This window comes from Coregonus lavaretus (genome assembly GCF_964263955.1).
Source record: "Coregonus lavaretus genome assembly, chromosome: 3".
NCBI lineage: Eukaryota > Metazoa > Chordata > Actinopteri > Salmoniformes > Salmonidae > Coregonus > Coregonus lavaretus.
Genome location: NC_139990.1, coordinates 10,193,690 through 10,265,778, shown reverse-complemented (window position 1 = coordinate 10,265,778; position 72,089 = coordinate 10,193,690). Strand labels below are relative to the sequence as shown.

The 72,089-nt window shown below is 46.4% G+C and overlaps 1 protein-coding gene across 1 annotated transcript; it reads left to right on the top strand.

Moving 5' to 3' along the window:
* The first annotated feature begins 24,679 nt into the window (after window positions 1-24,679).
* On the top strand, window positions 24,680-68,486 carry LOC311121317 (E3 ubiquitin-protein ligase MYLIP-A-like). Its single transcript, XM_084157946.1, has 7 exons — window positions 24,680-24,957; window positions 26,299-26,489; window positions 47,713-47,898; window positions 62,177-62,374; window positions 62,756-62,920; window positions 64,339-64,768; window positions 66,456-68,486. The coding sequence occupies exons 1-7, from the start codon at window positions 24,871-24,873 to the stop codon at window positions 66,672-66,674; spliced, it is 1,476 nt and encodes a 491-aa protein (XP_084014072.1). The 5' UTR covers window positions 24,680-24,870; the 3' UTR covers window positions 66,675-68,486.
* The last annotated feature ends 3,603 nt before the right edge of the window (window positions 68,487-72,089 follow it).

The following is a 72,089-nucleotide window of genomic DNA, read 5'->3' as shown; positions in this document are numbered from 1 at the left end:
ACCGCCGAGGCCCTATTTACCCACGTGTTCCGGCACTATGGGGTCCCCGAGGATATTGTGTCTGACCGAGGTCCCCAGTTCACCTCCAGAGTCTGGGGGGCGTTCATGAAATGCTTGGGGGTCTCGGTGAGCCTTACCTCGGGGTACTATCCAGAGAGCAATGGGCAGGTTGAACGAGTCAACCAGGATGTGGGTAGGTTTCTGAGGTCCTATTGCCGGGACCGGCCGGAGGAGTGGTCTAGGTATATCCCCTGGGCAGAGATGGCCCAGAACTCTCTCCGCCACTCCTCCACCAATTTAACACCTTTCCAGTGTGTTTTAGGGTATCAGCCGGTCCTGGCACCGTGGCACGAGAGCCAGATCGAGGCCCCTGCGGTGGACGAGTGGATTCGGCGCTCGGAGGAGACGTGGGACGCTGCCCATGTCCATCTGCAGCGGGCCATCCGTCAACAAAAGGCGAGCGCCGATCGCCACCGCAGTGAGGGACCGGTGTACGCACCGGGAGATCGAGTCTGGCTCTCGACTCGAAACCTGCCCCTCCGCCTGCCCTGCCGGAAGCTGGGTCGGCGGTTTGTGGGGCCCTTTAAAGTCCTGAGAAGATTGAACGAGGTGTGTTACAGGTTACAACTGCCTATTGAGTACAAGAATATTAACCCCTCGTTCCATGTGTCTCTTCTCAGGCCGGTGGTAGCTGGCCCACTCCAAGAAGATGAGATAGGAGAGACCCCTCCGCCCCCTTTGGACATCGAGGGGGCCCCGGCGTACAGGGTCCGGACCATCTTGGACTCGAGGCGCCGGATGAGTGGTCTCCAGTATCTCGTGGAGTGGGAGGGGTACGGTCCGGAGGAACGGTGCTGGGTGCCTAGGAGGGACATCCTAGATCCATCCCTCCTGACTGAGTTCCACCGTGGGCATCCCACGCGCCCGGGTCCGCGTCCTCCTGGCCGTCCCCGAGGCCGGGGTCGGCGCACGGCTGGAGCCGCGCGTCAAGGGGGGGGTACTGTCACGGTTTCAGCCGAGACTGCTCCTCCTCCTGGTTCGAGCAGGCTTCGGCGTTCGCCGTCCCCGGAGTACTAGCTGCCACCGTTGAATGTTTCGTGGTGTGATTGCTTTGGTCTGTCTTGTACACCTGTGTCTGTTTGTGTTCTGATTACGTGTCCTATAAGTTCCCTGTTTTGTATTGGTTAGATTGTGTGTTGTTGTCTGCCTGTATTTCGGAGCTGCGTGTTGACGCTCTGTTTGTTTGTTTAGTGTTTACGCATGGTTTACGTATTCACTCGCCTCTGTTTGTTTCGAGGCCGTGTATTGTATTTTTGCACTTTTGAATAGTAAAGTCTGTTGGACGAAGCCTCTGTGTCCTGCGCCTGACTCCTCCACCACATCCACATCGGTTCTTCTGACACAGTGGGTCAGAAGTTTACATTCACTAAGTTGACTGTGCCTTTAAACAGCTTGGAAAGTTCCAGAAAATGATGTCATGGCTTTAGAAGCTTCTGATAGGCCACAGAATCACACACCCAACAGCATGGAGTCAGCAGGAAACGGGAATATGCCTGGAGTCGTGGAGAGGGTCCGGGAGCATTCCAACATGCTAGCCAGCTTGGGCGAAGGGATGGATCGGGTTCCCCAGGTCATCCAATGCCTTGAGAGGAGAGGACCCGACCCTTCGGGACCAGCTGAGCGACTGGATCCAGCCACCCACACCCCAGCACCCAGAGGGATTCACCTATCCCGACCGAGGGAGTACGACGGGACAGCGGCCCGCTGCCAGGGATTCCTCCTGCAGCTGGACCTCTATTTTTCCACCATTATCCCGGCTCCCTCGAGCGGGAGAAGGTGTCTGCCCTTGTCTCCTGCCTCTCGGGGAAAGGCCTGGAGTGGGCCAACGCGGTCTCCAGTGAAGGAGGAGAAGCATTGGACAACTATGGGGCGTTCACTCGCCTCTTCTGGGCAGTCCTCGATCATCCCCCTGAAGGAAGAGAGGCCGGCGAGCACCTGGTCCATCTGAGGCAGGGGATAAGGACCGCGCAAGACTTTGCCCTGGAGTTTAGAACTCTAGCGGCGGGGTCCGGGTGGAACGAGCGGGCCCTCATTGACCACTTCCGGTGCAGCCTGCTGGAGGACGTCCAAAGGGAGCTAGCCTGCCGGGATACCACGTTGACCTTCAACCAGCTGGTGGACATGGCCATCCGGTTGGACAACCTGCTGGCTTCCAGAGGACGTCCTGGAAGGGGCCTGCCCATTTCACCCCCCTACAACCCGGATTACGTGCCGATTGAGCTGGGTGAGGAAGCGATCCGGGAGAACGGAGGACAACAGATCCAGTGTCACTCTTGTGGCAAGAGAGGACATTTTTCTGCACGCTGTCGTCAGCTTCTTCTGGGTCTGTAGGCAACAGCCAGGGCACTCTCGCGTCACCCCAGGTAGCGCAAACCCACACTTGTTCAGAGCCTTCTACTGCGCACTTCACCATACACGTCAACTTCCCTGAGCACACGGTAGTTCCCCAGTGTAAGGCGCTGGTCGATTCAGGTGCAGCTGGGAACTTTATGGACAGGTCTTTAGCTAATAGGTTATATATCACATTGGTTCCCCCACCCATTCCATTGCCCATCAAAGCACTTGACAGTCGACCATTAGGGTCAGGTTTTTTAGGGAGGTTACAGCACCAGTCACGATGATTATGCAGGAGACCCATAGGGAGCAAATCACTTTTTATATTATTGAGTCCCCTGATTTCCCTGTTGTGTTGGGTCTTCCCTGGCTCGCACTACACGACCCCACCTTTTCATGGTTGCAGAGGGTTCTCACGGGGTGGTCGCGAGAGTGTCAGGGTAGGTGTCTAGCTGTTTCTGTTGGCGCAACCATGGTGGAAAGTCCAGACACTACCTCCACCATGCGCATTCCCCCCGTATACCTCGACTTGGCGCACACGTTTTCCAAAACTCAGGCGACCAAATTACCACCTCATCGGGCGGGGGATTGCGCAATAAACCTCCGGTTAGACGCTGTGCCTCCCAGGAGTCATGTCTATCCCCTGTCGCAGGCTGAAACAGAGGCTATGGAGACATACGTCTCCGAGTCCCTGCGCCAGGGGTTCATACGTCCCTCCACTTCGCCTGCCTCCTCAAGTTTATTTTTCGTGAAGAAGAAGGACAGAGGTCTGCGCCTTTGCATTGATTACCGGGCACTTAATCAAACTACCATTCGCTATAGTTTCCCTCTACCCCTCATCTCCTCTGTTATTGAATCAATGCATGGGGCGCGCTTCTTCACGAAATTAGATCTCCAGAGTGCGTACAACTGGTGCGTATCTGGGAGGGAGATGAGTGGAAGACAGCATTCAGCACAACCACAGGGCATTACGAATACCTGGTGATGCCGTACGGGTTGATGAATGCTCAATCCGTCTTCCAGTCCTTTGTGAACGAGGTGTTTTGGGACATGCTCGGTCGCGGTGTGGTGGTCTACATCGATGACATTCTGGTGTATTCTGCTACGCGCACCAAGCATGTGTCCCTGGTTCGCAGAGTGCTGGGCCGACTGTTGGAACATGACCTTTATGCCAAGCCAGAAAAGTGTCTGTTCTTTCAGCAGTCCGTCTCCTTCCTCGGATACCACATCACCACCTCAGCTGTGGAGATGGAGGGAGACCGCATTTCAGCCGTGCGTAATTGGCAGACTCCAACCACGGTTAAGGAGGTGCAGCGCTTTATTGGCTTTGCCAATTACTATCAGAGCTTTATCCGGGGCTTTGGCAAGGTCGCAGCTCCCATCACCTCTCTGTTGAAGGGTGGGCCATCCCGGCTCCGCTGGTCTACTGAGGCTGACAGGGCTTTCAGTAACCTGAGGGCTCTGTTCACCTCAGCCCCGGTACTGGCCCATCCCGATCCATCACTACCGTTCGTAGTGGAGGTGGATGCATCCGAGGTAGGGAACGGCGCTGTCCTATCTCAACCCTCGGGCACGCCACCCAAGCTTAGCCCCTGTGCCTTCTTCTCTAAGAAGCTCAGCCCGGCGGAGCAGAACTATGACGTTGGTGATCGGGAGCTGTTGGCTGTTGTCAGAGCTCTGACTGCGTGGAGGCACTGGCTCGAGGGGGCAAAACATCCTTTTCTCGTCTGGACTGACCACCGTAACTTGGAATACATCCGGGCAGCGAGGAGGCTGAACCCTTGCCAGGCCAGGTGGGCCTTGTTCTTCACCCGGTTTGATTTCACGTTGTCATACATACCAGGTACTAAGAACGTGAAGGCAGACGCACTGTCAAGGCTGTACGACACAGAGGAGAGGCCCATAGACAACACCCCCATACTCCCGGCCTCCTGCATTGTGGCGCCGGTAGTGTGGGCGGTGGACGCGGACATAGAGCGGGCGTTACGCACAGAGCCATCAGTGCCCAGCTGAGCTGCGGTATGTGCCGTCTCTTGTTCGTGATCGTCTGATCTATTGGGCACACACGTCCCCCTCCTCTGGTCACCCAGGTATCGGCCGTACAGTGCGCTGCCTGACCGGGAAGTACTGGAGGCCTACCCTGTCTAAGGATGTGAGGGTGTATGTCTCCTCCTGCTCGGTGTGCGCCCAGAGTAAGGCACCTAGGCACCTCCCAGCGGGTAAGTTACATCCCTTACCAGTTCCACAACGGCCATGGTCCCACTTGTCAATTGACTTTCTCACTGATCTTCCCCTCTCTCAGGGTAACACCACCATCCTGGTCGTTGTGGACTGCTTTTCTAAAGCGTGCCGCCTCCTTCCTCTGCCCGGTCTCCCCACGGCCCTGCAAATGGCGGAGGCCCTGTTTACTCACGTCTTCCGGCACTACTGGGTGCCAGAGGACATAGTGTCTGACCGGGGTCCCCAGTTTACATCCATGGAATGTCTGGGGGTCTCGGTCAGCCTGACCTCTGTGTTTCACCCCGAGTCTAATGGGCAGGTGGAACGGGTAAATCAGGATGTGGGTAGGTTCCTACGGTCCTACTACCAGGACTGGCCGGGGGAGTGGTCGGTGTTCTTGCCATGGGCTGAATATGCCCAGAACTTTCTCCGCCACTCCTCCACTAACCTAACTCCCTTTCAATGTGCCCGGTTCTGGCACCGTGGCATCAGAGCCAGATCGAAGCTCCTGCGGTGGATGACTGGTTTAGGCACTTGGAGGAGACGTGGAACGCTGCCCACATCCACCTCCAGCGCGCTGTGCGTCGCCAGAAAGCCAACGCTGACCGCCACCGTAGTGAGGCCCCGGTCTTTGTACCCGGTGATCGGGTCTGGTTCTCGACCCGTAATGTGCCCCTCCGCCTGCGCTGCCGGAAGCTGAGGCCGCGGTTTGTGGGGCCTTTCAAAGTCCTGAGGAGAATAAACAAGGGTACGTATAGGTTACTACTCCCTCCTGATTACCGCTTCGGCGTTCGTCGTCACCGGCCTTCTAGCCACTGCTGCTCATCATCTCATCATTCCATTAGTTTTGTCTTGTTTATTACACACACCTGGTTCATATCCCCTCATTAGTACATGTATAAGTGTTCCCTCTGCCCCCCTTGTCTTTGTGTGTGATTGTTTATTGTGGAGGTTATTATAGCTCGGTGGCGCTATTGTATTTTGTATCGCCAGGATAGTTCCCTGTGTGCCTTGTTTTCTCCGTATTTACCGCACTGGAGTGTTTTACGCATTGCTGCGTACCGCTGTCTTACCGAATAAACTATTTATTCTGTGATTTACCCTCCTGCGCTTGACTCCGTCCAAATCACCTGCCACAGTGCGGTATTAAACAAGATTCTGCTCAAGTCTCCAGTCATTTAAAATGACATAGAATTGCATGAAATGCGTTTATAAAAGGCCACAGACCCTAGGCTACAAAAGCAAATCTGCAAGCGCCTCTACTCTACTGCTCTAGTCTAGACTACTATGCAAATGCAATGATATGCATGCAATGCTCTATTATAAAGGTGATTTTCAGGTACCTCAGAGCTCCCTTGGTAACTCCACTCACAACTTGTAGCTAGCATTCACTCACTCACTCAAGTGGCTGCTAGCATCGTCATGAAAAGGGGCATGAGAGAAGCCCTACAATATTACGTTTTCTAAGTAGTGAGAACGCTAGGGAGCAGGTAATGTTGAAAGTAATCTTTAGACATGTTGTACTTTTCTTAAATGTCGTTTTGTAATTAATAAAACAAGTAGACAACAAGAAAATTGTGTTTGAAAAAGGTGAAGTTTTTGCTGTGGGCCAATGGGGTAACCTAGGGAACCACAGGTTGTTTTCGCCACAGGTGGGCGGGGTCACAACATTCTACTTAATACCAACTGGGTCTATATACCATAGTAGACACACAGTTGGGTGAGGGTTAGGAATACATGACATACATTATGATCTGGATTTCACAGTCCCAAGTTCCTGTGAAGTAGAGATACCATCGCCTGCTGCAGGAGCTGGATGCATCTCCCCATGCTTGATCTGGCAATAAACACTTCCTCTCTCCTGGATTCCAGATTTTAATAAAAAGGTCAGACCTGTCTCCAGGGGCAACCTTCACAAATTGCTTTTGCCAACAGAGACAATAGAGGCCAGAGACCCGGGCTGCACTGACCGATGAATGATGAGCTAGCCTGTTGATCAGTAGCAGTGTGTGTGTGTGTTTGTGTGTGTGTGTGTGTGTACGTGTGTGTGTGTGTGTGTGTGTGTGTGCATGTATGTGTGTGTACATGTGTGTGTATTTGTGTGTGAGAGAAAGAGAGAGAGAGAGAGAGAGAGAGAGAGAGACCATTACTCTACAAGGGTTTTATCCAAAGCTAAAAGCATTGAGAAAAGTATATCAGAGAAAGTTGACTATCAGATCAAATATATTAGGGGATTTCTATGACAGCGAAATTACATTGGATAAATATTTCTCTGCAAGAAACTGCACTGACTGATGAGTGATGAGCTAGCCTGTCGATCAGTAGCAGTGTTTGTGTGTGTGTGCGTGTGTGTGTGTGTGTGTGTGTGTGCTGTTGTCGCATTACCTCAGACAGAGGATGACAGAGTGGGAAGGAAGATTATAGAGATTAAGGAGGATGAGTTAATAATTTGCACCTGACATTCTGAGTCACTGAGACACCTGGCAAAATGAATTGATAAGCAAATGCAATGCATAAATGTATGTACCTGCAGCCTCCTAACAAAATATGAAGTTGTAATCATCGTGCTGTTATTGTAAGGAAAATGTTTAATGAATGATGTTTCGAGTATCACAATTCGAACCCCACCCAGTGTTTCAAAATTATTGATTGTTACTCACGTATGCATTGTTTAAAACTCCAGCTCAATCTGTCTTCAATGACAAATCTGTCATGGAGACTTGGTGATGGGAATAGGGATATTACAAAGTCTATCTCCTATACAGTGAGGGAAAAAAGTATTTGATCCCCTGCTGATTTTGTACGTTTGCCCACTGACAAAGACATGATCAGTCTATCATTTTAATGGTAGGTTTATTTGAACAGTGAGAGACAGCATAACAACAAAAAAATCCAGAAAAACGCATGTCAAAAATGTTATAAATTGATTTGCATTTTAATGAGGGAAATAAGTATTTGACCCCTCTGCAAAACATGACTTAGTACTTGGTGTCAAAACCCTTGTTTGCAATCACAGAGGTCAGACGTTTCTTGTAGTTGGTCACCAGGTTTGCACACATCTCAGGAGGGATTTTGTCCCACTCCAAGTCATTAAGGTTTCGAGGCTGACGTTTGGTAACTCAAACCTTCAGCTCCTTCCACAGATTTTCTATGGGATTAAGGTCTGGAGACTGGCTAGGCCACTCCAGGACGTTAATGTGCTTCTTCTTGAGCCACTCCTTTGTTGCCTTGGCCGTGTGTTTTGGGTCATTGTCATGCTGTAATACCCATCCATGACCCATTTTCAATGCCCTGGCTGAGGGAAGGAGGTTCTCACCCAAGATTTGACGGTACATGGCCCTGTCCATCGTCCCTTTGATGCGGTGAAGTTGTCCTGTCCCCTTAGCAGAAAAACACCCCCAAAGCATAATGTTTCCACCTCCATGTTTGACGGTGGGGATGGTGTTCTTGGGGTCATAGGCAGCATTCCTCCTCCTCCAAATGCGGCGAGTTGAGTTGATGCCAAAGAGCTCCATTTTGGTCTCATCTGACCACAACACTTTCACCCAGTTCTCCTCTGAATCATTCAGATGTTCATTGGCAAACTTCAGACGGGCCTGTATATGTACTTTCTTGAGCAGGGGGACCTTGCGGGCGCTGCAAGATTTCAGTCCTCCACGGCGTAGTGTGTTACCAATTGTTTTCTTGGTGACTATGGTCCCAGCTGCCTTGAGATCATTGACAAGATCCTCCTGTGTGGTTCTGGGCTGATTCCTCACCGTTCTCATGATCATTGCAACTCCACGAGGTGAGATCTTACATGGAGCCCCAGGCCGAGGGAGATTGACAGTTCTTTTGTCTTTCTTCCATTTGCGAATAATCGCACCAACTGTTGTCACCTTCTCACCAAGCTGCTTGGCGATGGTCTTGTAGCCCATTCCAGCCTTGTGTAGGTCTACAATCTTGTCCCTGACATCCTTGTAGAGCTCTTTGGTATTGGCCATGGTGGAGAGTTTGGAATCTGATTGATTGATTGCTTCTGTGGACAGGTGTCTTTTATACAGGTAACAAACTGAGATTAGGAGCACTCCCTTTAAGAGTGTGCTCCTAATCTCAGCTCGTTACCTGTATAAAAGACACCTGGGAGCCAGAAATCTTTCTGATTGAGAGGGTGTCAAATACTTATTTCCCTCATTAAAATGCAAATCAATTATAACATTTTTGACATGCGTTTTTCTGGATTTTTTTGTTGTTATTCTGTCTCTCACTGTTCAAATAAACCTACCATTAAAATTATAGACGGATCATTTCTTTGTCAGTGGGCAAACGTACAAAATCAGCAGGGGATCAAATACTTTTTTCCCTCACTGTACATGGCTGCTATGCTATACTTGACTGCAACATGAAAAATAATAATGTTTCCTCATAAACAACAACTCCACAATAAAAAAGATGCAAAAACACATTTTTTATTACAAGCATTACAGTAGTGAGTTTATCCTTTCCCTCTGATTTAGTCGTGGCTCCGTCAGGGCTCCTGAGAGGGAGCTGGAAAAGAGAAAACAATATTCTCAGCATTGGCCCTTTCACAGAAAGACATTTGATCTGTTAGATACAGTTTTCAATGGGCTACATGTCCCAGCATGGCTGAATGAAACAAAGAGAGCCCATTCATAAGGATGGGTAAGCTCAGGCAAACTCAATCAAGCGCAGCTAAAAAAGTATTTTAAAGCAAACAAATGCAGAGTTTAGTTCCAAAACGCTATATCCACCAGTTTTTCACATTTGTGTTTTTTCATCAGAAATTATTGCTTATGGGTACCTTCATGTGTCTGTAAAATATTCCTGTTCTCCGATTTTTTATTTATACATTTTAGATGTGTATTAAAATGGATTTTGTTGAAAAATGCAGTTCTTATCTTGTATATTTGAATGTGATATGTGGTTGTCTCTTTTAGCTACATTAAGATGAATCCACTAACTGTATCTACTAAATGACTACGGGTGTGTTCTTAAATTCACTCTGGAATGCCACAGTACGCTCAGAGTGCGCTCTGGGCGTTCATAAATTCAGAGCGTTTCGCTCTCGGAGTGTTCAGAGCGCATACTGTCACTGGACACTCTGTGTAAGGGTTGGTGTGAGGTGTGACCCAGGTGCGGTGCAGGATAGACAGTAGGCAGTAGGCAGAGATGGTGAAACAAGGATCTTTACTGGTGGTCCCAAAGCCAGGATACAAAATAACGGACTTGTCACAATAAAATAAAGGAGGAGCAAATTAGTCTCCAAAAACAGGCTGAAATACAAAATACTAACTACGACTGAAACAACAATGAAACAGGGAGAACACTTCTCAAGTACCTGTACATTTGTCTCACGATCAGACACTGATTCGTACTGCTTGGCATCGAGAAACTAGCAGAGAAAACTAAGCAAGGGAACACAGGGAAGTGAGGGCATAAATACACAGGTGAACAGGAGCCCAACAACCTGCCCGCTTGACCCTATTCCCTCCTCTCTTCTCCAGACCATTTCCGGAGACCTTCTCCCTTACCTCACCTCGCTCATCAACTCATCCTTGACCGCTGGCTATGTCCCTTCCGTCTTCAAGAGAGCGAGAGTTGCACCCCTCCTCAAAATACCTACACTCGATCCCTCCGATGTCAACAACTACAGACCAGTATCCCTTCTTTCTTTTCTCTCCAAAACTCTTGAGCGTGCCGTCTCTAGCCAACTCTCCTGCTATCTGTCTCAGAATGACCTTCTTGATCCAAACCAGTCAGGTTTCAAGACTGGTCATTCAACTGAGACGGCTCTTCTCTGTGTCACGGAGGCTCTCCGCATTGCTAAAGCTAACTCTCTCTCCTCTGCTCTTATCTTTCTAGACCTATCTGCTGCCTTTGATACTGTGAACCATCAGATCCTCCTCTCCACCCTCTCCGAGTTGGGCATCTCCGGCGCTGCTCACTCTTGGATTGCGTCCTACCTGACAGGTCGCTCCTACCAGGTGGCGTGGCGAGAATCTGTCTCCACACCACAGGCTCTCACCACTGGTGTCCCCCAGGGCTCAGTTCTAGGCCCTCTCCTATTCTCTCTATACACCAAGTCACTTGGCTCTGTCATATCCTCACATTGCTACGCAGACGACACACAATTAATTTTCTCCTTTCCCCCTTCTGATATCCAGGTAGCGAATCGCATCTATACATGTCTGGCAGACATATCAGTGTGGATGTCGGATCACCACCTCAAGCTGAACGTCGGCAAGACGGAGCTGCTCTTCCTCCCGGGGAAGGACTGCCCGCTCCATGATCTCGCCATCACGGTTGACAACTCCATTGTGTCCTCTTCCCAGAGTGCAAAGAATCTTGGCGTGACCCTGGACAACACCCTGTCGTTCTCCGCTAACATCAAAGCGGTGACCCGATCCTGCAGGTTCATGCTCTACAACATTCGCAGAGTACGACCCTACCTTACACAGAAAGCGGCACAGGTCCTAATCCAGGCACTTGTCATCTCCCGTCTGGATTACTGCAAATCGCTGTTGGCTGGGCTCCCTGCCTGTCCCACTGGCTATCCTAAGTTGAATGCACCAATTTGTAAGTCGCTCTGGATAAGAGCGTCTGCTAAATGACTTAAATGTAAATGTAAAAAACAGGTAGACACAGGTGACACCAATAGGATCATGATTAGTCCAGACTGTGAGTGAGGAGGTGCCTAAGGTGTTCGGAGGAGGACACCTAGTGGATCGCTCCGGAACTGCGACCCCCTCCTGTAACAGCTCTGGTGGAGGAGCGTTCTGACCTCACAATGGCAGTCAAGCACCCAAGCTAACTGGCTAAAGTTGGCTAGCTTGCTAGCTACTTCCAGACACAAATGAGCAAACACCTCACTCTGACCCTTTTACTAGCCCTAGTAGAGCTGTTTTCATGTTATCTAGAGCATTGGTGACTGTAACTGTGCTGCTGGCAACAATTTAATTACGTTTCTTTTACCGACATTTACTGACACCGGTCATATTCAACGGGTGTTGCGTGTATTCTGCACTCTGGAACACTCAGACAAGAGTGTTCTGAAATCGGAGTAAATAGCCAGAGTGAATTTACGAACGCACCCTAAAATGTCAAATGTAAATATTTTAGATACAGATCTCATATTACTGTATTGATTCATTTATTTTATATAATAATAATAATAATATGCCATTTAGCAGACGCTTTTATCCAAAGCGACTTACAGTCATGCGTGCATACATTTTTTTGTGTATGGGTGGTCCCGGGGATCGAACCCACTACCTTGGCGTTACAAGCACCGTGCTCTACCAGCTGAGCTACAGAGGACCACAAATGATACATATATAGCCTACATTTTTTAATATTGACGTCAGAAATGTATCATTTGTACAGTTCTTTATAAAAACTGTAGTGATTTGTCACATTTGACTGTGTAAAATCTAGCAGTGCTACTTTTTTGTCAGAGAGTGATGCGGATATACAGTGAGGGAAAAAAGTATTTGATCCCCTGCTGATTTTGTACGTTTGCCCACTGACAACGAAATGATCAGTCTATAATTTTAATGGTAGGTTTATTTGAACAGTGAAAGACAGAATAACAACAAAGAAATCCAGAAAAAAAACATGTCAAAAACGTTATACATTGATTTGCATTTTAATGAGGGAAATAAGTATTTGACCCCCTCTCAATCAGAAAGATTTCTGGCTCCCAGGTGTCTTTTATACAGGTAACGAGCTGAGATTCTGCTTCTGAGATTAAGAGAGTGCTCCTAATCTCAGCTTGTTACCTGTATAAAAGACACCTGTCCACAGAAGCAATCAATCAATCAGATTCCAAACTCTCCACCATGGCCAAGAACAAAGAGCTCTCCAAGCATGTCAGGGACAAGATTGTAGACCTACACAAGGCTGGAATGGGCTACAAGACCATCGCCAAGCAGCTTGGTGAGAAGGTGACAACAGTTGGTGCGATTATTCTCAAATGGAAGAAACACAAAAGAACTGTCAATCTCCCTCGGCCTGGGGCTCCATGCAAGATCTCACCTCGTGGAGTTGCAATGATCATGAGAACGGTGAGGAATCAGCCCAGAACTACACGGGAGGATCTTGTCAATTATCTCAAGGCAGCTGGGACCATAGTCACCAAGAAAACAATTGGTAACACACTACGCCGTGAAGGACTGAATTCCTGCAGCGCCCGCAAGGTCCCCCTGCTCAAGAAAGCACATATACATGCCCGTCTGAAGTTTGCCAATGAACATCTGAATGATTCAGAGGAGAACTGGGTGAAAGTGTTGTGGTCAGATGAGACCAAAATCGAGCTCTTTGGCATCAACTCAACTCGCCGTGTCTGGAGGAGGAGGAATGCTGCCTATGACCCCAAGAACACCATCCCTACCGTCAAACATGGAGGTGAAAACATTATGCTTTGGGGGTGTTTTTCTGCTAAGGGGACAGGACAACTTCACCACATCAAAGGGACGATGGACGGGGTCATGTACCGTCAAATCTTGGGTGAGAACCTCCTTCCCTCAGCCAGGGCATTGAAAATGGGTCGTGGATGGGTATTCCAGCATGACAATGACCCAAAACACACGGCCAAGGCAACAAAGGAGTGGCTCAAGAAGAAGAACATTAAGGTCCTGGAGTGGCCTAGCCAGTCTCCAGACCTTAATCCCATAGAAAATCTGTGGAGGGAGCTGAAGGTTCGAGTTGCCAAACGTCAGCCTCGAAACCTTAATGACTTGGAGAAGATCTGCAAAGAGGAGTGGAACAAAATCCCTCCTGAGATGTGTGCAAACCTGGTGGCCAACTACAAGAAACATCTGACCTCTGTGATTGCCAACAAGGGTTTTGCCACCAAGTACTAAGTCATGTTTTGCAGAGGGGTCAAATACTTATTTCCCTCATTAAAATGCAAATCAATTTATAACATTTTTGACATGCCTTTTTCTGGATTTTGTTGTTGTTATTCTGTCTCTCACTGTTCAAATAAACCTACCATTAAAATTATAGACGGATCATTTCTTTGTCAGTGGGCAAACGTACAAAATCAGCAGGAGATCAAATACTTCTTTCCCTCACTGTATAGCGTTTTGCAACAAAACATTATTATTTGTCTCTCTAAATGAAATCATCAAGTGATAGATTTCAAACAAATACATGTCTGTCATTTAACAATCCAATGCCATGATTAGATGTGGAAAAAACACATAAATCTCATAAGTTCTTTAAACAATAAAAGTTAATTTACCAACATTTCTGGAAATGGGTATATAGCGTTTTAAAATGAATCTCTTCAAATATTATTTGAACCCAGGTCTGATAAGTTCTAGTATTAGCCATCATAAAATTCTAACCTTACTGGGTGCTGCTAATCCATCAGTGTGGCACCCCTGGGAGCCACACCCCCTGGGGCACCTGTGTGTCCCCCTCAGACATGCTCCACTTTGCCCTGTACCTCGCGTGAGTCGCGTACCCGCTCTCCCCTACGCAGCATCATGTCTCTCCCCCACTGGGCCAGAAACAACTGGGACACTCCACCACTAAGATAGCTGGAGAGACCAGTCAGATAGCTGGACCCCAGGCACGGGGCAAGGCACCACCTCCTCATCCTCCTCCCACCTCTCCTCAGCATGTTGGGATAAAGGGACATCCACCAATCCTATTGGTTTATTTGGCTGTCCGTCATTAGAGGAGTCTGTGTTCCAAGGGCTCCCATTTGTTAAGTCCGAGCTGTCCGGCACTGTGTGACCTCTGATAAGGAGATGTCCCTGTGCGGCTTGTGTCTGCTGAGGGTGAGACAGCGCAGCGAGGTGAGACAACCAGTAAGCGACGACCACACATCCTGTATTCTCAGCCTAGACAATCGGCTTTCACGTGTTCTCTTGTCGTCTTTCTCCTTCTCTTTAGACAGTTTATATTCCGTTTCTAGATCTGACTTAGCCATCTCTCTGACTGTCACAAGTCTATTTGTGTCCTTTGTCGACAGTCCATCTTTCATTTCCCGTGTCTGGGATGGGTTTTCTGCTTTTCCCCGGAAGCAGACACAGTTGAACCTCCGGCCTTTCTTCATCATAGTCACCACAAGAAGAAAGAGCTCCCTGACAAAGCTGTCTGCTACTGTACACAGCTGCGATGAAACAAATGTGGAATGAATGTTACCATGGATACACAACACCCTGTGAGAATTGCCTGCCCTGGTCCTTTATTACATTTACATTTATGTCATTTAGCAGACGCTCTTATCCAGAGCGACTTACAAATTGGTGCATTCACCTTATAGCCACTGGGATAACCACTTTACAATATGTTTTTTTTTCTTTCTTTGGGGTGGGGTAAGGGGGGGTAGAAGGATTACTTTATCCTATCCCAGGTATTCCTTAAAGAGGTGGGGTTTCAAGTGTCTCCGGAAGGTGGTGAGTGACTCCGCTGTCCTGGCGTCGTGAGGGAGCTTGTTCCATCATTGGCGTGCCAGAGCAGCGAACAGTTTTGACTGGGCTGAGCGGGAACTGTGCTTCCGCAGAGGTAGGGGGGCCAGCAGGCCAGAGGTGGATGAACGCAATGCCCTCGTTTGGGTGTAGGGACTGATGAGAGCCTGAAGGTATGGAGGTGCCGTTCCCCTCACAGCTTCGTAGGCAAGCACCATGGTCTTGTAGCAGATGCGAGCTTCAACTGGAAGCCAGTGGAGTGTGCGGAGGAGAGGGGGGATGTGAGAGAACTTGGGAAGGTTGAACACCAGACGGGCTGCGGCATTCTGGATGAGTTGTAAGGGTTTAATGGCACAGGCAGGGAGCCCAGCCAACAGCGAGTTGCAGTAAACCAGACGGGAGATGACAAGTGCCTGGATTAGGACCTGTGCCGCTTCCTGTGTAAGGCAGGGTCGTACTCTCCGAATGTTGTAGAGCATGAACCTACAGGATCGGGTCACCGCCTTGATGTTAGCGGAGAACGACAGGGTGTTGTCCAGGGTCACGCCAAGGCTCTTTGCACTCTGGGAGGAGGACACAACGGAGTTGTCAATCGTGATGGCGAGATCATGGAATGGGCAGTCCTTCCCCGGGAGGAAGAGCAGCTCCGTCTTGCCGAGGTTCAGCTTGAGGTGGTGATCCGTCATCCACACTGATATGTCTGCCAGACATGCAGAGATGCGATTCGCCACCTGGTTATCAGAAGGGGGAAAGGAGAAGATTAGTTGTGTGTCGTCTGCGTAGCGATGATAGGAGAGGCCATGTGAGGATATGACAGAGCCAAGTGACTTGGTGTATAGCGAGAATAGGAGAGGGCCTAGAACTGAGCCCTGGGGGACACCAGTGGGGAGAGCACGTGGTGCGGAGACAGATTCTCGCCACGCCACTTGGTAGGAGTGACCGGTCAGGTAGGACGCAATCCAAGAGTGAGCCGCGCCGGAGATGCCCAACTCGGAGAGGGTGGAGAGGAGGATCTGATGGTTCACAGTATCAAAGGCAGTAGACAGGTCTAGAAGGACAAGAGCAGAGGAGAGAGAGTTAGTCACTGCATCAGTAACAGTGACACATTTCGAATGGAAATGTGGAGGATTTTACAGATAGAACCATGATGCTGCTTTACTGTTCTATTCCTATCAGTGAGTGCCTTGAAGGACAGTGATGTCACAGTGGATGATGTCATCATACAGTACAAAACCCCCACTAAAAAATATGAATAACGGTTTAGGTTTATGTCATGGTTAAGCTTGTTCGAAGGGAACAAAAAGTCACTCCTCCCCCCAAAAAAGAAAACAATATGAACAAGCATGTCTTTACAGTACCTTTACAAGTGAAATAAGGCTTCTGTCTATCGTCCAATAGGCGATATACTGTTCATCACTTCCATTTCCCTATAAATATGAAACATCACAGCAGTAGATGGTACAGTGCTGTATGGGTCAGTATTCGTATTGCTGTACGTAGAAAGTCAGCAGCTGTATTGAAAGCAGAAACAATCATATATCAGGTATATAAAACATGTACAGTTGAAGTCGGAAGTTTACATACACCTTAGCCAAATACATTTAAACTCATTGTCCATTTGGAAGACCCATTTGCTACCAAGCTTCAACTTCCTGACTGATGTCTTGAGATGTTGCTTCAATATATGCACATAATTTTCCTTCCTCATGATGACATCTATTTTGTGAAGTGTACCAGTCCCTCCTGCAGCAAAGCACCTCCACAGCATGATGCTGCCACCCTAGTGCTTCACGATTGGGATGGTGTTCTTCGGCTTGCAAGGCACCCTCTTTTCCTCCAAACATAACGATGGTCATTATGGCCAAGCAGTTCTATTTTTGTTTCATCATACCAGAGGACATTTCTCCAAAAAGTACGATCTTTGTCCCCATGTGCAGTTGCAAACCGTAGTCTGGCTTTTCTATGGCGGTTTTGGAGCAGTGGCTTCTTCCTTGCTGAGCGGCCTTTCAGGTTATGTCAATATAGGACTCGTTTTACTCTGGATATAGATACTTTTGTACCTGTTTCCTCCAGCATCTTCACAAGGTCCTTTGCTGTTGTTCTGGGATTGATTTGCACTTTTCGCACTAAAGTACGTTCATCTCTAGGAGACAGAACGCGTCTCCTTCCTGAGCGGTATGACGGCTGTGTGGTCCCATGGTGTTTATACTTGCATACTATTGTTTGTACAGATGAACGTGGTACCTTCAGGCATTTGGAAATTGCTTCCAAGGATGAACCAGACTTGTGGAGGTCTACAATTTGCTTTCTGAGATCTTGGCTGATTTCTTTTGATTTTCCCATGATGTCAAGCAAAGAGGCACTGAGTTTGAAGGTAGTCCTTGAAATACATCCACAGGTACACCTCCAATTGACTCAAATGATGTCAATTAGCCTATCAGAAGCTTCTAAAGCCATGACATCATTTTCTGTTTAAAGGCAGTCAACTTAGTGTATTCTGACCCACTGGAAGTGAAATAATATGTCTGTAAACAATTATTGGAAAAATTACTTGTGTCATGCACAAAGTAGATGTCGTAACCGACTTGCCAAAACTATAGTTTGTTAACAAGAAATTTGTGGAGTGGTTGAAAAACAAGTTTTAATGACTCCAACCTAAGTGTATGTAAACTTCCGAACTGTATGTATTAGATGGGGCTTCTCTGTGTATCAGAGGTGTTTATAACAAAGACAGGTCTCATGATGTTTCATGATGACGTCCCTGGATATCCTAACATCTTTGACTGATTGGATTCTGATTACACTCTGTCTGTATGCTGCAATCCACCCACCCACACGCACACACACACATGCGCACAGGCACACACACACGCACACACAAGCACACAGTCTGTAATACCAACATGTTTCAAGCAGACCACCATAGTCCCCGTGCCCAAGGACACTAAGATAACCTGCCTAAATGACTACCGAACCGTAGCACTGACGTCTGCAGCCATGAAGTGCTTTGAAAGGCTGGTCATGGCTCACATCAACACCATTATCCCAGAAACCCTAGACCCACTCCAATTTGCATACCGCCCCAACAGATCCACAGATGATGCAATCTCTATTGCACTCCACACTGCCCTTTCCCACCTGGACAAGAGGAACACCTACGTGAGAATGCTATTCATTGACTACAGCTCAGCATTCAACACCATAGTGCCCTCAAAGCTCATCACTAAGCTAAGGATCCTGGGACTAAACACCTCCCTCTGCAACTGGATCCTGGACTTCCTGACGGGCCCTCCCCAGGTGGTAAGGGTAGGTAACAACACATCTGCCACACTGATCCTCAACACGGGGGCCCCTCAGAGGTGCGTGCTCAGTCCCCTCCTGTACTCCCTGTTCACCCATGACTGCATGGCCAGGCACGACTCCAACACCATCATTAAGTTTGCCGACGACACAACAGTGGTAGGCCTGATCACAGACAACGATGAGACAGCCTATAGGGAGGAGGTCAGAGACCTGGCCGTGTGGTGCCAGGATAACAACCTCTCCCTCAACGTGACCAAGACAAAGGAGATGATTGTGGACTAAAGGAAAAAAAAGAGGACTGAGCACGCCCCCATTCTCATCGACGGGGCTGTAGTGGAACAGGTTGAGAGCTTCAAGTTCCTTGGTGTCCACATCACCAACGAACTATCATGGTCCAAACACACCAAGACAGTCGTGAAGAGGGCACGACAAAGCCTATTTTCCCTCAGGAGACTGAAAAGATTCGGCATGGGTCCTCAGATCCTCAAAAAATTCTACAGCTGCACCATCGAGAGCATCCTGACTGGTTGCATCACCGCCTGGTATGGCAACTGCTTGGCCTCCGACCGCAAGGCACTACAGAGGGTAGTGTGTACGGCCCAGTACATCACTGGGGCCAAGCTTCCTGCCATCCAGGACCTCTATACCAGGCGGTGTCAGAGGAAGGCACTAAAAATTGTCAAAGACTCCAGCCACCCTAGTCATAGACTGTTGTCTCTGCTACCGCACGGCAAGCGGTACCGGAGTGCCAAGTCTAGGTCCAAAATACTTCTCAACAGCTTCTACCCCCAAGCCATAAGACTCCTGAACAGCTAATCATGGTTACCCGGACTATTTGCACTGCCCCCCCATCCCATATTTTTACGCTGCTGCTACTCTGTTAATTATTTATGCATAGTCACTTTAACTCTACCCACATGTACATATTACTTCAACTACCTCTACTAGCCGGTGCCCCCGCACATTGACTCTGCACCGGTACCCCCCCAGTATATATAGCCTCCCTACTGTTATTTTATTTTACTTCTGCTCTTTTTTTCTCAACAATTTTTTGTTGTTGTTTTATTTTACTTTTTTATTAAAAATAAATGCACTGTTGGTTAAGGGCTGTAAGTAAGCATTTCACTGTAATGTCTGCACCTGTTCTATTCGGCGCATGTGGCCAATAAAATTTGATTTGATTTGATTTGACACGCACACACACACACCCTTGGGAGTTACAGTAGCATCACTGGAATCATTTACTGTCCCCCCTGCTTACAGTGGACCACATCAGGGCTGATTCACTCTCCCACATGGCAGAATAAAACCATTCCTCCTACAGTCCTGCACCAAATACATTGGACATTCTGAATAATTCAACTTAGAGAGATCATATAAATACATTGGAAGACATGATCACAAGTTATTGCTTTCCCATCGCTCTGCTTTAATGAAACTCCACATAGATGCAAAGAGAGGCTGTCTCTATGGGTGCCAGTTAGCACTAGCTAGTTTATATTTGATGTATTACTCTAGGCCTGTGGCTTCTGCATCACTGGACTATATAACTCATCACAATAAGAGCCTATCTTGTTTTACACTGATGTTGCAGCCAGGTGCACAGAGAGCTCTTCCTGAGAGTTAAAACAGAAAAAAACTATGTGAGTAGTGTATATCAAGCCAAGATAACTCCAGTGCCTCGGATGCCTCGGGGTAATCTGAACACATAATTGAAAGGGATGTAGTCACGGTAAACGTTGACGCTGCTGACGATGACATGGCAATATGTCTCACTGGCAAACATCCTCGTCATGTCCCTGAGGGAGAACAGGAGAATAAACTGTGTTGAGGCTTCAGGTGTGTGTGTGTGTGTGTGTGTGTGTGTGTGTGTGTGTGTGTGTGTGTGTGTGTGTGTGTGTGTGTGTGTGTGTGTGTGTGTGTGTGTGTGTGTGTGTGTGTGTGTGTGTGTGTGTGTGTGTGTGTGTGTGTGTGTGTGTGTGTGTGTGTGTGTGTGTGTGTGTGTGTGTGTGTGTGTGTGTGTGTGTGTGTGTGTGTAGCTCAGTTGGTAGAGCATGGCGCTTGCAACACCAGGGTTGTGGCTTCGATTCCCATGAGTGGCCAGTATGAAAATGTATGCACTCACTAACTGTAAGTGGCTCTGGATAAGAGCGTCTGCTAAATGACTAAAATGTCAATGTAAAAATGTGTGTGTGTGTCCCTGGTGGTGTCAGTGTGAGGGTCTGTCTGTCTGGGACACTGTGATCTACAGTTCACTTCCCAAATCCGCTTTCTTCTCTTCTATCATGTGGTGGTGTTGGATAGCCACTCATCTGAATGAGACCAAGTCTGCGTCCCAAATGGCACCCTATTCCATATATAGTGCACTACTTTTGACCTGAGCCCCATGGGCCCTGGTCAAAAGTGGTGAACTAAATAGGGAATAGGTGCCATTTGGGATGCAGGCAGCCCAACAGATGAAGAATGATCTTCTCTGCATTTTACCTTTCAAATCAAAAGAGATTTTCTGTATATGATTTGCAATCCATTGAGGTGAAACACAGCACTAGACTAGCTGCATCAGGAGTGAACACTGATAGTTTCTGACCGGCAGACTCGATGGGTAGCCCAGCCCCAGCTCCCTGATGTCCTTTGACAGGGTGCAGGAGGTCGGTCAGTTGGCTGAACTGAACACCACACTTATACACTGACAACACAGTTCAGGAAGCTGGGATGTGTCACTCACTCTCAGTCAGGGTTGGGCTCAATTCGAATTGAAGGCAGTCAGTTCAGGAAGTTATTTGAATTTAACATTCAGAAATGTTAAAACTTTTGAAATAAATATCTACTTTTCAGTTTATTAAGAAGCCATTGGAATTATAAATTTAGTTTTCTTACTGAATTGACTGCCTTCAATTCGAATTGAGCCCAACCCTGCTCTCAGCTAGGCTTTCATATGTCTAAATCCATATTACATTTCTCCTGTTATCCTATTTTCAAGTCAGTAGAACTGAGCCAATTTATACAGTCATTGTCACACACAGTCATTTATTTGCAAAGCAATATATATATGGAGGACGTTGTGGCAAATGTCTCTTTCTGTGTAAATTGTAGCAATTTGACTTACAAAAGTATTTAAATGGGTGAAAAAAAATAGGAAATAATAAATATTTAATTTGCATCTGGCATGCAGCTTTGACGGACTCAAATTGTATTTTTATGTCAGTATGGATGGAGGTCGTTGACAGAGTCACCTCCTATAATCACACACACACACACACACACACACACACACACACACACACACACACACACACACACACACACACACACACACACACAAGCACTGATGCGTTTCTTTCTACTGATTTCAAGCATGTCAACATGTGAATATAGGGCTTGTGTTTCTCTGTGGGAAAGACTGCATTTCATTATAACCATCCAATAACTGGATGATGAGTTTCCATATTATAGCGCCTGTCTGTCATGAAAAGACAAGCGCCTGTCATCATGGGAGCTTTACAGACACAAAGAAAAAATGCTCACCTTTCTTTATCAGATCTTACTTGTGAAGATCACAAGACGTAATTAAGAGCGGTTGCAGAAAGGTGAATTTGACCAATAGGTAGGGAGCGAATACAGTGGGGAAAAAAGATTTTAGTCAGCCACCAATTGTGCAAGTTCTCCCACTTAAAAAGATGAGAGAGGCCTGTAATTTTCATCATAGGTACATGTCAACTATAACAGACAAAATGAGGAAAAAAATCCAGAAAAGCACATTGTAGGATTTTTTATGAATTTATTTGCAAATTATGGTGGAAAATAAGTATTTGGTCAATAACAAAAGTTTCTCAATACTTTGTTATATACCCTTTGTTGGCAATGACACAGGTCAAACGTTTTCTGTAAGTCTTCACAAGGTTTTCACACACTGTTGCTGGTATTTTGGCCCATTCCTCCATGCAGATCTCCTCTAGAGCAGTGATGTTTTGGGGCTGTCGCTGGGCAACACGGACTTTCAACTCCCTCCAAAGATTTTCTATGGGGTTGAGATCTGGAGACTGGCTAGGCCACTCCAGGACCTTGAAATGCTTCTTACGAAGCCACTCCTTCGTTGCCCGGGCGGTGTGTTTGGGATCATTGTCATGCTGAAAGACCCAGCCACGTTTCATCTTCAATGCCCTTGCTGATGGAAGGAGGTTTTCACTCAAAATCTCACGATACATGGCCCCATTCATTCTTTCCTTTACACGGATCAGTCGTCCTGGTCCCTTTGCAGAAAAACAGCCCCAAAGCATGATGTTTCCACCCCCATGCTTCACAGTAGGTATGGTGTTCTTTGGATGTAACTCAGCATTCTTTGTCCTCCAAACACGACGAGTTGAGTTTTTACCAAAAAGTTCTATTTTGGTTTCATTTGACCATATGACATTCTCCCAATCCTCTTCTGGATCATCCAAATGCACTCTAGCAAACTTCAGACGGGCCTGGACATGTACTGGCTTAAGCAGGGGGACACGTCTGGCACTGCAGGATTTGAGTCCCTGGCGGCGTAGTGTGTTACTGATGGTAGGCTTTGTTACTTTGGTCCCAGCTCTCTGCAGGTCATTCACTAGGTCCCCCTGTGTGGTTCTGGGATTTTTGCTCACCGTTCTTGTGATCATTTTGACCCCACGGGGTGAGATCTTGCGTGGAGCCCCAGATCGAGGGAGATTATCAGTGGTCTTGTATGTCTTCCATTTCCTAATAATTGCTCCCACAGTTGATTTCTTCAAACCAAGCTGCTTACCTATTGCAGATTCAGTCTTCCCAGCCTGGTGCAGGTCTACAATTTTGTTTCTGGTGTCCTTTGACAGCTCTTTGGTCTTGGCCATAGTGGAGTTTGGAGTGTGACTGTTTGAGGTTGTGGACAGGTGTCTTTTATACTGATAACAAGTTCAAACAGGTGCCATTAATACAGGTAACGAGTGGAGGACAGAGGAGCCTCTTAAAGAAGAAGTTACAGGTCTGTGAGAGCCAGAAATCTTGCTTGTTTGTAGGTGACCAAATACTTATTTTCCACCATAATTTGCAAATAAATTCATTAAAAATCCTACAATGTGATTTTCTGCATTATTTTCCCTCAATTTGTCTGTCATAGTTGACGTGTACCTATGATGAAAATTACAGGCCTCTCTCATCTTTTTAAGTGGGAGAACTTGCACAATTGGTGGCTGACTAAATACTTTTTTTCCCCACTGTATAACTGGGGAAACCTCAGAAACAACCACATGTTTGGTGCTCAACCAGTCTACCTGTCAAATGATTTATCCACGTCTCATTCTGCACATGCTTGCAATGCTTGTCTGACTTACACAGTAGGCTACTGAATGTCAGTAACATAGAGACAGGTAGTAGGCGTATACCTAGCTCTAGCCAACGTACAGGAATATACTTTGCTCACTGGGCACAAGGCAAGGGAGTGTATTAGGCAATAACAATGGGAGCTTTTGGCATTAAACATTAAGATGCTTGTGAAAGTAAGCACATAAATAAATGGTTGGGGTGCACATAGTCCTTTACTGCTGCTATTTCTGATCAGTAGCCTATTTCAATACATTATTAATTCATATGCAGCTCTCAACTTACTCAGAGCAACTCTATGCCAGATATTTCCATGGATGGTCAACTCTTACCAAGCAGGTGAAGGTTCCATAGACTTATGGGAGGTCCAACGAGCTGCACACTCTGGAGAAAACCCCAGAAGGGGGCGCCTTTGTTGTCCTCATCATGCATTGTACCACGAGACAGTCTCGTTTGAATATGGCCTGTGCTATTCAGAATCCTTGGGATGTCCCTACCCCATTGAAATGTAAATGGTTAAGGTAAGGGTTAAGGTTAGGGTTAGGTAAGGTAAGGGTTATGGTTATGATTAGGTTAGGGCAGGGCAGGGGTGTTTAACTCACTTTGACCTGGGGGCCGCATTCGGTCTTCAACGAGGTCTGGAGGGCCGCACTGAATTTTTAAAATATTTCCTTGACTCAATATTTGCAAAAATTAATCCTCTATCCATAATTTTTTGAAATGTCTATGTTCCCTGACTGTCTTGTGATTATTAGTGGGCTGTACAGTCAATAAAGTGTATGAATATAGGTCCATTATCATTTTTATACAGTTTCGATTTCGTTGTAGTTATTTTTAAGTATTTTGAGTTGCCCCCCCCCCCGCCCCCCCCCCCCCGGTTTGACACCCCTGGATTAGGGTTTAGGGTAGGGACGTCCCAAGGATTCCGGATTGCACTGGCCGTATGGATATAACGGGGCTCGCGGGTGGAAGGCTCGTGGCTGCGAATATGCTAAACTCATTGTCAGTGGCTGCTTCGGAGTAGGCAGTGCTTTGCATAGCAATTCATTGATATAGCCTACAGCTGGTAGGGAGTGTTTGGCTGCCACACGAAGTGAGAGGGTTTGGAAAGTGGACGAAGGTTTGATGTAGGGTCTCAAAAGAGGAATACCGTGGTTGTGTTATTTTAAAAGAGAGGTATAGACCAAATATAAAATATTAGACAGCCAAAATGCTTTGCCATGTTACCCGTCCGGATTCGGTGGTTATGGAAGTGGAAGTTGATTCGAAGGCGAATGGTGAAGACTGTCTGAATAAGGTGGATACTGATTTTAATTCTCCCTTTCGGTATTTTTCTGTTTTTAGGTTGTTATACGTTATTTGTAGGCTATAGCTACATTTGTGTCGAATTCCAGTGAAAATTGTCTTGCAAGTGCAATTTTTGTTTTATTAAAACGCAACACTTTGGCAGCATGAACGTGTTTTTTGTTGCCGAGATGAGAAATCCACATTTTGATGTTCAAAGTTCCTGTTTATTGTTAGATTTTCTGTCGCCAGCGTCAGTTCTCTCTAAAAAGCATTGTCTGTCACTGGATATGTATGCTACATTGTCACACACAGCGATACATGTGCTTCCTCTATTTACATTTACGTCATTTAGCAGACGCTCTTATCCAGAGCGACTTACAAATTGGTGCATTCACCTTATAGCCAGTGGGATAACCACTTTACAATGTTTTTTTTTTTATCATGCAACAATGTTGCTTTGATCGGAAATAAGTTGGCTACATTTTTCGTAACAAAGAAAGAGCCTACAAAGTTGGTGATTTTCTAAATGTGTATGAAGGTACTATCGGAGTGAGTTGCTTCCTGGTAGTCTAGTCGCGAGGAAAGTATATGGCTTTGTCAGGCCAAGGTTACTTCAGTTCATGTTGGTCCCTGTGCATGCTTAGCAATGTTGTGTAGCTTCAATGGGTGTTCTCACGGAAATAGCCTACTGTTGACTTAATCAACATTGAATATCCAATAGTAGCCTATCACATTTCAACAATCAGTTTTTAGAGTTAATAAATACTCATGTCGTTAGATCAATTATCATGTAATTATCATGTGCACAAAACTTTATGGTGCCAATGATGGAGGCCTAGTCATCAATCCGTAAACGTCAATTTGTCAGAGGGCCTATTCGTTCTAAGCCCCTATCTCATATGCACAGGGCGTTGACATGTATTTTGAGTGGTATAGTTATCTCACCCTCGGTCCCCTCTGGATTTAGGCTACACTTGATGTTACATAACTCCGTTCCTTCCCTGCTGCTGGAGAGAGGCGCGTGGGATGTGCTCGTGATGTTTATTACCGCGGGAAAAATATCCCAATGTATTTTCCACCAACTGCTCCCACCGGCTTTACTGCCTTGATATTGAGGTATATGAGCCCCAGAGTCAATTGCAAATGCAAAAACAGTAATAAAGAAACATGCTAAACTGTCTCATATTTTCTTGAAGATTCTCCATAAGCTTCTAGGCTGACACAAACTGTAAATATCTTATTTTTTTCCTGCGCCTTGGGTTTAGGCTACTTTGGCTTTTATTTGTGGTGTGACTTTGGTTCTTACATGTTTTTTGTGTGTTTCTCCATAACTGACTTCTTTATTCCAAAGGTGTGTAGGAAGTTGGGAATCATAGAGGTGGACTACTTTGGCCTGCAGTTCTCAGGCAGTAAGGGAGAGAACCTGTGGCTCAACCTGAGGAACAGAATCTGTCAGCAGATGGACAATCTGACTCCCTGCAGACTCCGGCTTAGAGTCAAGTTCTTTGTGGAACCACATCTCATACTCCAGGAACAGACTAGGTATGGATATTCTCTCTCGCACACAGACAAAACTCAACACCACATCATGAGCATATGCATATTTAACCATCTCATTACAATAGTCATTCTCTTCCATCCCTGCATCATCTTGTTAAGATGAAAAACGGAGAGAGAAAAACCTAGGGCACGTTACTTACAAAATATTCATATTACAACATAATCTCTAACTCAACCGTTCAGATTCCTCCACGAGGAGGAGGGGGTAAGAGAAACAACCAGATCAGTCAGTACTGTAGCCTGTGAAGTTAGTTGTGACTTCCTGATTCGGCTGTACAGTGAAACGACCTACAGTAACCACGCAGCACACAGGGTTACTACAGGTCATTGTGGCGCCAAGCGGAGCCGGGCGGGAGGCAGCCATGAAATGTGATCTCTGTAGAGGTTCCAGACTCCTTTACTGCTGCCCCAGGGTCTCTCTGCCTGGCCCTGCCTGCTGAGAGCTACACAGCCCTCCTCCAGACCTCCCCTGCTGGCTCTCATTCAGACGAATGAAGGAGAAGTGTGGTCACTTCGGTTTCTTTTGTCTTTCATAGACTTTTTCCTCATTCAAGGAGAAGTGTCCTTATTAAGACTTTTGTTGATGTTGTGCTTTTGCATTTGTTTCTTGGCTTTTCAATTGGCTTTTTACAGTCTCAAAGGCACGTCTCACAGTTGTGACTTTGTTTAGATGTTAAAAGTGCTTTTTACTACAAACGCTGTAAAAAAAAATGCATGGATTGAAAGAACTTAGTTTTTTCAGACACCAATGTAAAAGGCTTTATTTAGTGTAGTTTTCTCATATAATATGCTCACTTAGCTCCGTGTTGTCAGCCTAATTTTTTTTAATCGTTCAGGATTCTTCCTCTGTTACACAAAGAGCGTAATATAAATCAACCAGTGAAGAAATTGCCCATTCTTCTAAAAACGTGTTGAAACGTACAGTACTAGTCAACAGTTTGGACTCAAATCAAATTTTATTTCTCACATGCGCCGAATACAACAAGCCCTTAACCAACAATGCAGTTTTAAGAAAAATAAGTGTTAAGTAAAAAATAATTAAAGAGCAGCAGTAAAATAACAGTAGCGAGGCTATAAACAGGGGGTACTGGTACAGTCAGTGTGTGGGGGCACAGGTTAGTTGAGGTAATATGTACATGTAGGTAGAGTTAAAGTGACTATGCATAGATAATAAACAGAGAGTAGCAGCAGCGTAAAAGAGGGGGTGGGGGGAACAATGCAAATAGTCCTGGTAGCCATTTGATTAGCTGTTCAGGAGTCTTATGGCTTACATTTTAGTCATTTAGCAGACGCTCTTATCCAGAGCGACTTAGTGAGTGCATACTTTTTTCATACTTGGGGGTAGAAGCTGTTAAGAAGCCTTTTGGACTTAGACTTGACGATCCGGTACCGCTTGCCGTACAGTAGCAGAGAGAACAGTCTATGACTAGGGTGGCTGGAGTCTTTGACAATTTTCAGGGCCTTCCTCTGACACCGCCTGGTATAGAGGTCCTGGATGGCAGGAAGTTTGGCCCCAGTGATGTACTGGGCCATACGCACTACCCTCTGTAGTGCCTTGCGGTCGGAGGCCGAGCAGTTGCCATACCAGGTGGTGATGCAACCAGTCAGGATGCTCTCGATGGTGCAGCTGTAGAACTTTTTAAGGATCTGAGGACCCATGCCAAATCTTTTCTGTCTCCTGAGGGGGAATAGGCTTTGTCGTGCCCTCTTCACGACTGCCTTGGTGTGTTTGGACCATGATAGTTTGTTGCTCCTCTACAGCCCTGTCGATGAGAATGGGGGCGTGCTCGGTCCTCTTTTTCCTGTAGTCCACAATCCTCTCCTTTGTCTTGATCATGTTGAGGGAGAGGTTGTTATCCTGGCACCACATGGCCAGGTCTCTGACGACCTCCCCTCAGGCTGTCTCATCGTTGTTGGTGATCAGGCCTACCGCTGTTGTGTCATCGGCAAACTTAATGATGGTGTTGGAGTCGTGCCTGGCCATGCAGTCATGGCTGAACAGGGAGTACAGGAGGGGACTGAGCACGCACCCCTGAGGGGCCCCCGTGTTGTTACCTAGCCTTACCACCTGGGGGCGGCCCATCGGGAAGTCCAGGATCCAGTTGCAGAGGGAGGTGTTTAGTCCTAGGGTCCTTAGCTTAGTGATGAGCTTTGAGGGCACTATGGTGTTGAATGCTGAGCTCTAGTCAATGAATAGCATTCTCACGTAGGTGTTCCTTTTGTCCAGGTGGGAAAGGGCAGTGTGGAGTGCAATAGAGATTGCGTCATCTGTGGATCTGTTAGGGCGATATGCAAATTGGAGTGGTCTAGGGTTTCTGGGATAATGGTGTTGATGTGAGCCATGACCAGCCTTTCAAAGCACGTCATGGCTACAGATGTGAGTGCTACGGGTCGGTAGTCATTTAGGCAGGTTACCTTAGTGTTCTTGGGCACAGTTACTATGGTGGTCTGCTTGAAACATGTTGGTATTACAGACTCCTTCAGGGACAGTTTGAAAATCTCAGTGAAGACACTTGCCAGTTGGTCAGCGCATGCTCGGAGTACACGTCCTGGTAATCCATCTGTCCCTACGGCCTTGTGAATGTTGACATGTTTAAGGTTCTTACTCATCGGCTACGGAGAGCGTGATCACACAGTCGTCCGGAACAGCTGATGCTCTCATGCATACTTCAGTGATGCTTGCCTTGAAGCGAGCATAGAAGTAATTTAGCTTGTCTGGTAGGCTCGTGTCACTGGGCAGCTCACTGCTGTGCTTCCCTTCGTAGTCTGTAAAAGTTTGCAAGCCCTGCCACATCCAACGAGCGTCGGAGCCGGTGTAGTATGATTCAATCTTAGTCCTGTATTGAAGATTTGCCTGTTTGATGGTTTGTCAGAGGGCATAGTGGGATTTCTTACAAGCGTCCGGGTTAGAGTCCCGCTCCTTGAACGCGGCAGCTCTACCCTTTAGCTCAGTGTGGATGTTGCCTGTAATCCATTGCTTCTGGTTGGGGTATGTACGTACAGTCACTGTGGGGATGACGTCATCGATGCACTTATTGATGAAGCTAGTGACTGATGTGGTGTTCTCCTCAATGCCATCGGAAGAATCCCGGAACATATTCCAGTCTGTGCTAGCAAAACAGTCCTGTAGCTTAGCATCTGCGTCATCTGACCACTTCTTTATTGACAGAGTCACTGGTGCTTCCTGCTTTAGTTTTTGCTTGTAAGCAGGAATCAGGAGGATAGAGTTATGGTCAGATTTGCCAAATGGAGTGCGAGGGAGAGCTTTGTATGCGTCTCTGTGTGTGGAGTAAAGGTGATCTAGAGTTTTTTTCCCCCTCTGGTTGCACATTTAACATGCTGGTAGAAATGAGGTAAAACGGATTTAAGTTTCCCTGCATTAAAGTCCCCGGCCACTAGGAGCGCTGCCTCTGGATGAGCGTTTTCCTGTTTGCTTATGGCCTTATACAGCTCATTGAGTGTGGTCTTAGTGCCAGCATCAGTTTGTGGTGGTAAATAAACAGCTACGAAAAAATATAGATAAACTCTCTTGGTAAATAGTGTGGTGTATAGCTTATCATGAGATACTCTACCTCAGGCGAGCAAAACCTCGAGACTTGCTTAATATTAGATTTCGTGCACCAGCTGTTTACAAATATACACAGACCACCACCCCTTGTCTTACTGGAGGCAGCTGTTCTATCTTGCCGATGCAGCGTATATCCCACCAGCTGTATGTTATCCATGTTGTCGTTCAGCCACGACTCGGTGAAACGTAAGATATTACAGTTTTTTATGTCCCGTTGGTAGGATATCCGTATTCGTAGTTAGTCTATTTTGTTATCCAATGATTGTATGTTGGCTAATAGGACTGATGGTACAGGCAGATTACCCACTCGCCGTCGGATCCTTACAAGGCACCCCGACCTACGTCCCAGATATCTTTCTCATGTGAATGATGGGGATTTTGGCCTTGTCGGGTGTTTGAAGAAAGTCCTTCGTGTCTGACTCGTTAAATAAATAATCTTCGTCCACAACAAGGTGAGTAATCACTGTCCTGATATCCAGAAGCTCTTTTCGGTCGTAAGAGACGGTGGCAGAGACATTATGTACAAAATAAGTTACAAATAACGCAGAAAAACACACACAATAGCACATTTGGTTAGGAGCCCATAAAACGGCAGCCATCTCCTCCGGCGCCATTCTTTTAGAATGACGCACCTACTCATTCAAGGGTTTCTTTATTTTTACTATTTTCTACATTGTAGAATAATCGTGAAGACATGTAGTAACAAAAAATATATTTTAGATTCTTCAAAGTAGCCACCCTTTGCCTTGATGACAGCTTTGCACACTCTTGGCATTCTCTCAACTAGCTTCACCTGGAATGCTTTTCCAACACTCTTGAAGGAGTTCCCACATATGCTGAGCACTTGTTGGCTGCTTTTCCTTCACTGTGCGGTCCAACTCATCCCAAACCACCCAACCTCAACCCAATTGAGATGATTTTGGAGGCCAGGTCATCTGATGCAGCACTCCATCACTCTCCTTCTTGGTCAAATAGCCCTTACACAACCTGGAGGTGTGTTGGGTCATTGTCCTGTTGAAAAACAAATGATAGTCCCACTAAGTGCAAACCAGATGGGATGGCGTATCGCTGTAGAATGCTATGGTAGCGATACTCGTTAAGTGTGCCTTGAATTCTAAATAAATCACTGACAGTGTCACCATCACACCACCTCCTCCATGCTTCACGGTGGGAACCACACATGCAGAGATCATCCGCTCACCTAGTCTGCGTCTCACAAAGACCCAGCGGTTGGAACCAAAAATCTCAAATTTGGACTCTCCAGACCAAAGGACAGATTTCCACTGGTCTAATGTCCGTTGCTTGTGTTTCTTGGCCCAAGCAAGTCTCTTCTTATTGGTGTCCTTTTAGTAGTGGTTTCTTTGCAGCAATTCCATGAAGGCCTGATTCACGCAGTCTCCTCTGAACAGTTGATTTTGAGATGTCTGTTACTTGAACTCTGAAGCATTTATTTGGGCTGCAATTTCTGAGGCTGGTAACTGTAATGAACTTATCCTCTGCAGCAGAGGTAACTCTGGGTCTTCCTTTCTTGTGGCGGTACTCATGAGAGCCAGTTTCATCATAGCGCTTGATGGTTTTTGCGACTGCACTTGAAGAACATTTTAAAGTTCTTGACATATTCCGGATTGACTGACCTTCATGTCTTAAAGTAATGATGGACTGTCTTTCTCTTTGCTTATTTGAGCTGTTCTTGCCATAATATGGACTTGGTCTTTTACCAAATAGGGCTATCTTCTGTACCTTGTCACAACACAACTGATTTGCTTAAATGCATTAAGAAGGAAATAAATTCCACAAATGTACTTTTAACAAGGCACACAGGCTTTTAACAAGGCACGCAGGTGACTACCTTATGAAGCTGGTTGAAAGAATGCCAAGAGTGTGCAAAGCTGTCATCAAGGCAAAGGGTGGCTACTTTGAAGAATCTCAAATATAAAATATATTTTAATTTTGTTTAACACTTTTTTGGTTACTACATGATTCCATATGTGTTATTTAATAGTTTAGATGTCTTCACTATTATTCTAGAATGTAGAAAATAGTAAAAATAAAGAAAAACCCTGGAATGAGTAGGTGTGTCCAAACTTTTGACCTGTACTGTATCTCTAGCAAAAGGCCTGACACACTGACTTCAGGCTGATGGATAACAGGACCTTTGGAGTCTAGTTAGTTCTCTCCTCCCAGCCCTTTAGAGGTCCTCTAGTTAGAAGTCTCAGTACAAAGTAACACATCCTGAATTTTAGGCTGCATTGCAAATGGGACCCTATTCAAAAGTACTGCACTACATAGGGAATAGGGTGCCTTCTGGGGGACACCTGCTGCTTTTTGGCCAACACCAGTGTTACACTAGTGTATACACCCTTATGTTATACTAGGGAAATGGTTTCCATAACTAGGGCTGACAGTGTGGACTTGTGAAGAGCAGAATCAACAACCTCGGTGTAATCAAAAGTTGGTTTGTGGGGTGTTAAAGTTCAGTGAGCCATTGTCATGTAAATGAAAGCTGAAAAGTACCAGTTGCCTGGCTTTGGCCCCAAGTGAGAGCAGGTCCGCCGGCGCCATGGCCCAGTATGACATGGGTGCCAGCCCGCGTAGATGGAAACAGAAAAGTCTGAGCCTTTTGGGTAAACACTGGGTTAAATCCTGTATGTAGAAAGGTGTGATGCGTCCTCACTCAAAAATATGTTGTAAATCCTATATGGAAATGCACCAGCAGAGAATCTCAACTCAGAGCTTCTCTTTTGATGTTATTAATAGGGCGCTGTGCTCTCATTGCTAACCCTACCTCCCGCCGCAGGAAAACATCTTTGCATGCAGTATTCACGTTAGTATCATCAGATATCTTTCCACAGCTGTGGGACAGATACTGTATCATTAAAAGCGGATTCTAACCCCAGTCAGTCTGCCAGGGAAGGCAGCTGATAACATGCTGTTAGAGGAGAGGGAGTTAGCTCCTCTCGCTCTCTCTCCAGGCAAGGTCGGCCAGTAGCTGTTCATTAAACTGAGATCTATCCCTCTTGGCCAGCAGCTATTGGTGTGTCTGCTATTGGAGGACGTCAGGATGCATGGCAGTTCATCAACTGCTGACCTCTGGCAGATTAGGAGGGTCTTAAACAGATGGCGAGGAGAGAGTGTGTGAGCCGGGGACAGGGGGGGGGGGGGGGTGTATAGAGGATGGGAATGTGTGGGTGTTACTAATTCAAAGTAGCGAAGGTGTTACACACAGTTGTGGTGGGTAGAGCTCGGCTCAACAATTTTATTTTTCGCCCGCACGCTGTCACTGCCAGATGAGGATGAAGGGGCCCCATCTCTCTCTCGCTCTCTCTGGATTGTGTTCAAGCCAATGAAGACCAGAGAGTGCCAAGTCTAAAATCTGCATAGACTTTGGCGTTTTTTAAGTGGCTTTTTGAGTGAACACACACAGAGAAATGTAGTAAGCAAGTAAAGTGATGGCTGACGGCTCGGGGTCAAAGCTTTAAACCACCTCTAGACTTGTTGACTGGTCAGTCGGCGTCGAGCGAGGGACGACAACAGCAACACTTTGTAGTACGTCTATTTATTTTACAAAGGCGCTCTGTTTGCAGTGTAAACCCATTTTGCTGTTCACATGTTTTCAGTTAGGAAAGGAGGGGCCATTTTGACTTCCTCTGCATCTCTCTCTAGAGAACAGGCCTGTGTGGTGATCTCAACTCATGATGTATATTTGTGTTAGCATGCTGTGTGCTCTCTAGTCTGTCTCTGTTCTAGTGGTGGTATTTGTGACTGGGTCGTGTCTCACTGTGGTGAAAACAGGCCTTTGTTCTCTCCGTGTGTGACAGGGAGCGAGATGAACAACATCGCTACGGGAGGCCGGCAGGGTTCCCCTTCCGCATGTGTCGGTTCAGCTGGCGCCTAGCCAAAATCTGGTGTGCATCAACAGCCAAAAACAAATAAAAACGTCACAATGTCGTCATAATATATGCCTTAACCCTCTTTGTGCTTTCACCTTTCCCCTACTTGGGCTACTGCTGCCTCCCTCCGCACGTCACACAGACCACAAATGGACAGGCTTGCAGGCAGAAATGGACACACTCGTAAACACGGAGACAAAAACTCATAGGCCAGTACACACTCCCAGTGAGAGCAGAACATCTTAGTAAGTAGATGTGGAATGCGTGACGGTGTCCAACTTGTCCCTCTATCTCTGATCTGCATGTGTTCTAGTCTCCATTTTAATCCATGGGCTTGGTCTGATAGTTTCAAGTGTTGCACTGTCAGCTGGTGAGCGAGAGAGAGACCACAGAATAGTTTACCAGTGAGGGACGCCTCTTAGAAACTAAAATAAACCTATGGAACGTGCTCAGAAACTAATATCCACCAATAGAACAGAGTGTTCTTGGCAAGTGACAGTGCTGGGTGATGACCTGACCCAGGGGCCATTATAGGGCACACACACACACACTCCTAAAACCTCTTGTCCTGGTACAGGAAAACCTGTGGGTAGTAGCAGGGGTGTGTGTGTGTGAGAGAAATGTCCTTAGTGAGTACAGACAAGCTTGGCCCTCAGAGTGCCAGTACACACACACGCGCCTCTTTCCCTTTCTCTCGGCCTCTTTCAGCCCTGTTACATAACATATGGTGGACTCGGCACACATAAAGTAAAATAAAAGCTGCTTACATAAGCTTGGCCATTTTACAGAATATCACCAAATCCTGCCGCTATCCCATTATCCTAGAATTGTATTTTTTCAATGTATTTTTTTTAAAACTGTGAGGTTGAGTGTTGGAGACATCAGCTAGTGTGTGTTTACTGTTTCACTGTTGCCTATTTAGGCATCCCTGGTTTTCTGTGTTATAATAGACTAGGAGTAAATTCCTAAGGTGCAGCTAGTCACTCCCAGGAAACAGTGATCCTTTGTAAGGTTTAACCCGTGTGTGTGTGGAGGGTCTAAAGAGATTGAGTAACACACGCGTACGCGTTCCCACATTTTAAAGCTTTCTATAAGTACACACACAGGGCTCTCATCTGTAGCATAGGCTCAATTCGGTCCGATTTCTGCGGTTCCTCTTGTCCTCTGAACATCAAACAAACCCCCATCCTAATCCTGTATCTTTGAGATACCAGCATCTTTCAGCTCCGCTCTGCCCTAGTAGCTTTTGAAACACCCTGCCTGCCTACTGCAGCGGACTGGCTTGCAGTAGGAGAGATGTTTTCTCAAATTTTTGGGAATTGGAAAATCTAAAGTTCACACCCAGACTGACTCAGTCTCTGACCATGGCTTGAGGCAGCCTTGGGGTGTGTACACTGCACTGACCAGATATGGGCAGTTTTAATATCTACTTCTGCATTTGGTGGGTATTTCCAGAGAAGTAGTAAACTTCCTATTTGTTTAGAAACTGTTTGCTGAAACCACAACCACGTCCCTTTTTTATGTAACTGCTTGACATTCCCATTGTTTCAGAGTTGGCCCCATAGAAATATAATTACCATAATGTCAGTTCTGTTCTAATAGAATTAGAACTATCGTTGAAACTTAGTACACCATTTACTGAGTGGGCCACCCCTCACTAGCCTGGAGGTAGTGCTGTGTGTTCCATGCATGTCTAAATGAACATGTTTTACCCTCGTTATGCAGTGTTTAGCATTCTGATCAGTTCAACAGTTGGTCGGGGGGTTAGCTATCCAGAGGGCACAACCATTAACAGACCTCATCTGCCATGAATGAGAAAAGGAATGTTTTTAGTGCCTTTCCCATAGAAATAGAATCTCTTGAAGGTACTAGGAGCCCCTAACCCTGGCAGTTTGACTGGTAAACTCTGCTAATGCTGGGTTCTGAATTGAAGGAAATTCTTAAAGGGGCAGTTCATGTGATTTCCTTTTTTTTGTGTTATGAAATAACACTCTGAAATTGCCATATTTGTGTACGAGCTGTTTGGAGAAAAAAATTCAGGTGAGAGGGAACTTTTGACCCACTTTATGACATTGCAATGTGATCTGATTATAATAGACCAATGACTGTTCATCTGGATTAGGGGGTGGGCTCTAGACCATGCTATCAGTCAATTAGAGCTGTGTATAAAAATATATTAAAGTTTGTTTCCTAACGGCCACACACTCAGACCAAGCATTTCAAGGGCAAAAGAAGGCTCATGGAAATAAGTGATTAAAAAATATATTTTGGTGGAGTTCTATTCAAAATGTAAACGCACACAGTGATTTTATTAGACATAAAGTGATTTTTTAAATTACATTAAAAAGACTGCATGGGGGCTTTAATAGGTCTTCAGTTTTGTTTTTGAATGGCAGCAACATGCATGCATTCTTGTGGTTGCGTGACAAGTTGATGGGATGCATTGCCTCTCAGAACTCAGTTAATTGAAACAGGGTCTTGTTGATTTTATTTGTTAATGTATCTATCTGCCGTCCACATTTAATCTACTGTGAATTTAGTTATCATAGTTAGAGAGGGGATGGAGGAGGAATTGCAAAAAAAATTGAGTGTTTGACAACTTTAATTTGGGTGCATTTGGGTCAGATGTTTTTCTGTTTTGCGACCAAACTCCAACTCAACAGTTTTGATGTCCTCCCCCTAAACCTGAGGAGAGCAGTTTGTATTATCCAGAACTGCCAACTCCAGATGTCTTTGCCAAAAGTGTCTGTCTTTACATGTCTGCTGAAGCAGAATGTTCTAGATATTTTCACCACCAGGCAAATGTTTTTCACTGAAGTTAAGACCATTCGTGTTGTCACAGCATTGCAGCCAGTGGGCTTAGTTTGGGAGACAAGATGGTTGTCACAGTCCCTGTCCTCCTCCTCCCAGACTTGTTTAACCTCCCTTTTAAGTTCTCTGAACTCAAGTAGCCTTCCCTCATATCTGGTTTGAACCCATAATATTATTCCCTGGCCAGGAAGGATGGCTGTGGTGGTCTCTGGGCTTGTGTGTATATGTGACTCCTGCCCAAGGCGCCCTGGCTCAGCCTGGGTTATTTTTAATTACCCTTCTACAATCCATTAATCTGGAACACCCTCTCCCCTTAACCAGAGGGCAATTAGCTTACAAACAGCTTTTGTTCTCCTCAAAATGGCACTTGTTGGATTCATGAGTTCACTCGGCCTGGAACTAAATGTTTCTCTTGTTTATTTAAAGTGTTTTGTTTCCCCACTTTTTTTAATGTATTTTGATTGCTCTCTTTCCATTGGTTAAACTATTTGATTAACATCCTAGTTGTGAAGTTTCCGTTGAGAGACTGAAAAACTGGTCCCTGGACTGGGGTTACTAGAGTTCGTTGACTGGGAGTTACCTTTAGCACACAGCTCTGGGCTGTGTTATTTGTTACTTCTACAAACCACATTGTTTAGAGCCTGGCAATGTGAGCTCTGAAACTGACACTTCTCATTGGCTGATGCGGTGCAGTCACTAGGCAGAGGTTTCTAGTTTCATTTAACAGGGACTTTTTGTTCTTCTGGAGACAGAGCTCTGTGACTGTCTTCTCTCTTACTACTGAGAGAAGTCAAGTTGGAACAATTATTTTACATGCCTGGATGGTTAGAAGAACAAAGAAAGGGGAAAGTTTCACCAAATTGCCCTATAATTTGTGATTGGCTTCTTTTGAGAAGGTGTTTACTCTGATTTTTTAAAAATAAAAACAGTTGTTAGCTATGTGAACCAGCAGCAGCTTAAAGTGGCACTCCAGTCCCCTTTTCACCTCATTTAACACCTGATTTACTTAAAAAGGCACATCTCAATGGGTGGTCCAGGTATGTCATGACATGGCACAAGTGGGCGGGGGGGGGGGGTCGGTCGGCCTTTCCTCTTTTGTTCTCTATTGTTCCTCGAAGCAAGGGGGGGGGGGGGGGGGGGGGGCTGATGACATCACAAATTCCCATCAGACAAACTCCTTGAATGCCCTACTCGAAGTTTGCACTTGGGATATAGCTTTTCAACAGTAAAAGTAAAAACATCGCTGGAGGAAAAAGTACAGACAGGATTTCAGGAAAAGAGGTTTAAACACACACAAAAATCAGGCAAGAGATGAGTGTGTGAAATGCACTGAAATTGGTGAAATCCTGTAAGTGAAATTTGACAATCTAAAACTCCACAGTGCTGCTCTCTCTAAAACAGTAGAAATGTGTCACTAATAAACCCAGTCAGTCAGTAATCCCTCTCCCCCTCCTGCTTCTCCTCCTCCATCTTCCATCTGTTGTCACAGAAAGGGAGCTATGACCCATATTCCTCCCAGCTACGGCCGTGCTAGGCTACGGTGCACTTTAATTGAATTATTCCAGCTATGTAATGAAGTGTTTAACATTCCAGCCGGAGAACAGATGACTGTTGGAGCACCCACTGTCATCCATTGCCCGCTGTGTGTGTGTGTGAACAGTAACTCTACCATGCGGTCCCTTGGTCTGAGACCAGCCGTTCCGTGCCACCGTTTTCTTTCCCCTTCATCAAGATGACTGTAGTGAACGTCTGAAGAGGTTTTCTTCTTCCCTGTTGTATTTAAACTGGGCCGGTGGGGGGTTAAGAGTTTTCTTCTCCTATATTAGATTCCCTACAGGCTTAATGAGACCCCATGCTGTTTTGTCTGTCTGGCCTTCTACCTGGACAGACAGTGGGCAGCAGTGAGGAGATGTGTCTGGGTAGTGACCAGTATGTTGCGTGTGGGCAGGGTAGTGACTGGTTTGGTGTGTGTGTGTGGGCAGGGTAGTGACTGGTATGGTGTGTGTGTGTGGGCAGGGTAGTGACTGGTATGGTGTGTGTGTGGGCAGGGTAGTGACTGGTATGGTGTGTGTGTGGGCAGGGTAGTGACTGGTATGGTGTGTGTGTGGGCAGGGTAGTGACTGGTATGGTGTGTGTGTGTGTGTGTGGGCAGGGTAGTGACTGGTATGGTGTTGGCAGTCTGGGCACCTCTGGACTGTAATGCTTATCTGTCCTGATGCAGCCTGGCGTTTCTGCCCTCCAGCCGCTGTTGGAGTTAAAGTTAGAGCCTTGAGCCTGTCTGCACCAGTCACCGTCCTGCACAGTGGACAGTCAGACCAGTTTACAACCCCTCCACATCACCACAGTCCACATCAAAGCACTGTGGGAGAGGGGGAGACACTCACTCTGCTGCCCTGGATGTCTACCTCATAACGGGGTGCTGCTTCCAGAGCCTCCCTCCCTGTCCCTGCTCTTTGTCTCCCAGTGGGGTGTGCTATAGGGCCTGACAAGGGCAGACTCTAGACTCCCCTGATAGAGGCGCTCACACACAGCCAGGAGCCAGACTCAGGACACGCCTACTAACCCCCCCCTCTCCCCTGGGCCGACAGAAATCTGGCTGGGCAGCCTGGAGTCAGCAGACCCACAGAAAGTTGTGAGGTCAAGCAGGGATGGATGAGAAATCATGTGTGCATCAACGACCTGGAAGAGCCAAGAAAAAGCATGTGGGGAGTTTAATCCCATATTTCTTACACCGGTCTTCTCCTTCTAAAGGAAGTGGACAAGGGTAGAGAATTGGAATGCAATGTTACACTCTGTACAGGCTTTGCACAGGCTAGACTGTTGGGGGGTCAAGCAGGGATAGATGAGAAATCCATGTGTGCATCAACGACCAGGAAGAGCCAGGAAGAAATAAAGAGGAGGACGGAAATCGTTAGACTTGAGTGACTCTTTCCTGTACAGGAAAGTACCGGTGGTCCTCTGTAGCTCAGCTGGTAGAGCACGGCGCTTGTAACGCCAAGGTAGTGGGTTCGATCCCCGGGACCACCCATACACAAAAATGTATGCACGCATGACTGTAAGTCGCTTTGGATAAAAGCGTCTGCTAAATGGCTTATTATTATTATTATTATTACAGTATATTACAACATGTAGGCCATGACCTTGTAAACACCCACCTAGTATTGCACTTCTTACTACGAGGGATGTTCCAGATGCTGTAGACACCCAAACATGCTAACCTAGCCCATGTTCTGAGCCCAGATGAAACCACTCCAGAGCAGCATTAGAAGAGGGGTGGGGGATAAAGGAGGGGTCCTTTTTGAATTTCAACGGGGTGGCGAGGGAGAGCAGCCAGGCCAGGAGGGCCTGTGACCTATAGTAACCCCCAGGTAGTCACAGCCCTTTGTTTCCAACAGGCCAGGTAGCAGCCTATTGGTCACCTAACACCATAAAGGAAACAGACAGCTGTGTGTCCTGTTCCAGCCAGGGGCTTCCGGAGATGGGGCTGTCTGGAACAGATCTACCTGGGCCCGTTTGTTTAACGCCATATCAAACGGTTGTTTATTATGCCCCTAGAGCTACTATTGTTTAGGGCCCCTTTTCAGGCTTTATTATATGGTAATATTCCTCTCAATTCTTGCCCTGAGAAGTGTGATTCTTCTTCTTTTGTGTGTCTGTTCCCTGCTAAAGCCAAAGGGCTCAGAGGAGGCAGGAAGACGGAGTACCACCCAAGCTGTGTTCCCATGCCCTCTCTCCTGCCCATAAGGCACTGGGATGGGGGCAGGATGAGACCAGGGAGAGAGTCAACAGTACATCTCTTTTAAAGGTTCACTGTCACACATTCTTACTCAGTGGGAGTTCTATTTTCCATGGCTTTGTGTTATGGATGTTGTGTAGTTCTGTGTTATTCATTTGTACAGATGGCCTCGGTGGTGGTATGCCTGGTCACGTTATGTTTTACACTACCGTAAAACGTCAATTAAATGCTGAGTCTCAAATAGCCGCCTGTCACGTTTAATAGCCAGGCAAAGGCACAGATTTCAGCAAATAAACACAGGTTTCAAATAAACACAGGTTTCAAATAAACGGCGGGTCTAAATTAATTGTTTACGAGGTTTGTTTTTGATTTGTTACATTAAATAATTCAGTAATGGGTTTTTATCACCAGTTAGAAACTCCTAGCCATTGGCTGCTAATAGCTGAGAACTGCTAGTTAACTGGCAAGCACAAAAACAGTCAACAACTTCGGGAATACAGACCCCCAGAATATATATATATATATATATATATATATATATATATATATATATATATATATATATATATATATATATATATATATATATATATATATATATATATATATATATATATATATATATATATATATATATATATATATATAATATATAGTGAGGGAAAAAAGTATTTGATTCCCTGCTGATTTTGTACATTTGCCCACTGACAAAGACATGATCAGTCTATAATTTTAATGGTAGGTTTATTTGAACAGTGAGAGACAGAATAACAACAACAAAAATCCAGAAAAACACATGTCAAAAATGTTATAAATTGATTTGCATTTTAATGAGGGAAATAAGTATTTGACCCCTCTGCAAAATATGACTTAGTACTTGGTGGCAAAACCCTTGTTGGCAATCACAGAGGTCAGACGTTTCTTGTAGTTGGCCACCAGGTTTGCACACATCTCAGGAGGGATTTTGTCCCACTCCTCTTTGCAGATCTTCTCCAAGTCATTAAGGTTTCGAGGCTGATGTTTGGCAACTCAAACCTTCAGCTCCCTCCACAGATTTTCTATGGGATTAAGGTCTGGAGACTGGCTAGGCAACTCCAGGACCTTAATGTGCTTCTTCTTGAGCCACTCCTTTGTTGCCTTGGCCGTGTGTTTTGGGTCATTGTCATGCTGGAATACCCATCCACAACCCATTTTCAATGCCCTGGCTGAGGGAAGGAGGTTCTCACCCAAGATTTGAAGGTACATGGCCCCGTCCATCGTCCCTTTGATGCGGTGAAGTTGTCCTGTCCCCTTAGCAGAAAAACACCCCCAAAGCATAATGTTTCCACCTCCATGTTTGACGGTGGGGATGGTGTTCTTGGGGTCATAGACAACATTCCTCCTCCTCCAAACACGGCGAGTTGAGTTGATGCCAAAGAGCTCAATTTTGGTCTCATCTGACCACAACACTTTCACCCAGTTCTCCTCTGAATCATTCAGATGTTCATTGGCAAACTTCAGACGGGCCTGTATATGTGCTTTCTTGAGCAGGGGGACCTTGCAGGCCCTGCAGGATTTCTGTCCTTCACGGCGTAGTGTGTTACCAATTGTTTTCTTGGTGACTATGGTCCCAGCTGCCTTGAGATCATTGACAAGATCCTCCCGTGTAGTTCTGGGCTGATTCCTCACCGTTCTCATGATCATTGCAACTCCACGAGGTGAGATCTTGCATGGAGCCCCAGGCAGAGGGAGACTGACAGTTATTTTGTGTTTCTTCCATTTGCGAATAATCGCACCAACTGTTGTCACCTTCTCACCAAGCTGCTTGGCGATGGTCTTGTAGCCCATTCCAGCCTTGTGTAGGTCTACAATCTTGTCCCTGACATCCTTGGAGAGCTCTTTGGTCTTGGCCATGGTGGAGAGTTTGGAATCTAATTGATTGATTGCTTCTGTGGACAGGTGTCTTTTTATACAGGCGGCAGGTAGCTTAGTGGTTAAGAGCGTTGTGCCAGTAACCGAAAGGTCGCTGGTTCTAATCCCCGAGCCGACTAGGTGAAAAATCTGTCTGTGCCCTTGAGCAAGGCACTTAACCCTAATTGCTCATGTAAGTCGCACTGGATAAGAGCGTCTGCTAAATGACTAAAAATGTAAATGTAATACAGGTAACAAACTGAGATTAGGAGCACTCCCTTTAAGAGTGTGCTCCTAATCTCAGCTCGTTACCTGTATAAAAGACACCTGGGAGCCAGAAATCTTTCTGATTGAGAGGGGGTCAAATACTTATTTCCCTCATTAAAATGCAAATCAATTTATAAAAATTTTGACATGCGTTTTTCTGGATTTTGTTGTTGTTATTCTGTCTCTCACTGTCCAAATAAACCTACCATTAAAATTATAGACTGATCATTTCTTTGTCAGTGGGCAAACGTACAAAATCAGCAGGGGATCAAATAATTTTTTCCCTCACTATATATATATATATATTAGTTGAAGTCTGAAGTTTACATACACCTTGGCCAATTTTTTCACAATTCCTGACATTTAAAAATTCCCTGTCTTAGGTCAGTTCATCCCTCGTGGTCCTCTGTAGCTCAGCTGGTAGAGCACGGCGCTTGTAACGCCAAGGTAGTGGGTTCGATCCCCGGGACCACCCATACACAAAAATGTATGCACGCATGACTGTAAGTCGCTTTGGATAAAAGCGTCTGCTAAATGGCATATTATTTATTATTATTATCACCACTTCATTTTAAGAATGTGAAATGTCAGAATAATAGTAGTGATTTTATTTAAGCTTTTATTTCTTTCATCACATTCCCAGTGGGTCAGAAGTTTACATACACTCAATTAGTATTTGGTAGCATTGCCTTTAAATTGTTTAACTTGGGTCAAACGTTTTGGGTAGCCTTCCACAAGCTTTCCACAGTAAGTTGGGTGAATTTTGGCCCATTCCTCCTGACAGAGCTGGTGTAACTGAGTCAGGTTTGTAGGCCTCCTTGTTCGCACACGCTTTTTCAGTTCTGCCCACACATTTTCATTGAGGTCAGGGCTTTGTGATGGCCACTCCAATACCTTGTCCTTAAGCCATTTTGCCACAACTTTGGAAGTATGCTTGGGGTCATTGTCCATTTGGAAGACCCATTTGCGACCAAGCTTTAACTTCCTGACTGATGTCTTGAGATGTTGCTTCAATATATTTACATTTTAGTCATTTAGCAGATGCTCTTATCCAGAGCGACTTACAGGAGCAATTAGGGTTAAGTGCCTTGCTCAAGGGCACATTAACGTCATTTAGCAGACGCTCTTAGCCAGAGCGACTCGCAAATTGGTGCGTTCACCCTATAGCCAGTGGGATAACCACTTTACAATTTGGTTACCAGTCCCTCCTGCAGCAAAGCACCCCCACAGCATGATGCTGCCGCCCCCGTGCTTCACGGTTGGGATGGTGTTCTTCGGCTTGCAAGCAACCCCCTTTTTCCTCCAAACATAACGATGGTCATTATGGCCAAACTGTTCTATTTTTGTTTCATCAGACCAGAGGATATTTCTCCAAAAAGTATGATCTTTGTCCCCATGTGCAGTTGCAAACCGTAGTCTGGCTTTTTTATGGCGGTTTTGGGGCAGTGGCTTCTTCCTTGCTGAGCGGCCTTTCAGGTTATGTCGATACAGGACTCGTTTTACTGTGGATATAGATACTTTTGAACCTGTTTCCTCCAGTATCTTCACAAGGTAATATGCTGTTGTTCTGGGATTGATTTGCACTTTTTGCACCAAAGTACGTTCATCTCTAGGAGACAGAACGCGTCTCCTTCCTGAGCGGTATGACGGCTGCGTCGTCCTATGGTGTTCATACTTGCGTACTATTGTTTGTACAGATGAACGTGGTACCTTCAGGCGTTTGGAAATTGCTCCCAAGGATGAACCAGACTTGTGGAGGTCTACAATTTATTTATTTGCTGATATCTTTTGATTTTCCTATGATGTCAAGAAAAGAGGCATTGAGTTTGAAGGTAGGCCTTGAAATACATCCACAGGTACACCTCCAATTGACTCAAATGATGTCAATTAGCCTATCAGAAGCTTCTAAAGCCATGACATCATTTTCTGGAATTTTCCAAGATGTTAAAAGGCACAGTCAACTTAGTATATGTAAACGTCTGACCCACTGGAATTGTGATACAGTGAATTATAAGTGAAATAATCTCTGTAAACAATTGCTGGAAAAATTACTTGTCATGCACAAAGTAGATGTCCTAACCGACTTGCCAAAACTATAGTTTGTTAACAAGAAATGTGTGATGTGGTTGAAAAACAAGTTTTTAATGACTCCAACCTAAGTGTATGTAAACTTCCAACTTCAACTGTATGTATCAGATGGGGCTTCTCTGTGTATCAGAGGTGTTTATAACAAAGACAGGTCTCATGTTGTTTCATGATGACGTCCCTGGCATAATAAGATACAAGAAATGTGGTGCAGGAAATGAAGAAATTGATTGAAATGCTGGAATTAAACGATTAACTATGCAAGTGAGCAAAAGCTATGTGCATGAAGGAAATGGACACCTGGCTCAAATAGAAGCCTGTCTCTAATAAGCGCCTGTTGTGTTCAGTGATTTAAGCAAATAAATGCCCAGGCTATTTTTTATTGAAGTTTTACGGTATATGTGAGAAACAAGAAGGGAGTCTGGTGTGGTTCACTCCAGTTGACTTGATCCCATCTGAGGGGGGAGAGGGAGGGAGGGTTACTGGACCGGTTTGTGCTAGTTTTCAGTTTAGGTCTGAGACTAGGCCACTCTCCTCTTGTTCACCCTCCTTTTGATGGGAGAGAATGAGTCCTCTGTCATACTAGTTATTGTTTAACCCAGGGTTTCCCAAACTCTTTCTGTTGAAAGTGTTACAGTGAGGGGAAAAAAGTATTTGATCCCCTGCTGATTTTGTACGTTTGCCCACTGACAAAGAAATGATCAGTCTATAATTTTAATGGTAGGTTTATTAGAACAGTGAGAGACAGAATAACAACAACAAAATCCAGAAAAATGCATGTCAAAAATGTTATAAATTGATTTGCATTTTAATGAGGGAAATAAGTATTTGACCCCCTCTCAATCAGAAAGAATTCTGGCTCCCAGGTGTCTTTTATACAGGTAACGAGCTGAGATTAGGAGCACACTCTTAAAGGGAGTGCTCCTAATCTCAGTTTGTTACCTGTATAAAAGACACCTGTCCACAGAAGCAATCAATCAATCAGATTCCAAACTCTCCACCATGGCCAAGACCAAAGAGCTCTCCAAGGATGTCAGGGACAAGATTGTAGACCTACACAAGGCTGGAATGGGCTACAAGACCATCGCCAAGCAGCTTGGTGAGAAGGTGACAACAGTTGGTGCGATTATTCGCAAATGGAAGAAACACAAAAGAACTGTCAGTCTCCCTCGGCCTGAACTGGGTGGAAGTGTTGTGGTCAGATGAGACCAAAATCGAGCTCTTTGGCATCAACTCAACTCGCCGTGTTTGGAGGAGGAGGAATGCTGCCTATGACCCCAAGAACACCATCCCCACCGTCAAACATGGAGGTGGAAACATTATGCTTTGGGGGTGTTTTTCTGCTAAGGGGACAGGACAACTTCACCGCATCAAAGGGACGATGGACGAGGCCATGTACTGTCAAATCATGGGTGAGAACCTCCTTCCCTCAGCCAGGGCATTGAAAATGGGTCGTGGATGGGTATTCCAGCATGACAATGACCCAAAACACACGACCAAGGCAACAAAGGAGTGGCTCAAGAAGAAGCACATTAAGGTCCTGGAGTGGCCTAGCCAGTCTCCAGACCTTAATCCCATAGAAAATCTGTGGAGGGAGCTGAAGGTTCGAGTTGCCAAACGTCAGCCTCGAAACCTTAATGACTTGGAGAAGATCTGCAAAGAGGAGTGGGACAAAATCCCTCCTGAGATGTGTGCAAACCTGGTGGCCAACTACAAGAAACGTCTGACCTCTGTGATTGCCAACAAGGGTTTTGCCACCAAGTACTAAGGTGGCAAATGTAAGTCGCTCTGGATAAGAGTGTCTGCTAAATGACAAAAATGTAAAAATGTAAATGTACTAAGTCATGTTTTGCAGAGGGGTCAAATACTTATTTCCCTCATTAAAATGCAAATAAATTCATAACATTTTTGACATGCGTTTTTCTGGATTTTTGTTTTGTTATTCTGTCTCTCACTGTTCTAATAAACCTACCATTAAAAGTATAGACTGATCATGTCTTTGTCAGTGGGCAAACTTACAAAATCAGCAGGGGATCAAATACTTTTTTCCCTCACTGTATATCATGTCACATAGCCAGGTCAAGGTCCATCTGACCTAACTTCTAATCATTCACAACATCTCTGAAACCTAATAAACAAGAAACAAAGCTTTCGGTGAACACAATGAAAGCCTCCTTGACTCTGGTTGTTTGTATTGGGCTGGCCTCAGCCCAGTGTTCTGCACACAGACCAAAGTCTTCCTTGTTGTTTTATCACGTTTCCCCCCTTCGGGTGCATGTTGAATTTGGCACAATAACAAGTGTTTACCCACAACCGGGAAGGGCCCTTACCTCGCCAAAAGAACAAGATTACAGCGTTGTGTTGTCATTACATTGATTTAGCCCTGTCTTTGTGTGGGCTTGTGTTTGTATTTAACAGGGAAAACATTCGCGAGAATAAATGAATGAGCAAGGCAGCCAGGCAGAAGGAGGGAGGGAAAGAGCGAGGGATGCCTAGGCTAAATGGTGCTATCGTACCCAACACAGCAGCAGTAGCAACCTGGCTGCTTATCGCTCCGCAGCACACCACTGGGTTTAGTCAATGCAGAAGCTGTACAAGGTTAGCTCCTGCTCCTCTTACACTCTGAACACTATGATAATAGCTATAGAGCTCTGTGTGTGTGTGTGTGTGTGTACACTGCACTCTGCTACCGTGATGAGAGCCATTAGAACACACTGACTGTCACTGGGTTAAAAGTCAAACCACGTCACACTGTCTGACTGGGAACAGCTTTCACTTGCTCAGTGTGTGTGTGTAACCCAACCTCTATCACCACCTGCTCCATTCTGTGTCCCTCTCTGATCTACCAACCATCACCTGTTTGGTTCCAGGCCCTGTGTACTCCCCCTTTCCTCCCCAATCATCACCTGTTCCAGTCCATGTCTAATGTCTCCTCCCGCTCTCTCTTCCCTACACCAGGCATGTGTTCTTCATGCACGTCAAGGAGGACCTTCACAGCGGCCACCTGAGGATGTGTTCAGAGCAGGCTGAGGAGCTGAGTGCCCTGCTGGCCCAGGCAGAGTTCAGAGACTACAACCAGAACACTGCCAAATACTGCTACTCTGAGCTGTGTGGGAGCGAACCCTGCCCGGCAACAGTCGACAGGTAAGGGCAGGGTACTCCTGGGGGATATGTTAGACGACGAGTGTAGATTGGACACACCGACGCACACACACTGGTGACTCTCAGATCCACCTCTACGCAGACGACACCATTTTGTATACATCTGGCCCTTCATTGGACACTGTGTTAACAAACCTCCAAACGAGCTTCAATGCCATACAACAATCCTTCAGTAGCCTCCAACTGCTCTTAAACACTAGTAAAACTAAATGCATGCTTTTCAATCGAACGCTGCTGGCACCCGCCCACCCGACTAGAATCACCACTCTCGACGGGTCTGACCTAGAGTATGTGGACAACTACAAATACCTAGGTGTCTGGTTAGACTGTAAACTCAACTTCCAGACTCACATAAAGAATCTCCAATCCAAAGTTAAATCTAGAATCGGCTTCCTATTTCGCAACAAAGCCTCCTTCACTCATGCTGCCAAACATGCCCTCGTAAAACTGACTATCCTACCGATCCTTGACTTCGGCGATGTCATTTACAAAATAGCCTCCAACACTCTACTCAGCAAATTGGATGTAGTCTATCACAGTGCCATCCGTTTTGTCTCCAAAGCCCCATACACTACCCACCACTGTGACCTGTACGCTCTTGTTGGCTGGTCCTCACTACATGTTCGTCGTCAAACCCACTGGCTCCAGGCCATCTATAAATCACTGCTAGGCAAATCCCCGCCTTATCTTAGCTCATTGGTCACCATAGCAGCACCCACCCGTAGTCTGCGCTCCAGCAGGTATATCTCACTGGTCATTCCCAAAGCCAACACCTCCTTTGGCCGCCATTCCTTCCAGTTCTCTGCTGCCAATGACTGGAACGAATTGCAAAAATCTCTGAAGCTGGAGACTCTTATCTCCCTCACTAACTTTAAGCATCAGTTGTCAGAGCACCTTACCGATCACTGCACCTGTAAATCAAATCAAATCAAATTTTATTGGTCACATGCGCCGAATACAACAGGTGCAGACATTACAGTGAAATGCTTACTTACAGCCCTTAACCAACAGTGCATTTATTTTAAACAAAAAAGTAAGAATAAAACAACAACAAAAAAGTGTTGAGAAAAAAAGAGCAGAAGTAAAAATAAAGTGACAGTAGGGAGGCTATATATACAATAGAATAAAGTGACAGTAGGGAGGCTATATATACAGGGGGGTACCGTTGCATAGTCAATGTGCGGGGGCACCGGCTAGTTGAGGTAGTTGAGGTAATATGTACATGTGGGTAGAGTTAGAGTGACTATGCATAAATACTTAACAGAGTAGCAGCAGCGTAAAAAGTATGGGGTGGGGGGGCAGTGCAAATAGTCCGGGTAGCCATGATTAGCTGTTCAGGAGTCTTATGGCTTGGGGGTAGAAGCTGTTGAGAAGTCTTTTGGACCTAGACTTGGCACTCCGGTACCGCTTGCCGTGCGGTAGCAGAGAGAACAGTCTATGACTAGGGTGGCTGGAGTCTTTGACAATTTTGAGGGCCTTCCTCTGACACCGCCTGGTATAGAGGTCCTGGATGGCAGGGAGCTTTGCCCCTGTGATGTACTGGGCCGTACGCACTACCCTCTGTAGTGCCTTGCGGTCAGAGGCCAAGCAGTTGCCATACCAGGCGGTGATGCAACCAGTCAGGATGCTCTCGATGGTGCAGCTGTAGAATTTTTTGAGGATCTGAGGACCCATGCCAAATCTTTTTAGTCTCCTGAGGGGGAATAGGCTTTGTCGTGCCCTCTTCACGACTGTCTTGGTGTGTTTGGACCATGATAGTTCGTTGGTGATGTGGACACCAAGGAACTTGAAGCTCTCAACCTGTTCCACTACAGCCCCGTCGATGAGAATGGGGGCGTGCTCAGTCCTCTTTTTTTTCCTGTAGTCCACAATCATCTCCTTTGTCTTGGTCACGTTGAGGGAGAGGTTGTTGTCCTGGCACCACACGGCCAGATCTCTGACCTCCTCCCTATAGGCTGTCTCATCGTTGTCGGTGATCAGGCCTACCACTGTTGTGTCGTCGGCAAACTTAATGATGGTGTTGGAGTCGTGCCTGGCCATGCAGTCATGGGTGAACAGAGAGTACAGGAGGGGACTGAGCACGCACCCCTGAGGGGCCCCCGTGTTGAGGATCAGTGTGGCAGATGTGTTGTTACCTACCCTTACCACCTGGGGGCGGCCCGTCAGGAAGTCCAGGATCCAGTTGCAGAGGGAGGTGTTTAGTCCCAGGATCCTTAGCTTAGTGATGAGCTTTGAGGGCACTATGGTGTTGAATGCTGAGCTGTAGTCAATGAGTAGCATTCTCACGTAGGTGTTCCTCTTGTCCAGGTGGGAAAGGGCAGTGTGGAGTGCGATAGAGATTGCATCATCTGTGGATCTGTTGGGGCGGTATGCAAATTGGAGTGGGTCTAGGGTTTCTGGGATTATGCTGTTGATGTGAGCCATGACCAGTCTTTCAAAGCACTTCATGGCTACAGACGTCAGTGCCACGGGTCGGTAGTCATTTAGGCAGGTTATCTTAGAGTTCTTGGGCACGGGGACTATGGTGGTCTGCTTGAAACATGTTGGTATTACAGACTCAGTCAGGGACATGTTGAAAATGTCAGTGAAGACACTTGCCAGTTGGTCAGCACATGCTCGGAGTACACGTCCTGGTAATCCGTCTGGCCCTGCGGCCTTGTGAATGTTGACCTGCTTAAAAGTCTTACTCACATCGGCTACGGAGAGCGTGATCACATAGTCGTCCGGAACAGCTGGTGCTCTCATGCATGCTTCAGTGTTGCTTGCCTCGAAGCGAGCATAGAAGTGGTTTAGCTCGTCTGGTAGGCTTGTGTCACTGGGCAGCTCGCGGCTGTGCTTCCCTTTGTAGTCTGTAATAGTTTTCAAGCCCTGCCACATCCGACGAGCGTCAGAGCCAGTGTAGTATGATTCAATCTTAGACCTGTATTGACTCTTTGCCTGTTTGATGGTTCGTCGGAGGTCATAGCGGGATTTCTTATAAGCGTCCGGGTTAGAGTCCCGTTCCTTGAAAGCGGCAGCTCTACCCTTTAGCTCAGTGCGGATGTTTCCTGTAATCCATGGCTTCTGGTTGGGGTATGTACGTACGGTCACTGTGGGGACGACATCATCGATGCACTTATTGATGAAGCCAGTGACTGATGTGGTGTACTCCTCAATGCTGTCTGAAGAATCCCGGAACATGTTCCAGTCTGTGCTAGCAAAACAGTCCTGTAGCTTAGCATCTGCGTCATCTGACCACTTTTTTATTAGCCGAATCACTGGTGCTTCCTGCTTCAGTTTTTGCTTATAAGCAGGAATCAGGAGGATAGAGTTATGGTCAGATTTGCCAAATGGAGGGCGAGGGAGAGCTTTGTATGCGTCTCTGTGTGTGGAGTAAAGGTGGTCTAGAGTTTTTTCCCCTCTGGTTGCACATTTAACATGCTGGTAGAAATTAGGTAGAACGGATTTAAGTTTCCCTGCATTAAAGTCCCCTGCTACTAGGAGCGCTGCATCTGGATGAGCGTTTTCCTGTTGATTAATGGCCTTGTACAACTCATTCAGTGCAATCTTAATGCCAGCATTGGTTTGTGGTGGTAAATAGACAGCTATGAAAAATATAGATGAAAACTCTCTTGGTAAATAGTGTGGTCTACAGCTTATCATAAGATACTCTACCTCAGGCGAGCAAAACCTTGAGACTTCCTTAGTATTTGATTTTGTGCACCAGCTGTTGTTTACAAATATACAGAGACCGCCACCCCTCGTCTTACCCGAGTCTGCCGTTCTGTCCTGCCGATGTAGCGTATAGCCTGCTAGCTGAATGTTATCATTGTCGTCGTTCAGCCACGACTCCGTGAAACATAAGATATTACAGTTTTTAATGTCCCGTTGGTAGGATAACCGTAATCTTAAATCGTCCATTTTATTCTCCAAAGCTTGAACTGTCATGGGCCTCTCACTCCACCGGGTTACCACCTTAATTTTCTTCCACTCTGCTCACCACTCTCTCTACTCAGCCTAACTAGCTCCACCTGTCCCTGCTCTGCTCTGCTCTAATTACTCTGCCAGCTGCGCTGCATTACCCACTACCTCTCCCAGTATTTAAGGCCCTGTCTTTCAGCTCTCCGGTGTCAGATCGTCTGCAAAGCTCACACCCGGAACCTGTTTGCTCGCGCTTCTGGCTCACCCTGGTTTTGTGACCCCGGACCTGCCTGTTTTTTTGGATACTCTTCTGCCTCAGGAGATCCAGACCTGCTTCTGCCATTACGACTCCTGACTACTCTTCAATCCCGGTAACTCTGACCAGCCTTCTGCCTTGCTACTACGTATTTTGGATTTCCCTTGAACTGTACTGCTGCCTGGTTTCATTCCGCCCTGTTGTGTCTGTGTCTCCCCCCCCCAGGACTTCTGGACCACCCACCACCGGCTTCATAGGACGCATCGCTGCCACTGGGGGGGGCACAGACCCAGCACATTGGACGGGACCCCTGTTACCCCTGGAGCCTTCATTCACTCCCTACTTCCCTTTTCCCTTAAGTTTAATAAACTTTCTGGTGTGACGCAATTGTGGTCCTCTGGTCGTCTGTCTGAACCGTGACAGTACGATCTGACCATTATGGACTCAGCGCACACTTTCCCCGACATGGAAACCGAGGAGCATGAGCAGCAGTTCCAGCAGCGGCAACAACAACTCGCCATGATCATTCAACTCCTCACCAACCTTACCCCAGCCAGTCTGCCCACCAGCCCTGCCCCTGAGTTACCTGCCCCGGTCATTGCAGCCGCTGCTCCGGAACCCAAGATTGGAAACCCCGAGCGGTTCAACGGCGATTCAACCCAGGTCCGGCCATTCCTGACTAGCTGCCGACTTCAGTTCTCCTTGCAGCCAAGGACCTTCGCCACGGAGGGGGCTAAAGTTGGGTATGCCATCACTCACCTGACGGGCCGAGCTCGACTCTGGGGAACAGCAGAGTTCGAACGTCAAACCCCCGCATGTGCAACCTTCGACCTGTTTGCTGAGGAGATGCTGAAGGTGTTTGACCTGGATTCACCCACCGCAGAGGCGTCTCGTGAACTGTTCAGTATTCGACAAGGCAGACGTACAGTCGCAGACCATTCCATCGACTTCCGAACCCTGGCTAGACGAAGTTCTTGGAACACACCATCGTTGGTGGACGCGTTCTTCCATAGTTTGGCTGACTATATCAAGGACGAGTTGGTCTCCCATGAACTGCCTTCCACTCTTGATGAAGCCATCGCACTGACTGTCAGGATCGACAGAAGGATACAGACCCGTCGTCGTGAGAGGGGGCGCCAAGGTCCACCTACTACCGGCATTCGGAGAGATCCGACTGGGCTCCTGTCATCTACTGCCACTCACCCAGGTCAGCTTGATCAGTCTGAGCCTATGGAGATTGGGCGAGCCTCTCTCACTCCTGCAGAGCGCCAGCGCCGCTTCACCTCAAACCTCTGCCTCTATTGTGGAGGTGATGGACATCGTGTGGTAACCTGCCCTTTAAAGGGCCGAAGCCCACCGGGCATAGGGGGAGTCCGGTTGAGTTCAATGACCATCCAGTCCTCCGACCGCAAACCCCTGCTGCAAGTTCACCTCCGCCTCTCTGACTCAACTCACACCCTGGCTGCTCTGGTGGATTCTGGCGCCGAAGCCAACATAATGGACATCAAGCTGGCACGCCAACTGGGACTGGAGAACCTCCGTTTGACACCTCCTATTCCTGCCCGGGCACTGGACGGACACTTACTCGGATCGGTCACTCATGTCACGGCCCCGGTCTCGATGGGTCTGTCCGGAAACCATCAAGAAACTATCCAGTTTCACCTGCTCCCCTCTCCAGGCCAACCCCTCATCCTGGGTTACCCATGGCTCCGCCGGCACAACCCTCAGCTCGACTGGGTGACCGGGGTGATCAGGGAGTGGGGAGAGGACTGCCACCGAACCTGCCTGCTTGCTGCCGCACTACCCCCTCGGCCAGTACCTACTAACTCCGCTCCTGACCTCTCCAATGTCCCAGAATGCTACCATGGTCTCAGAGAGGTGTTTAACAAAGCAAGAGCCACATCTCTGCCCCCTCACCGACCGTACGACTGTGCCATCGACCTCCTCCCTGGAACAGCTCCTCCAAAGGGTCGTCTTTATTCGTTGTCTGCTCCTGAAAGAAAGTCCATGGAGGACTACATCAATGGCTCTCTGTCCGCAGGATTAATCCGTTCATCTTCATCTCCTGCTGGTGCTGGTTTCTTCTTTGTGGGGAAGAAGGACGGATCTCTTCGCCCCTGCATCGACTACAGGGGACTCAACGACATCACAGTGAAAAACCGTTACCCTCTGCCTCTGCTCACCTCTGCTTTTGAGTTGCTCCAGGGAGCCACTGTTTTTACCAAGTTGGATCTCAGAAACGCTTACCACCTAGTGCGGATCCGGGAGGGAGATGAATGGAAAACCGCATTCAATACACCAACAGGCCACTACGAGTATCTGGTTATGCCTTTTGGCCTCACCAATGCTCCTGCTGTGTTCCAGGCTCTAGTGAATGATGTACTGCGGGACATGTTAAACAAGTTTGTCTTCGTTTACCTGGATGACATCTTAATCTACTCCAGAAACCTGTCTGAACACACCCGCCATGTCCAGCAAGTCCTTCATCGTCTTCTGGAGAATTCCCTCTACGCCAAGGCAGAGAAATGTGAGTTTCACGTCAAGACAGTGGCCTTCCTGGGATACATAGTGGCAGAGGGAAGTATCCAAATGGATCCTGCCAAAGTATCAGCAGTCACTTCATGGCCAGTTCCGGAGAACAGAAAGAAGCTGCAACAGTTTCTGGGGTTTGCTAACTTCTATAGGAAGTTTATCCGGAACTACAGTACCGTTGCTGCCCCTCTCACTGCTCTAACCAGCACCAAGCAACCCTTCACCTGGACCCCAGCAGCCGACAAGGCCTTCAGTACCCTCAAGGTGAGGTTCACCTCCGCTCCCATCCTCCAGATGCCTGATGTGGACCGGCAATTCATTGTGGAGGTGGACGCCTCGGATGTGGGAGTTGGTGCTGTGATTTCTCAGTGGGCTGCGGAGGATAGGAAGCTCCATCCCTGTGCCTTTTTCTCACGTCGGTTGTCCCCCTCTGAGTGCAATTACGACATAGGGAACCGTGAGCTGCTGGCTGTGAAGCTTGCCTTGGAGGAGTGGCGTCACTGGCTGGAGGGGTCCACCATTCCATTTCTCGTTTGGACCGATCATAAGAACTTGGAGTACATCCGCACGGCCAAACGGTTGAACTCCAGGCAGTCCCGCTGGGCCCTGTTCTTCACCAGGTTTAATTTCACTCTGTCATACCGGCCTGGATCACGCAACACCAAGCCAGACGCCCTCTCCCGTCAATTCCAGAAGGATGACACCCCCTCCAAGGACCCTGTGTCGATTCTGCCAAGTCCCTGCATCGTTGCAGCTCTGACCTGGGCTGTTGAGGAACAGGTGCTGGAGGCTCTCCGTAACCAGCCAGGTCCCAGCACTTGCCCAGCTGACCGCCTTTTTGTCCCCGAAGACCTGAGGTCCCAGGTCGTTCAGTGGGGACATGACTCCCGCCTAGCTTGTCACCCTGGCTCCACCCGCACTTACAACCTACTCGCCCAGAGGTTCTGGTGGCCCTCTCTGAGGAAGGATGTACGGGGATTCGTCCAAGCCTGCCCCATCTGCAACCAACACAAGTCGTCCTGCCAGCCCCCAGCCGGATTGCTGCAGCCCCTGCCTGTGCCCAGACGTCCCTGGTCTCACATCGCCCTTGACTTTGTCACGGGGCTGCCCCCTTCAAGTGGCATGACCGTCATTCTCACCATCGTTGACCGTTTCAGCAAGATGGCACACTTCATTCCCCTCCCCAAGCTCCCAACCGCCAAGGAGACCGCCCAGGTGGTCCTGGAACACGTCTTCCGGATCCACGGACTGCCTAAGGATGTAGTTTCTGACCGTGGTCCACAATTCTCCTCCGCTTTTTGGAAGGAGTTCTGTCACCTGCTGGGAGCCACAGTCAGTCTGACTTCCGGATTCCATCCCCAATCCAATGGGCAGTCAGAGCGGGCTAATCAGGAGCTCGAGAAGGCACTGCGATGCATGACTTCACGCAACCCCCACTCCTGGTCGCAGCAATTGACATGGGTGGAGTACGCACACAATTCTCTGACCTGCTCTGCCATCGGTATGTCCCCTTTCCAATGTGTTTATGGATACCAGCCTCCTCTATTTGCCAGCCAGGAAGAGGAGGTTACTTGCCCATCTGCACTTGCTTTTGCCCGTCGATGTCGCCGCACCTGGTCACAAGCCCGAGCCACACTCCTCAGATCCGTTGCCAGCTACACTACCGGGGCCAACCGTCGGAGAATTCCTGCTCCCACCTACCATGTTGGTCAAAGGGTGTGGTTGTCATCGAAGAACCTGCCACTCAGGGTGGAGTCGCAGAAGCTGGCACCTCGGTTCATTGGCCCATTCCCTATCATAAGAGTGATTAGCCCAACTGCTGTCCGGCTCCAACTGCCTAATTCCCTGAGGGTGCACCCCACTTTCCATGTGTCTAAGATTAAGCCCATCCATGAGAGTCCGCTGGTCCCTGCTGCGCCTGGTCCTCCTCCTCCACGGCTCGTCGATGGTGGTCTGGTTTACACCGTCCGCCGCCTGCTTCGGTCCAGACGGAGGGGTAGGGGTCTCCAGTACCTCATTGACTGGGAGGGCTATGGACCTGAGGAAAGGACCTGGGTGCCAGCTAGTCGGATTGTGGATAGGACTCTCATCACCGCTTTCCACCAACGGCATCCTGATCAACCTGCAATCCGTAGGGGCCGCCCCAGAGGGGTCCCTAACCGTCCTGCCCGCTCGGCTTCCTGTCCTGTGCCTGATCCTGTCTCGGGACCTGTCCCATCTCCCGACCACGGCCCTCCGGCTTCCTCCGAGGATGAGGACGTTCACTCGGACCGTTCGGAGGAGTTCTAGCCCTCCTCCGGCTCCCCTCCTCCCGCCCGGCGTGGTGTTGCTCTTGGGACTTCTGGGGCCGTCCCTTGGGGGGGGGGTTCTGTCATGGGCCTCTCACTCCACCGGGTTACCACCTTAATTTTCTTCCACTCTGCTCACCACTCTCTCTACTCAGCCTAACTAGCTCCACCTGTCCCTGCTCTGCTCTGCTCTAATTACTCTGCCAGCTGCGCTGCATTACCCACTACCTCTCCCAGTATTTAAGGCCCTGTCTTTCAGCTCTCCGGTGTCAGATCGTCTGCAAAGCTCACACCCGGAACCTGTTTGCTCGCGCTTCTGGCTCACCCTGGTTTTGTGACCCCGGACCTGCCTGTTTTTTTGGATACTCTTCTGCCTCAGGAGATCCAGACCTGCTTCTGCCATTACGACTCCTGACTACTCTTCAATCCCGGTAACTCTGACCAGCCTTCTGCCTTGCTACTACGTATTTTGGATTTCCCTTGAACTGTACTGCTGCCTGGTTTCATTCCGCCCTGTTGTGTCTGTGTCTCCCCCCCCCAGGACTTCTGGACCACCCACCACCGGCTTCATAGGACGCATCGCTGCCACTGGGGGGGGCACAGACCCAGCACATTGGACGGGACCCCTGTTACCCCTGGAGCCTTCATTCACTCCCTACTTCCCTTTTCCCTTAAGTTTAATAAACTTTCTGGTGTGACGCAATTGTGGTCCTCTGGTCGTCTGTCTGAACCGTGACATGAACGTTGGCTAATAGGATTGATGGGAGAGGCAGTTTACTCGTTCGCCGTCGGATCCTTACAAGGCACCCGGATCTGCGTCCACGATATCTCCGTCTCTTCCTCACGCGAATGACGGGGATCTGGGCCTTGTCGGGAGTCTGTAGAATATCCTTCGCGAACGCCTCGTTGAAGAAAAAGTGTTCGTCCAACGCGAGGTGAGTAATCGCTGTCCTGATATCCAGAAGCTCTCTTTGGTTATAAGAGACGATGGCAGAAACATTATGTACAAAATAAATTACAAATAACGCGGAAAAACACACATAATAGTACAATTGGTTAGAGGGCTGTAAAACGGCAGCCATCTTCTTCCGGCGCTTCCCTCTGTACACAGCCCATCTGAAATTAGCCCACCCAACTACCTCATCCCTATATTGTTATTTATTTTGCTCTTTTGCACCCCAGTATCTCTATTTGCACATAATCTCTTGCACATCTAGCATTCCAGTGTTAATACTATTGTAATTATTCTGCACTATAGCCTATTTATTGCCTTACCTCCATAACTTGCTACATTTGCACACACTGTATATATATTTTCTGTTGTATTTTTGACTTTATGTTTTTTACCCCATATGTAACTCTGTGTTGTTTTTATTGCACTGCTTTGCTTTATCTTGGCCAGGTCGCAGTTGTAAATGAGAACCTGTTCTCAACTGGCTTACCTGGTTAAATAAAGGTGAAATAAAAAATAAAAAATAAATAAACACCTCTGGTGTGTTAAAAAAGGATTTAAGCTTGAGCCTTAATGCTAATTGGATGGAGTTGGAGTTTGCAGGACATGAATACACTGTTGGAATTTTGAAAACAAAACTGCCCTTGACAAGGTTGCTGGCTGGCTTAGTGAACAGATAGGGTAGACTGTAATGTTATCAGAGGCTTATGGTATGAAAGTACCCAAATCTAGCTGAACCAAGTACCAGATGTTTTGTTAATGATTCATCCAACATCAGTCAGACATCTAGTCAGGTGCTTCAAAGAGAAATTCCCAATGTTTAAAATTCATCCAAAAACAGGTTATACCTTTAATCATTTATCACCATAATTTACATGAAAAACTTATGTTGCGTTGGCTAGACTTGGGTACACAAGCTGTGTTCCTATTCCCAAGAATCTATGGTTGGTGCTCAAAACAAACAATTCGGTGTGAAATACTATTATAATTTACTACACCCTAACCCATGATTTTCTCCAGCCATAACATTGCCTTCTAGTTACCTTTTGGCTATGAACCAGTCAGTAGTGTGCAGCTGACATAAAAATTAGTACCATGAGAACCTGGTATGAGTTACACTGGCAATGCAGACAGTAGCACAGTTTGGAAATCCCCAGCACACATACACACACATCACCCAATGTGTGCAGAGCAACAGACACAGAGGAAACCACACTGAACAAAAATATAAACGCAACATGTAAAGTGTTGGTTTCATGAGCCGAAATAAAAGATCCCAGTCATTTTCCATACACACACAAAGATGTTGTGCACAATTTTTTTACATCCCTGTTAGTGAGCATTTCTCCTTTGCCAAGATAATCCATCCACCTGACCGATGTGGCATATCAAGAAGCTGATTAAACGGCATGATAATTACACAGGTGCACCTTGTGCTCGGGACAAAAGGCCATGTGCAGTTTTGTCACACGGCACAATGCCACAGATGTCTCAAGTTTTGAAGGAGCGTGCAATTGGCTTGCTGACTGTAGGAATGTCCACCAGAGCTGTTGCCAGAGGGTTTGCACAACCGAACAAGTTTTGCACAAACTGTCAAAAACCGTCTCGGGAAGCTCATCTGCGTGCTCGTCATCCTCACCAGGGTCTTGACCTGACTGCAGTTCGGCATCGTAACCGACTTTAGTAGGCAGATGATCACCTTCGATGGCCACTGGCATGCTGGAGAAGTGTGCTCTTCAGGGATGAATTCTGGTTTCAACTGTACCGGGGAGATGGCAGACAGCGTTGCATGTATGGCGTCGTGTGGGCGAGCGGTTTGCTGATGTCAATGTTTGTGAACAGAGTGCCCCATGGTGGGGTTATGGTATGACATACGCTACGGACAACGAACACAATTACATTTTATCGATGGCAATTTGAATGCACAGATACAGTGATGAGATCCTGAGGCCCATTGTCGTTCCATTCATCCACCTCATGTTTCAGCATGATAATGCACGGCCCCATGTTACAAGGATCTGGTACACAATTCCTGGAAGCTGAAAATGTCCAAGTTCTTCCATGGCCTGCATACTCAGACGTGTCACCCATTGAGCATGTTTGGGATGCTCTGGAGCGACGTGTATGACAGCGTGTTCCAGTTCTCGACAATATCTAGCAACTTCGCACAGCCATTGAAGAGGAGTGGGACAACATTCCACAATCAACAGCCTGTTCAACTCAATGCAACGGAGATGTTGTGCTGCATGAGGCACACCAGATATTGACTGGTTTTCTGATCCATGCCCCTACCTTTTTTGTAAGGTATCTGTGACCGTCTGTATTCCCAGTCATGTGAAATCCATAGATTAGGGCCTAATTTATTTCAATTGACTGATTTCTTTATATGAACAGTAACTCAGTAAAATCTTTGAAATTGTTACATGTTGCGTTTTATATTTTTGTTCAGTATAGATAACACCACAGCTCCACCACAGGGGTTGGGTTAAAAGCAGAAGTAAGATTTTGGTTGGACCCTGTGTGCAATTGGCCAATAAAGTGATCTTTAATTTTAATATTAAACAACACATGCTCACAAGGTTCAGAAAGAAAGCACACCCTTCCTTCCTCTCCCATGTTGACGCCATGTACCCACTTGTTTTTCACCAACGGAGGTTGGTTTGCAATTGGAACAACAAAGTTTGTCCCACGACCGGGAGACCCATGGGGCGGCGCACAATTGGCCCAGCGTCGTCCAGGGTAGGGGAGGGAATGGCCGGCAGGGGATGTAGCTCAGTTGGTAGAGCATGGCGTTTGCAACGCCAGGGTTGTGGGTTCGATAAAAGAATGTATGTGCTAACTGTAAGTGGCTCTGGATAAGAGCGTCTGCTAAATGACGTAAATGTAAATGTTATGATGTCACCCAGCATGACATGAGCAACAGACGGAGGAAATGTGGGTAGTGTCCGAAATGGCTCCCAATAGCTAGCTAGTGTCCAAAATGGCACACTATTTCCCCATAGGCTCTGGTCAACAGTAGTGCACTAGATAGGGAAAAGGGTGCCATTTTGGACGCAAACTTGATAACACATGGTCACGATGTTCCCTCTACAGAGACACACCCTTCCCGTGTTCCTGCAATGCAGTCACTTGTTTTTCTTAGTCATGAACCAAACCTGTTCAGGCATTGAACTGAAAACCTAAGGGAGAATTAGAGCTACAGTAGCAGGTTTGAGTTTTAGCCAGTTAAATGTCCTACATATTCTGGAAACACTCTAAATCATACAAATCAAAACTTGATATAGGAATAGTATTTTATCTTACTTGACCCATTTTCCTTTAAACAGCCATAAAAACCAGGGCTATAACTAGGTGTTAAACATCAATTTATTAATCCTTTCTGTGAAACTAAACCTAAAAGCGAGTCAATGCCCACATCCGTTTCGTTTTCCACCACCAACCCATAAAGCCCACAATACACTCTCACTTACTCACTCACTCACACGCAATAACAACATGGTTGGGAGAACCATGCCAGGGAGTAGCCCAGCAGCTCGTTGACTGGTTAAATCAACAGTTTGAGAAGCAGCAGTTTGGGTGCAGGCCAAGCTAAACTAGGGACTGTTTGTGCTAGGTCAGAGGACAGATCTATTGCTGTGTTTACACACACTCTAGGATATACACACACTCTAGGATATACACACACTCTAGGATATACACACACTCTAGGATACAGATGAAGGCATAGACACTCTAGGATCCCCCCTGACATTGTAATTGGAGGGTAAATGCAAATGTCAATGTACTGGGTTTAATCAGGCTTATATGGACATAATATTCTCTTGTTAGTTTGTTGTCAAAATTATAATAGCCCATTTGGTGAGCTCTGTTTGTTTTTAGTAATTGGCGAAAGCATACTTCTATTGCACTATGGGTAATTTTCTGGACATTCTCGCTCCGTCTAATCAAGTTTATGCCTTGGGAGGATGACACAACCAATATCTGTACTGTTTAATTATGTCATAACATTTATTGCAGAGGCTCACATTACATTCTAGTAATTGATTCCCTTTATTATTTGCTCAGATTAGGGGGATGATGGGATTATATTAGAAAATCTGCTCTCTGGGTGACCGATTTGATTGACAGCTCAGGCAGCACCCAGCAGTCTGTCACGTTCAGCTGTGTGAAGATGTGATTTCTGTACTGTTTTCTCACAGCCTTCCCATGAAATGAATACAGAATATGAACTATTTGAAGCATGGTTGCTCTGTGTAAATCCTTTTGAAGCTCTGCATGTGAACCAGTAGTGACACTGCCGTCTCTTTCTCGATCCCTTCCCTCCCTCCACAGTATAATCTCTAAGCACAAGGCGTTGGAGGGTCAGAGCCTGGGGTCGGTGGAGTACCAGGCCCTGCAGCTTGTGTCCAGTCTGGAGCACTACGGGGTGGAGTGGCACTGGGCCAGGGACGCAGAGGCACAGAGGCTGGCCATAGGGGTGGGTCCGGAGGGCATCACTGTCTGTAAAGAGGACTTCAGCCTGGTCAACAGGTAAATGAAGGGTCTTCAGGCTAGTTAACCAACTGCTCCATATCTTGTGTAGTCAGCTCAGACATAATAGAGACTAAAACCATATCATCAGAGCGCTTTGTATGTGGGGCGTACAATATACAATCTACTGTAAATAGTTCAGAGGATCTCCTACAAATACTGTGCCTTACTGGAATGTCAATATCTATGAAGTGGAAAGTCCCCCTGACTTATCCCACCATCTTTACCTTTGAGGAAATCTCTTATTGTTCTGCGATTGTCATCATGAAACTGAAATCCTGTAATATTACAAAATGTTATTGTTGTACAACATTGTGTAATGTTACAGGATTGTAGTTTAAAGAATAGTTTCCAACTTCAGCTTTTTTTATCCATTTCTAGGATCAGCTATCCCATAATCCAAATAGCTACCCAGTCAGGGAAGAGTGTTTACCTGACGGTGATCAAGGATACCAGCGACAGTGTGGTTCTGCTATTCAAGCTAATCAGCAACCGGGCTGCCAGCGGACTGTACCGGGCCATCACAGAGACTCATGCCTTCTACAGGTGAGGGGACAGGAGAGGATTCACTTGTGGGGAGCCGAAACACAAACACGTGCAGTCCAATTATACAGTGCACCCTGCATATAGTGATCATATCTGTGCAGTTGGATTTGATCACCAAGTGATCCAAGGCATTATTGATCAAATGTTCCATGTTCTCTGCAAACTATTTAGTAGGGTTGAAAGGAGAGCCTCTGAGTATAGTATAGAGCCACAAACACTGACAACCACCCATGGGCTGCACGGTCATGCTAATGTGTTGACAACATGTTTGTTTACACTACCAACTGGAGCATCCTCTAAATGTTATTTCTGTCACTTATTCAGCCAACTTTACGGCCCTCAGAATACACTAACGCTCCTGGAGTGCTGTGGCATTCTACTGCCTAGGGGATAGCCAACCAGTCACGCGTTTCACTTCCCCATTTTAGAAGTCCTGATAGGTCAGGTTCTCTCAGCAGACTCAACGTTCTGCTCTGTTGTGAAGTGCTGCTTGCTGAATATGCATCCTGAACTACTCCTGAGTGGCGCAGTGGTCTAAGGCACTGCATCGCAGTGCTAACTGTGCCACTAGAGATCCTGGTTCGAATCCAGGCTCTGTCGCAGCCGGCCGCGACCGGGAGACTCATGGGCGGCGCACAATTGGCCCAGCGTCGTCCAGGGTAGGGGAGGGAATGGCCGGCAGGGATGTAGCTCAGTTGATAGAGCATGGCGTTTGCAACGCCAGGGTTGTGGGTTCGATTCCCACGGGGGGCCAGTATAAAAAAAGATGTATTCACTAACTGTAAGTCGCTCTGGATAAGAGCGTCTGATAAGAGCGTCTGCTAAATGACTAACATGTAAAAATGTAAATGAACTACAGTTGTACACATTCACTGAGACTGTGCTATGTATGGTCCTTAGGACGTTTGTTGAAGCCACTCTATCTACCAATTCACCAAATCATTTTACATGTCCTTGGTCTGAACTGATTGATGAAGCCATACTGTACAGGTCTAAGTGTTGATATTAATGAAAAAGTGCTTAATTCTTCCTGGAAAAATGGATGTCAGCCATTTAAATTGTCCTACTGCAGAGCAATGAGATTGTTCACAGCTGGGTTACAATAGACCCAAAGGTCCACAGATGACCTCTGGTTGTGTGTGGGGGGTTTTGCAGAACCTTTCTCCATGTCTTCCCCAGGTTGTGCAGGTGGGGCTTGTTCTGTACTTGAGCTTAGTGTAGTGACTATTTTTCTGAATAAGTTTAGAGGATTTCTAGTTCTTTATTGCTGTTAAACATGATCAATCACATGTATAGGTTGAGTCAAAGGGGAAAATGGAGGAATCAATTGATTAAAAAATAGTGTCCAACATTCGATGACCGATGAAGACAAAATGAGATCGACTTCTTGGTTAATAACGTCTCCCTCTCTCCTCCAGGTGTGACACGGTGACCAGCGCAGTGATGATGCAGTACAGCCGTGACTTCAAGGGCCACCTGGCCTCGCTCTTCCTCAACGAGAACATCAACCTGGGCAAGAAGTACGTCTTTGACATCCGACGCACCTCCAAGGAGGTCTACGACTATGCACGCCGGGCGCTCTACAATGCCGGCATCGTGGATCTGGTGGCACGAGCGGCGGGGACAGGCGGCGAGAGGACGCCATCGGGGCACAGTCCCCTTCGTGGCAAGGGGGAGGGGATGGGGGAGGACTGTGGGAGCTGCCAGCAGAGCAGGGCGCTGCTGGAGAGACTAGAGAAGCTCAGAGAGGCTCTGCTGTGTATGCTGTGCTGTGAGGAGGAGATAGATGCAGCCTTCTGCCCCTGTGGACACATGGTGTGCTGCCAGACCTGCGCCAACCAACTACAGGTAAGGAGACCGAGATGGAAGTGAATGCTTGTAAATTATTGAATGTTATGTTCTGCATGTTGATTTTGGTCAAATTGAGAAACAACTGCTAGTCCATGATAGAGAGAACACTTGAACTATGCACATTGATTTTGTTGATGGTTTTTGGTCAAGTCGACATTAGGATGCCACCACTACAATCTACCCCCAGAATATGCAGCTGTCTCACTAGGTTTAAATGTCTTCCTTTTCTCATCTTTCATGAGGACATATTTCAGCTTGGTCTTAATAAACTACAGCAGTAGGACAGAAACCAATACGATCCTTTGTCCCCTTGAAGGAAAGAACACTTGGAAATGTAGGACGCTGTTGAAGAGTATTGGAACCTGGACAAAGTTTGTTAGTGATGGTAGTGGTAGTCCTTGGCATAACACAACAAGCACACTCTGGGGTTCTTGCTGTGTACATGAGTGGCAGAGCACGGATTCAAGGAGAATACTTCTCTTTTCTCCTGAGTCACTCTCCCTCTGAGCAGTCTCTCATATCCATTTTATGACTTTTAAAAACCGATCCAGCGTTTTCCTCATGTATGGGTTCAGCTAACCTCATTGGCCCTCCCACTAATCTCCTAAATTTTATTTGAACTGCCGCCGCAGACTGTGAATTAGTGGCTGTGGATTAAAGCTGCCGGCAGCAGGCCAGCAAATGTTTATTCCATTAAATCCACAGGGAAACGTGTCGTGTTGTGTGGCTGGACCCAAACACAGTGAGAGGAGAGAACTGACACGCAGGGAAAACATTTCAGGGAGAAAAAATCATTCCAAGATGGCCGCCCCCTTAGCTTTTTCTGAACAGAGTGTATCGTGGGTAATTCGATCTAGAGGTCCCGGTTGGTTAACTAACAGGCTTTTACACGGCTTCAATACAATTGACTGGCTAAATTAAATTGGAGTGTTATTCCACTACTCTTCACTGTCACTTTGACAGACTGGTTAGTATAATTGGTCTGTGTTCTGGATGTCTTAAATATGTTTCTGAGAGACTGGCTGCCTGGTCCATTCTGCAGCCCAGGGCATGTGGTGGTGGTGGTGGGTGTTCATGCATTTATGTAATGAGTTTGACTCACATGTGAACAGCCAAAACACTGCTGAGGGGAGGACTGCGCAGTGGTCTAAGGCACTGCATCTCAGTGCTAGAGGCGTCACTACAGACCCTGGTTCGATCCCGGGCTGTATCACATCCGGCCATGTTTGGGAGCCCCATAGGGCATTGCACAATTGGCCCGGCGTCGTCCGGGTTAGGGGAGGGTTTGGCCGGGTTAGGCCGTCATTGTAAATAAGAATTTGTTCTTAACTGACTTGCCTAGTTAAATAAAGGTGCAAAAAAACTAAAACAAATAGTGGTTGATTCCATTCCAGCCATTATTATGAGCTGTCCTCCACTCAGCAGCCTCCACTGATAAATACAGTGTGGTTTATGAACCATTTGAAAAATAGTGTGAACCCTGCTTTGAAGCATTGTGGCTCTGCATGTGAACTACTTGTAGCACAGTGGTCCAAAGACCGTAGTAACACTGCCAATGCTTTACCAAACCTCTGACAGCCAAGTCTTCATGTTCTTTGATACAGTATGTATTTGACCTGTTCCTTATCTGTAACTTAACAAGTGACCGCTAGTCTTATGTTGACGTTCACCCATCTCTCCCCAGTTGTGTCCGGTGTGTCGATCTGAGGTGGAACACGTGCAGCATGTCTACCTGCCCACCTGCACCAGTCTCCTGAACCTCAGCAACACCTCCCACGACGACAACAGCAGCCCCATCCACAGAGCTATAGGTGGGCTAGCACACCCCTGCCACACCAAGGCCCACTCCAATACCACCAACAACCACCACGACTCCAACAAGATCTACCAGACTGAGACATAAACCACACCCCACTCCCAGATTGCGTCCCAAACGGCACCTTATATAGTAATGTCGACAGTAATGCACTACATAGGGAATATGTTGCCATTCCAGGCATAGTCCAGTCCCAACACCACGGTTTCGGTTTCTTTGTTTATCACCTTGCCATTCTGACAGTGGTATTTCTCCACTCTCAACTGTCGACTATATATATATTTTTTAACCAATGATGGATTTGGGATTTTGAATTTCCACCCCTCCATTTTAGATTTAGGGTTATTGCGTATTATATTTTCTTAATTTAATTGCATCAGTTGATTTGATCAGCAGTAGCGGCGCTATTTGATTTATTTCATTTGGATTGAGCTTTTGTTGTTTTTGTGTTTTCCGCTCCATATCTGTGTACAGAATGTGAATTATCTATTGGGCTCATAACCTGCAACGCTTGTACAATATGAGGGAATTCTGTGTTTTAGGAGAATAGTAGGCAACATACATCATCGTTCAGTTGTTTTATAAGTATATTTGCATTTTTAAAAAAGGTTTCTTCGTTTTAAGCTTTAAGAATCTAATTTTATGGTTCTAATGGAGTGAAATGCATTTTTTTTTTGTTCTGTGGTTTCCATGCCAATGAGAAGTTATTTGGGGGTAGGAAGCCGCACAGCCCTGGTACAGCACTGCATTCTGATTTAGAGAAGGACTGTCCGAAAAGGCACCCCATTCCCTATGTAGTGCACCACTTTTGACCAGTAGTGCACTTTGCAGGGAAGGGGTGCAATTTGGGATGCACCCAAGGGGATGTCTTGACGATATGCCCGGTATTAATGGGTAGATGAGTCCCAGAGTTCTGGAACCAAACCAGAACTCTGACAGGGAAAGAGAAATTGTTGAATCTCCTAGTCCATTCCCAATGGGTCGTATAAAGTAACTCCACTCTCGTGAAAAAAATCCTGACTCACACGGAACTCCATGAGCTCCAGCCATTCAGCATTTTATCCCATAACAACAGAACCTTCACAAATGGAGGCCCCCAAAGTAAGATGCTCCCTGTATTATTTTACTCAATAAGTGATCAGTGATTATTTATTAGTAAGGCTGTTTTTCTTGCCTGATCCCAGATCTGCTTGTGTTGTATAACTAACCCAGACTATAGGAGTTAGCTATACAGTACAAACAGATCTGGGACCAGGCTACTGTTTTTCAGCCTCTACTGTGTAGCGGTGTGTGTGCTTCCTCAAAACCTCCGTACTTCTGTTCTATGTGGTCAACTAGTGAGTTCCTTTAGATTTTATTATTAAAGGGTACTAGTCGATCTGTCAGTGCAATACTAGCTGCTTTTTGAGTTTAGTTTTTTTTTTTGGTGGAAGAAAATAATCTTGATCTACATTGTCACTTTACCAAGGAAACTTCCCAAGTGTATTATCCGTAGGGTTTTGCCTTAATGTAGCAAACACAGGGTTGCGTCCCAAGTGTCACCCTATTCCCTATACAGTGCACTACTTTTGACTAGGGCCCATAGGACTCTGGTCGAAATTAGTGCACTGTTTAGGAATAGGGTGCCATTTGAGACAACCACATTGTGTTTTGGTATGCATTCTTTCTTTGCACAGACTTTCTTTGTTTGAAAGATAAAGAAGAGGAATATGTTGTCTTTATTGCTGACACCATTTGGCACATAGTCAGTGCAGGGGATTGATTATTTGATCACTTTGTACAAGTAGGATTTGTTTCTGTTTTCTGAAGCAAAAACGATGCTCTGTAAATGTAGAAAGAACTGTCTTTTATATATTGTATTTCTTTGAACAAGAAAAGTATTAATAAAGTTATTTTTTTTTTAAACATGTCTGACATGTTTTTGTTCATTGATTTGATTATGGCTTTGACAGTGAAGTTACCCCCTTTCACCGCTCACTCACACTTTTTCACAATTCTCAGTGGGGACAGTCACTACTGAAAGGTCAGATAAAGAAATGGGGTTAGATCACTGAGCGTCTCGTGACTAAAGATTGGAGGCTCATGGGGTTAAGGTATTGCCTGGTATGCCATCTCATTAAATGAATGATAGTGTTTCCTGTCATTTTAAGTAGTAAATCCATTACGGTTTCTGTATACTGATGTACTGATCTTGTATCAGAATGCATGCGGTCAGAGAATTGCACAGACAGTACAGTGCCAATATGTCTCTTTTTAGTATTGATTATTTTAGGTCAAGCTTTGCTTCACTGTGATAATAGTTTGGAGATCGAGGGGAGGTGACACCATAGACCGTTGCAGAGTACTGATCCCTATCTGTACACACACACCACACACAGTCAGGCAAAATCAATGCTGTTAGATTCCAAGGGCACTGGTGACCGCTGGAACAGAGGGAGAGTTCAGGAAGACAGGTGATTGCTGCTCACCGACATGAACCCCTAAACCTTTCTTTCCCAAAAACCTTAACCTTGCTGCCCTGCGGTCACACAGAAAATGGTGTCTATATTTCGCCTCCTGAATGTCTAGTGAGGCTGACTGGCTTTAAAGGCACAATCTGCAATATTTACAGCTGTTCAATGGTCCTTTCAATGAATGATTTATAAATGCCCAATGATTCTTGAATGACTTTAAACCAAGTGGTGGGGCTGAAAAAACATTTGTCTACCAAACAAATTGCAAATTATGGCTTTAACCCTTATCTTAGTGTTGGTCTATATGGAGCTCAATAGGAGGCAACATAGTGTTGGTCTCTATGGAGATCAATAGGAGGCAACATAGTGTTGGTCTATATGGAGATCAATAGGAGGCAACATAGTGTTGGTCTATATGGAGATCAATAGGAGGCAACATAGTGTTGGTCTCTATGGAGATCAATAGGAGGCAACATAGTGTTGGTCTCTATGGAGATCAATAGGAGGCAACATAGTGTTGGTCTCTATGGAGATCAATAGGAGGCAACATAGTGTTGGTCTATATGGAGATCAATAGGAGGCAACATAGTGTTGGTCTCTATGGAGATCAATAGGAGGCAACATAGTGTTGGTCTCTATGGAGATCAATAGGAGGCAACATAGTGTTGGTCTCTATGGAGATCAGTAGGAGGCAACATAGTGTTGGTCTATATGGAGATCAGTAGGAGGAAACATAGTGTTGGTCTATATGGAGATCAGTAGGAGGCAACATAGTGTTGGTCTCTGCATTTTGTTGTGCAGTTTCCGCTGTCCAGCCATGGGGCCAGAGGCAGCCAGTAACCCAGATTGGAATACAAACATAGAAGTAGGTCACTTCATACATCTAGTGTTTTCTGCTCTGTTGCACCGCAACAGCCATGTATACCTCGCTGCCCTGTGGTCATATGGTCAAAAGCACACAGGCAAAACGTATTGGTCATATGTCAGAAATGAATGGGAAAATATATCAAGCTTATGGGTATTGTCGTGACGTGACGACAATATTATGTGTGGAAATGAAAATATATATTGTATGACAAAAGTGTATAAATAGTAATGTTAGACTATAATCTGTCTTTCAATTTTTTTACAGACTAACATTATTCCTTCTTTGGCCAAAATGTATTTAAGTGAAATGGATCATCATACGATTGCATGAATCCCTCATTATATAATTGACAGTAAAACAATATACTGTAGTAAGTTACATAATGAGTGACATGTACTGCATTACATATTAGGGAGAGGTTAACACAGAGAGAACGGGAGGGAGAGAGAAAGAGGGAGAGAGAGGGAGAGAACAGGATGGCGAGAGATAGAAAGAAAAAGAGTGGTAAACTAGAGATCCATTGAAAGTCTAATCTATTAATCCATGCTGGAGTCATTATCTTAAATACCCGTCCAGCGTGTTCCAACTTCATCTCTGTTGACTTTATAGTCTCAAAGTTCTCTTCAGACACTCTCCAATCTCATGGCTAGGCAGAGATGGGTTTCAAGGGCTTAGGCATCATTCCAATTTACAGACCCATGCAGAGAGAGAGAGAGGGGTTGGAGGTCTCAGTGTGAATGTAATGCATTGAATTGCATCCAGCTCCTTGGTGGTTTTGGTGGGTGCAAGTTCTCTTTATTTTAGTTCGGAAAAGTCACCAGTTTAGAATGCACATTTTGTATCAAAAGATAAAAGGGTTCTAGCATTCAATGAGGGTTCCATTTAGAACCCTTAGATTACAAGATACAAGGGTTTTAAGTAGACACTTTAATAGAGGGGTCTAGGTAGAACCATTTACAGAGAGTTCGAGGAAGAACCCTTTATAGAGGGTTCTAGGTAGAACACTTTGCAGGGTTCTACCTACAACCATAAAGGGTTCCCCTATGGGGACTAGCCTCTATAGATCTAGTTAGCACCCTTTCTTCTAAGAGTGTATTCTAAATGGCATATTATTATTATTATTATTATTAAAGTGTGTTCTCAGAAGGAGAGTGACCTACAGCAAAATGAACAACCTTTAAAAACAGCACTAGTTTTAAGTAAACAACTAACATTCCTTTCCAAGTACTGTACATTCATGTCCTTCTGGCCTACTTAAAGACTTGTATCATCTTTACTTACAGATACTTGGTCTACATCTGAAATGACATACTATGGCCTATATAGTGCATGGCGCAAAATACAATGGACTGTGCACTACAAAAAGAGGATTAGGTATTCTATTAGAGTTGCTGTATCTTAGTCTATGCTGCTCTGACATTGCTCGTCCATATATTTATATATTCTTAATTCCATTGCTTTACTTAGATTTGTGTGTATTGGGTATATTTTCTGAAATTGTTAGATATTACTTGTTAGATATTACTGCACTGTCGGAGCTAGAAACACAAACATTTTGCTACACCTGCAATAACATCTGCTAAACACGTGTGACCAATCAAATTAGATTAGATTTGATTTGAACTGCCTCTGGAAACAACTTCAGCACAAGAACTGTTCGTCGGGAGCTTCATGAGATGGGTTTCCATGGCCAAGCAGCCACACACAAGCCTAAGATCACCATGCTCAATGCCAAGCGTCAGCTGGAGTGGTATAAAGCTCACCGCCATTGAACTCTGGAGCAGTTTAACGTGTTCTCTGGAGTGATAAATCACGCTTCATCATCTGACAGTCCTACGGACTAATCTGGGTTTGGCGGATGCCAGGAGAACGATACCTGCCCCAATGCATAGTGCCAACTGTAAAGTTTGGGTGGAGGAGGAATAATGGTCTGGGGCTGTTTTTCATGGTTCGTGCTAGGCCCCTTAGTTCCAGTGAAGGGAAGTCTTAACACTACAGCATACAATTACATTCTAGAGGATTCTGTGCTTCCAACTTTGTGGCAACAGTTTGGGGAAGGCCCTTTCCTGTTTCAGCATGACAATGCTCCGTGCACAAAGCGAGGTCTATACAGAAATGGTTTGTCGAGATCGGTGTGGAAGAACTTGGCTGGCCTGCACAGAGCCCTGACCTCAACCCCAT

Bases quoted from the DNA above. Each gene is read 5' to 3' on its own strand.
- LOC311121317 (XM_084157946.1), top strand. From the start codon at position 24,871: ATGCTTTGCCATGTTACCCGTCCGGATTCGGTGGTTATGGAAGTGGAA. The intron at 24,958-26,298 runs GTGGATACTGAT...TTTATTCCAAAG, and splicing joins GTGAAGACTGTCTGAATAAG to GTGTGTAGGAAGTTGGGAAT. The intron at 26,490-47,712 runs GTATGGATATTC...TCCCTACACCAG, and splicing joins ATACTCCAGGAACAGACTAG to GCATGTGTTCTTCATGCACG.